Below are 72,089 nucleotides of genomic sequence, written 5' to 3'. Positions count from 1 at the left end.
CATCAGGTTGTTTATTATTCGGGTGAAGGATAACTAATCGCATTTTTAAGTAAGAAGGAGTAGAAATCATCCTTTCACTTTAGAGAAGTTATTATAGAGGACACTTTAACAAATATTTTACCCAAAGTAATCGACCCTCTCTCAACCACCCTTACCCCAGAAAAAAAAACTTAGAAAATATGCTTTAATGAAAATGATGTCATGAGGTAAAGGAAGATTGTTTATTTTTTGAGCGAAGGAGTTAAATTTTTCCACGAACAATTTTTGAATTTTCTATTAATAAAATATATTTCAATATGTTCTCCATTCAAGATATGAAATAAAGCCTTTAAAATTTTAAACATAAAAAATCTGAAACATTTCATAAAACCCCTTATTAAATTCTAATTAATAACAAAAGACTTAAGACACATGCCAGCCATGACGTGAGACTTCAAGCAACGCCCATGAATGACGACAGCAACACGAAGTTGTTGTCTACTTTAAAATGAGAATTCAATTCTACAGCTAATCGGAAAATAATGACTTTGAAAGATACCAATATTAATTTAAAATTAAAAATATTTTTTCAATTTAGCCTTTTCGGCATCAATGAAAGCTTTCAAGAAATTTTCGATTAGTTGATAAAAGGAAATTGATTGTGGCTAAGCATGATTTGGAATATTTTATAAGAAGGTTTTTGTATTTTACTTTATCAGAAAATCTGTAAGTGTTGCTATAGCGGTAATTAGGGCATATCTAAGAAACCTCGGGAAAAGAGAGCCGAATTGCTCCGTGGATTACAATAATACAAATAATGACATCAGGGAGTGTTGAAAAGTTTTTAATTATTGGAGAGAAAGATAATTAATCGCATTTTTCAGTAAGAAGAAATGGAAATAATTATTTCCCTACAAAGAAGAAATTATAGGGGACACTTCAGTAAATATTTTACCCAAAGTAATCGACCTTCTCCCAACCAGCCTTACCCTAGAAAAATTACTTAGAAAATAGACATTAATGAAAATTATGATATAGGAGAAAACCTACCTTTCCCTGATTTGAGCGAAGGGGTTATATTCGCATTTTTATGTTAGAACAGGTGGAAATATTCATTTCGCTTCAAAGAAGAAATTATAGAGGACACTTCTACAAATATTCCACCCAAAGTAATCGACCTCCGCTTAACACTCTTTGCCATAGAAAAACGACCTAGGAAGTAGACATTAATGAAAAAGATGACATCAGGGAAAGGTAGATTATTTATGATTCGAGCGAAGAAGCTATATCCGCATTTTTTAGTAAGAACAGATAGAAATAATCACTTCCCTTCAAAGAAGACGTAATCGACCTCCTCCCAACACCCCATACCTTAGAAAAATTACTTAGAAAATATACATTAATGAAAATGACGACACCAGGAAAAGGTAGGTTATTTATGATTCGAGCGAAGTTATATTCGCATTTTTATGTAAGAAGAAGTGGAAATAATCATTTCCCAACAAAGAAGAAATTATAGAGGACACCTCAACAAATATTCCAACCAAAGAAATCGATCGTCTCCCAAAACTCCTTACATCAGAAAAATTACATTGAATTTATATATTAATGACAATTATAGCATCAGGGAAAGCTTCATGGATTTTTATTCGAAAGAAGGATAATTAATCACATTTTTAAATAAAAAGAAGTGAAAATAATTCCTTTCCATCAAGGAAGAAATTATAGGGGACACTTCAATAAATATTCCATCCAAAGTAATAGACCTTCTCCCAACACCCCTTACCCTAGAAAAATGACTTAGAAAATAGACACTAATTTTTATAAATTTAATATTGGCATTTCCTTGATTTTTTCCATATTTTATAAAATTAAAATGCTTTTCCGATTTTCTACTAATTGTATACAACTGGTTGGTTCCACTAGTTTGTAACTACTAGTGGAACCAACAAAATGCAATTCAACCTCTCCTTCTTCATTCCCACTAATCCCGCTACACAACAGGAGTAGGTCAATTGAATTAACATTGGCCACAACATTGTAACACTTCTTGTTTTATAGGTCATTCGGTTTGTGGCTTGACTATTTGACCGGTTGCCTGACTGTGTACCAAAAAAAGCATGAACAAGTATCTGAATGAAAAAAAAATGGTACAACATGTCCCGCTTTATCTTTTCGGTTCTCCCTTCTGTAAGACACCAGCCAGCCAGCCAACCAACCTACCAACCACTTCATCCATCACAACAATTTTTGTTCATTGAAAATTTCATTCATTCATTCATTCATTCTAGTTGTTTTTTTTTTTTTGTTTCTGGGTTTGGTTCGGGATTCCGTTTTCAGGTTACTGTGTTAAAAGCTCCCACCAATGTTTCTTTTGTGGTTGTTCGCTGTTCGTTCGCTGTTCTAAAACATGTTTCTTCTACAACGAGAAGTGGAGGTCAAGGTTGATAATGCGTGGTGGTAATGCATGTCATGGTATTTTTGTTGAGAAGATAGTGCTGGCGAAAGACAAGACTGTGACAAGAACAACAACACCAACAGCAAAAAGAAATACAAACGATACAAAACTAAACAATAATTGAGCTTAACATCATTATTAGCAGGGAAGAAAGATGCTTGATTATGGCCAATGCTGGGTAATTGTTTGTAAGTTTAGGCAATGGTGTGGGTGTGGCAAGATTGGAAGACGAAGACGAATTTTGGAATTACTTAGGGCATCGTTTTTCTCTTTGAAATAAATTACTATATTTAATGTGAATGAAAAACAAGGTCATGGATATTTTGCCTTTTATTCAAGTTCGTTGCGTTGAAAAATACAAATTTTTTATTAAGATATGATTTTCTTTCTGAAGGATTAAACGGATGTTTTGGTGTACTTTAGGGAAAATATTCATCTATGGATCCTCTATAAATTCGTCTTTAGTGTCAAAGCACTTAATTAATTCCTTATATGGGAAAATATACACGAACATCAATGGGGTTTAATGTTAAATGATATCACAGCGAGTTTGTTGCTTAAGTCTTTCGTTTTATAAAGACCAACCTTCAAAGAAGTTAAAGAAAATTGCAAAATTTTTTATTTTTCTTATAAAATCGATTAATGTAAAACTAAAATACACATTTTTTTAAATATACCACCAATTGGTAATACCAAACCCCCCTCCACCCCTTCCATTGCATAAATACCCATAATTCTCAAATAAATGGCCACAAAATATATTTTTAATCTACAGATAAATCACAAATTTGTAAAAAAAAATTAAATTCCCAACCACACATATTTTCCATTTAAACTATAATTGTTGTTGTCGCCTAAATCACTAAAGCTAACAAGCTTAGCTAGCTAACGATTAAAGTCCATTCACTACCATTAGAAGAAAACAAAACAACAACACCAAGAAGCAGATTACCACTTTCTGTTAATGTTTGGCAATAAAGAAGACACTGAACGTCAACGAAAAATACAACAACAACAAATACACAAAAAAAAACCTTAGGAATTTATGTCATGACTTTGAATAACTTTGGTGTCATTGTTGTTGACTTGAATCTGTTTTTTTTTTCTTTCACTTCATTTGGGGAGAAGAACGAACTTTCTTCTTTGGAATATTTTCGAATGGTGTTTCTTCCTACAGTAACAACAACAACATTGTTTTTGTTGTGAAGATTTGTTAAATCTGTTGTTGTAATTTTTTTTGGGTTTGTCATTTGATATGCTAATTTTGTTCTCGTTTATTTTGTTGATTGTTGGGTTCCTCCTCTCCCCTTAAAAAACTGGGTGGAGATTTTAGATTTTAGTTTTTTTCGTTTGTATAATTTGAGAATATTAAATAAATAGTTATGGCACATTGTTGTTGGCTTTTTAGTAATTTGTATTGTTGTGGTTGGGGGGACACAGAAATACAATACACATTTAATTTAAATGTATTAGTTTATTGCTGGTTTTGGGTGGGCGTCGTTCATGCTGATCATTGAAAGAAATTTTAAGTTGTGCTTAAAAAAATAAATAGCGTGTGACAGTATTTTTGTAAATTTAAGGGGAGAAGGCAAAGGAATGCCATAAAATTTCAATTGTTATTTTTATTGATTTTTTTATTTAAATTTAAATAAGATAATTTCGGCGTTGTGGATTTTTGTTATCATCAATATTTAGGGTAAATTAAAATATTTGTTTTATTGGAGATACATGTAACGGAATTTTCGGGAAAATGTACTACAATATTTTTAGGAGATTTTTTATAAATTAATATTTTGTTATTCAATATACAAGTAAAGGAATTTTCAAATAAAAATTATGAAATATTGTAAAAATCATTGATGAGGTGTTTTCACCCATAAGAGGTTGCAGAAGTTATTAGAAATGATTGGAGAAAATGTTCATTAGATAAGTCTCTTTATTTCATTCTCGCAGACAAATGAAATAGAAGAACGTTTTTTGCTCCAAAACATCACTTCCAGAGAACACAATATTAAATCATAATTATTTAAAGATTTCGGGGTTATTACGCTTTGGATTGGGGCTGTTTTCGCAAGGATAAAGGAGAGAGAGGTGATAACATTGTATGAAGAAAACAGATTGCTCTTTATTTCTCTCTCACACATTATTCATGTATAATGAAGTTTTGTGTCTCAAATTGTTTTTATTTTGCCTGTTTTCGTTAGGATGGAGAGGAGAGAGGTGATAACATTGTTTGAAGAAAATTCTCTCTAAGCATTACTCTTTATATCTCTCTCACACATTATTTATCTATAATGAAGTTTTGTGTCTCAAATTGGCGCCCAACGTAAATAACGTTATTATAATAGAATTTAGCCATTTTATTTATAATGTGCCTTTATAGAAGACATTTCTCAATAACGAGGAGAGGTGATAGCATTGTTTGAAAAAATATATTTAAAGATTCTCTCTCATTATTTCTCTCTCACACATTATTGATCTTTAATGTGTCAAATCTCTCTTCAACAGACCCTTATTATAGATATACACAGTTTAAACGTTTTTATATTACATTTTTATTTTGCCGTTTTTCGCTAAATGGAGGGGAGAGAGATTTTTTGATGGACAATTCTCTGAAGGCTACTCTTCATTTTACTCAGGTCCATAATGAAGTTTTGTGTCTCGAATTGGCGCCCAACCTAAATAGCATTATTTCATTAGAATTTAATATTTGTTTTAAGTTTTTTGGGGTATTATGTTTTTATTTTGCTGTTTTCGTTAGGAAGGTCACTCGTTATATCTCTCTCACACATTGTTCATCAACAATTTCGCTTTGTGTCTCATAATGACGCCCAACGTAAATAACATTATTTGGTTAGATTTTATTTACTTTTTGGCTGAAATTTATTTTTTAAAGGAGAAATTACACCTTCAAAGAGTTGTGGAGGGTAATGACATTATTAGGAGAATTTGTTTATTAGAAAATTCTCTTTATTTAATTCTCGAAGACAAAACAAATATGACAACGTCTTATGCGTCAAAATGTCATTTCAACAGAGCACTGACTTAAAAAATCATTGTTTAATATATTGTGGGCTATATGTTTTTATTTTGCTCTTTTCGGTAGGATGGAGGGGAGAGAGGTGATAACATTGTTTGAAGAAAATACTCTCTAAATATTACTCTTTATATCTCTCTCACACATTATGCATCCATAATAAAGATTTGTGTCTCAAAATGGCGCCCAACGTAAATAACAGTTTTTGGTTTGATTTTAGTTACATTTTACTTTAAATTTCGTTTTTAAGGGAGAAATTACACCTACAAGGAGTTGTGGAAGGTAATTGTATTATTCGGAGAATTTGTTTATTAGAAAATTCTCTTTATTTCATTATCGGTGACAAAACAAATATGACAATGTTTTATGCCCCAAAATGTCATTTCAATGGACCACTCTTTTAGAAAGTCATTGTTAAAACGTTTTTAGCCTATTATGTTTTTGTTTTGCTGTTTTCGGCAGAGTGGAGAGAGACGACAACATTGTTTGAAGAAAATACTCTCCGCAGGTTACTCTTTATATTTCTGTCACACGAAAAATTATGATTTGTGTCCCCAAATTGCGCCCAAAATGTATAACATTACTCATAGCATTGGATTTTGAGTACATTCGAATGGTATTTTTTTAATGTGTAGTTTTCGTAGACAAGGAGTTGTGTTCGGTAATATATATGTTTATAGAAAATCTTAATTAGAGAATTTCCTTTATTTCATTCTAAGAGAGAAATCCAATATAACAAAGTTTTATGGCAGAAAAAAGCAAATCAAGCAACAAGCAATTTGTAGACTATAGCTATATGAGGAATTGGGTAAGAACACATTTTTGGAGAGTGATTTTCACCAGGAATGAGCTGAAGGACACGTAAACATTGGTTGAACCAAATACTCTTTACGAAGTTCGCTTCATTTCTTGCTTGCATGCAATATATTCACGAGCAAGTTTTTTAGCTTAAAACAGGGTACTAATTGAAAAGAAGTTTTGGGGAAAAGAGAACTTTATTGGTCCATATTTTAAATTTTATAGGAAAGTCTTAAAAATTAATGGATTTCTTAGTAGGTTTTTAGTAATAACAATTATTATTGTAAAAACCAACAATTTGTAAATTTATGTCAACATTTTTGTTTTGTTTTTTTTTTAATTTTTCTTACAAAAGGAAATCTCCAACAAATTTAAGTAATTTTCTTCAAACAATCAACAAATGATGGAGATTACCTTGAATGGCTGTTTTCTTATTTTTTTCTTCTGGAAAATTGCAAATGCATGCGATATTCTATCTATTGTTTGAGGAATAATAAATGCTTAAGGTAATGTGTTAATTCTTAATAAGAAACTGTAATTGTAAAGTTTAATTTCATGTGAGAAATTACCATTGTAATTATATTTGAAAGAAAAAAGGAAAAAACCTGAAAATGACGGATTACTGTAGATGAAGGTTCTTTTGGTGAATTTTTGCAATTTACCTTAGGTTTAGGTGAAGGTCTGTTGGGTAATTTTGATTGCAATTTTTTTTAATGAAATAGTGTTAAAATTTTCGTGGGACTTTCTGCAAATGACTAATGTGAAAAATGGCGTAGGAGTGTTATTGAAGGAGCTGCAGATGTGAAATCGTTTATGTTCTGGATCATTTCCTGGATCTGATAAATTAGGCTGCTGTCGATGTTTCATATTTGAAATGTATTTTCGTAGGGAAATTAAAATATACATGCATGATTTTCTATTGATTGATTGTTTCCTCCTATTCGATATTGCCAATATAATCTTTTGGGTGATTTGGATTTTTTTTTACATTTTTTAAAGAAATGTAGGAAAAAATATTTCCTTTTAAGATATCATCAGCCCCATACCATTGTGTTCCAGTATTTAAAATTCATAGTACATATATTTAAAATCTTACATCCGCTTCTTACTTTTGTTTATTACACCATAATAACGAAAGACTTAAAACACAAGCATCCTATTAAATTTTATTTTGATAAAAAATCTCGCCATGACATTTTTTTACTTTTTTATTAACCCTTTTGTAGTCATTAGACCACATTACAAGTTGTAATTATTATTTTTTTCTTCAATGCTTATCATCACCGATTTCGGTCGCTTTTCTTAACTATATCCCAAAATCTTGTTTTGGGATTATTGTTATTATTTTTTTTTCTTTTTTCACTTTTATGTGATGTTCTGTGTGTATATGTAATATGTGTTAAGTGAAAATTAAATTAGTTCCGGTTGTTAGAGAAATAAAAGGAAAATAAAAACAATTTAATTGTTTTAGATAATGAGATAACAATTTTTACTTTCAATCTTGTAATATTTTTTTTTTTTTTTTTTTTTTTGAAAACAATTTGGAAATATTTCCTATGAAGAATTTTCAGAACTTAAAGTTTCGTTATACGGTAATATTGTTTGATCAAAATACTCTTCAAAGGCTTCTCTTCATGTTTCATTAGCACATCATATATAAATAATGAAGCCTTACACCCCATATTCAATAATTTCCTTACCATTACGAATATTATGCGAGAGTTAAAATTTTATTTGGAGGAATTGTTTATAACAAAATTCCTTTTATTTCATTCTCAGAGACAAATCAAATATGACAACGGTACATTTGAGGCATGTACCGTCACTTCAATAGACTATTCAACAGATAACAATTTGTGATTAATTTAATTTAAAGATTTCTGGGATAAGGAGTTTTTAGATTGCATTTTTCGATGGGATTTAGGACAGAGAGGCGACAACAGTGTTTGAACAAAATACTCTCCGAAGGTTGATCTCTATATCTCTCTCACACATTGTAAATCTATAATGAAGTTTAGGGCCTCAGAATGGCGACCAACGTGAATAACATTTTTTACTACTCTTTAATTGAGATTCATTTCGTCAAATTGAATTTTTCGATAAGATGGAGGACAGAGAGGCTATAACATTGTTGGAAAAAATACTCTCCGAAGGTTACTCTTTATATCTCTCTCAGACATTTTGCATCTAGAATGAAATTTAGGGTGTCAAAATGCCGCCCAAAGTCAACGAAAAAAAATTAATATTACTCTTTAATTGAGATTCATTTTGTCAATTTGAATTTTTCGATGGTATGTAGGGCAGAGAGACGATAACATTGTTTGAACAAAATACTCTCCGAAGGTTGCCCATTATATCTCTCTCACACATTGTGAATCTGAAATGAATTTTAGGGCCTCAGAATGGCGCCCAATGTGAATAGCATGTTTTTATTGCTCATTAATTGAAACTTCATTTGAAACTTCATTAATTGAAACTTCATTTTTCAATGAGAGGCAGGGCAGATAGGCGTTAACATTGTTTGAACAAAATACTCTCCGAAGGTTTCTCTTTACATCACTCTCACACATTATGTATCTAGAATAAAGTCTATGATCTCAGAATGGCGCCCAACGTAAATAGCATTTTTTATTAATCTTTAATTGAGATTTGGATTTGTATGAGAATTTTCCCCCGAAAAGAGTAATAGGATTACATGGAGAAATTACTCAATAAAAAATTCTCTTTATTTCATTCTCAGAGAAAAATCAAATGTGACAACGTTTTATGTCTACAAATGTCACATAAAACTTAGTGTAACATTATATACGGCGTTTTGGGATAACACATTTTTAGATTTTTTTTCAGTGGGATGTAGGGGAAATAGACGAACACATTGTTGGGACAAAATGCTCTCCGTAGGATACTCTTTATATTTCTCGGTTATGAAGTTTCCCGTCATAAATTGGCGCCCAAAGTGTATAACATTTTTTATTAGATTTTAATACCTCTCTAGGATATTGTGATATTGCATTGAGCTTAATTTTTACCATGAAAGGAGTTACTGGAGTTAATAGGGTTACATGGAGAAATTATTCCTTAACAAACTCTCTTTATGTCATTCACAGAGACAAATGAAATATGACAACGGTTTATGACTCCAAATGTCACTTCAAATTTTGTGTATCATTATTTAATGGTTTCTACGATAACACCATTTTTAGATTGCATATTTCAGTGGGATGTAGGAGAAATAGACGAGCACATTGTTGGGACCAAATGCTCTCCGTAGGACACTCTTTATATTTCTCTCACACGTTATGTCTCGGTTATGAAGTTTCCGGTCTTAAATTGGCGCCAAAGTGTATAACATTTTTTATTAGATTTTAATACCTTTCTAGGATATCGTGATATTGAATTGAGCTTAATGTTTAACCTGGAAGGAGTTACTGGAGTTAATAGGGTTACATGGAGAAATTATTCCTTAACAAATTCTCTTTATTTCTTTCTCAGTGACAAATTAAATGTGACAACGTTTTATGCCTCTAAATGTCACTTTAAATTTAGACTAACATTATTTAAAGGTTTTTGGGATAACACATGTTTAGATTGAATATTTCGATGGGATGGAGGCGATATAGACCAGCACATTGTTTGGACAAAATACTCTCCAAAGCCTACTCTTTATATCTCTTTCACACATTATGCCTCGGTTATGAAGTTTTGGTTCTCAAATTGGCGCCCAAAGTGTATAACATATTTTTTATTAGATTTTAATTACTTTCTTGGATACCGTGATATTGAATTGAGAGAAGAGAAAGAGGGATAAGAGAGATGTGATAACATTGTTTAGAAAAAATACTTTTCGAAGTTAATTTTGTATATCTATCTTACATAATATTCAGTAATAATGAATTTATGTGTCTCAAATTGGCGACCAAATTAAGTGACAATTTGTAAACATTTTTTTGTAAAGAAGAAAAATTCGGAATTTACAAAAAAAATGGGATAATTCAGGTATTCGTGGGCCGAGAGAGATAACCACATTGTTTGAACAAAATACTCTCCAAAGGTTACCCTTTATATCTCTCCCAAACTTTATGCATCGATTATGGAGTTTTGGGTTTGAAATTGGGGCCCAAATTGAGTAACAATTGTCAAAAATTTTTTTGAAAAAAATCGGATTTGTTTTTATTGATTAGAAAAAACTCTAAATAATTGTTTTCGTTTTGAAAAAAATCGGGAACATTTTTTAATATATGAGAAAAGTTCAAACTATTTTTTTCCAAAAAAATATTCGGTAAAATTTTTTCGTACAGAAAAAAATGTAATATTTTCTTATTAAAATATTGTATTTTCGTATTGAAGAAATTCTAAAAAATAGTGTCTGAATATTTTATCGTAAAGAAAAAAATCCCTTTTCTTATTTTTATTTTTAAGAAATAACTACTAAGTTGCGGAATTGCAAACTGCATCCAAACTGTTCCATTAGAATTACAAATAATATCCACGAACAAAGCCATGGCATGTCATGCCAGCAATTCTCGACACACTCATCGCACTTAGATGGCGGCTCTCCCTCACCTGCTTAGGCACCGTCAACAGGGCCCAGGCATAAATAAGAAATTACAGCACTTTTTCCTGATTCTCCTCTTGTAATTTGCCTAGACATGGGGGGATACCTAAATTTTTGCACATTTCATGTGCGGATGATAGCTACTCTCATCGACGATGTTAAAATGAAAGAAAAACAAGTGTCTATGAAATAGCCCAGATTTGAGCTGATAAACTAAATCGTATCGTAAACATAATGAAAATGAAAGATGAAGAGAAGAAAAGAAAAAAAACACCAACAAAATAGCAGAACTTAAGCTACTAGTCCGCAAGATAATATCAGCAACGAAGAAAGTCTGTCCGTCCCGGACACCTCTGTTTGCGAAACTGTAACACACAATCAGTGGAAGGAAGCTTTTACGGCTGCTGATCATCATCAGCTGCACCACAGTTGGGCTGAAGAACGCCACATGTGGTGGCACTAAGAATTGTTTTATTATACCAAACAGATAAGATAGAATAGGTAGAAGAACCATGCCATTATTTTATTACCACCTTTGGTGGTTTTGAAGACGGCTTTTTGTTATTGTTGTTGTTTAATTCTAGATTTTTTGCGATATTCTTGTTTTTCTGTTGGCTGATTAAGGCAACAAGTGGTATTGTTTGAACCCAGCTTGGGGTTTTTATTATTGTTATTAGTTTTTCTTAGGTTAGCAATTGCTAGGTTCTGCAGAAATTGTGGATTAGGGATGTCGGATTGGGATTTCAGAAAAATAGAAAAAAAATTAGAACCGCCTATAAAACATAGATTTTTTACATTGAAGAGTCTAACAAAAATTACAGTATAAATTTCCAAAATTTACCTTAAAAAATTTGAACATCGGCATTGTCAACCCTACACAAGCTTAGTACTGTAGCAGGGGAGAAGAAAAATTGAAATTATTTCAGGGTTTTATTATTATTTAGTTATTACCGACATCACGTGGCCACAGAAAATATGCCGCGTAGTATTTTTTCCCCCCTGCAATTTATTCATTCTCTCCCCACTTCCACCTGTTTTCTTAATGGGTGATCATCAAAGAATCATCTTTTTATTCGGAAGCACTTTTTTAAAGTTTTGCCTGCCTTCCTACCTCTTTTGTGTAATGGGCGGTGGTAAAAATTCTGAACTACTCCCAAATGATTTATATCATGATTCAACTGTTATGGAGGATGTAATTTGGTTTGATTTAAATCTCATATCCGGCTAGGTTTGAAAATTACATCGGCTTTATGACTTGTAATAAAATTCGAAAAAAAAATAGAAATTAAATAAAGAATGTGAAATCTGATGTTTAAGAAACGCCATTATCTTGCAGGCGAATTTTCTCCGTCAAAAAATATAGCGATTAAAATTTTTTTCTAAAAACATGTTATGCCAGAAACCTTTAAAAAAGGTTTTTATGTTGGGCGCCAATTTCTCCAAGTAATGCTATTACATCCATCACCTATTTGTAGGCGATATTTTTTCTTCAAAATAAATTACAATCAAAAGTCATAAAAAATTTACTTAAAAATGTATTTTTTACGTTGGGCGCCAATTTGAGACACAAAACATTAATATTGATACATAATGTGTGTGAGATATATAAAGAGTAATCTTCGAAGAGCATTTTGTCCGAACAATGTTATCGTCTCTCTCCGATGCATCCAACCGAAATGTGTTATCTAAAAATATGTTATCCCAGAAACCTTTAACAAATGTTTGTCTAAATTTGAAGTACCATTTACAGACATAAACCTTTGTCATCTTCGATTTGTCCCGGAATTAAATAGAGATTTTTGTAACAAATTTTTCAAGTAAGAAATATTTTTTCAAAGTCCTTGTAGACGCAATTTCTCCTTTAAAGCAAACAATAAAGTCATCAATATCATTAAAAACTGTTATACACGTTGGGCGCCAATTTGAGGCATACAACTTCATAATTGATGCATTATGTGTGAGAGAGATATAAAGAGCAATTTTCAGAGGTCATTTTGTCCGAACAATGTTATCGACTCTCTCTACAATATTTAAAATACCCAATAATTCGAGTTAAATTTTCTTCTACAGAACTTTTTTTGTGACAGAACTTTCGTTCCATAAACCGACCTTAGAAAAGATTTCCAGGTCTGCGTCGGTCCTTTCCAATTTGAAAAACCATTTTCGGCAATGTTGTCTTCGACTTGATCTCCATCAGCTGCTACGCTTTTATATGCCTTCTGGGCTGGGGCATCTTCATCCATTCTGACAACATTACCTAGACAACGTAGTCGCCGCTGCACCTCAATACGCCTAACAATGTCAATGTCCGAGAATAGCTAATACAACTCATGGTTCATTCGAGGGCGATATTCACCGTCAACGCAGATCGACCCATAGATCTTTCGGAGAATTTTTCTCTCTCAAACACTCCAAGAGCTGTCTCATCTGCTTGCGTAAATACCCATGCTTCAGATACATATAGCATCACTGGTAGTATCAGCGTTTTGTGGCCTTGTTTTTGAGTTGTTTGCTCAGACCATAGTAACATCGGTTGGCCATCACTATCCTTCTCCGAATTTCAAAACTGATGTCATACGTTTTATTTATGGCGGTACCAAGCGGTTTATAAAATCTTTGACTACCTCGAAGCTGTAGTTTTCAAGTTCCACAGTTGGTCCGAGTCTACTGGACGTCTTGCGCGTTGATACCATCGGCTTGGTCTTCTCGCCGTTTACTGCCAGACCCACTTTGGCAGACGCCTTATAGGAGGTGATGCAAATGTGGTATACCCATTTGTTTTTAGATTGCCAAATTTTTATTTTTTATCCGATTAAATTGAAATTTTGCACTTAACATGCTACATGTGTTGTCTTTCCATGTATCTATTTGAAAATAATATTATTCTAACAATTTGAGAGATATTTGAGAAAATATTAGAAATTCCATAAAAATCGATTTTAAAAAAAGTGCAGGTAATGTGGTATACCACATGATGTTAATGTGGTATAGTATAGTTTTCACTTCCAATTTATATATTATAGAATTTATTGTTTTTAATGAATGCGAATTAGCTCGAGATTTATGTCTGTTAAGATTTTTAACGGATACGTTGAGTGGAACTTACATTTTTTTTATATAATAATGTCTACACATGTCAATATTTAATTTTTGTATGGTGAAGTTGTTAAAACTCATAGCCTTTGTTTTTCATCCTTGTGATTCATGGTAGACTCTCGTAGAGTACAAATGTTTCACATAGTAATGAGATTTTGTCTAGTGCTGGCCTTTTTTCATGCAGAATCAAGGTATACCACATTACCTACACTTGTGTTTACTGAAGAAATGTCTAGTTTTTTTTCCAAATTGGTGATTATGTGGTGCAATCGCGCATATTATTTGATTTTTAGTTCATACTGATTATTTTAATGCTTTAGTAATAACGATTAAAGTACATCCGTAAAACAAAAAATTATTTTTAAACTTCAACCGAAAAAAAGTCAATTTCATGAAAAATTTTATTTTTGGTACTGATTCTCAACGTGATTTAAATAAATTAAACAGGTCATTGCTATCTTATTTTTTTGAGAACAGCAAACTATAGAACATGATTTAGTTATTCTAAAATTTTCAGTTTACAAAAAAAGTGACTATACCACATTATCAACCTATACCACATTTGCATCACTTCCACTATCAATTTGTTCAAAGGTGGCTGTTACCGTTCTCAGTGTTCGACCCATTATATCGATGTCATCGGCGTAGGCGAGTAACATGTGTTGTTTGGTGTACAGAGTGTCATTTCTGTTCACTTTGACCTTTTCCAGCAGGATGTAAAAAAGGTCACACGACAAATTATCACCTTGTCTGAATCCAGGTTCGGAATTAAAAAGGCTCCGAAAAGGGCTCCTTTCCGACTTTAACTGCCGATCTTGTGTCTGTTAAAGTTATCCTGCATATCTGAATTAATTTTGCAGGAATGCACCTCTGAACGGATAGGACTGTCGAATGTGGCTTTACAGTCGACGAATAGCTGGAATGTGTCGACGTGTTTTTCGTGGTTCTTTTCCACGATTTGGCGCAGAGTGAAAATCTGGTCAATGGTGGATTTGCCAGGTCTGAAGCCGCATTGGTATGGTCCAATAATGTCATTGACCATTGGCTTCAGTCGTTCACACAGCTCGATGGATAGCACTTTATATGCGATGGGAAGGAGACTTATTCCTCTATAGTTGGAACATATCGTCTTGTCTCTTTTTTTTGTGCAAGGACACAGGATTCTTCTAGCCAAATTGTGCTAATCATGTGGTGCATGCTCCTTACCAGCATCTGGCCACCAGTCTTGAATAGTTCGGCTTGTAAGCCATCGGCACCTGCTGCTTTATTATTCTTCGGCCGATTGATTGCTATTCTGACCTCATCTTGGCTAGGTGGTATACACTCTATACCATTATCTCTGATTCATCTGATCATCTTCACTGTTACTATTTGATACCAGAAGTTTTTCTAAATGTTCCTTCCAGATCCTCAGCACGCTGTCTGTATCTGTCACCCGGTTTCCTTCTTCATCTCTACAGGAGGATGTGCCTGCACCAAAGCCTTCGGTATGGTGTTTTACCCGTTGGTAGAATTTTCAGACTTCATTCTGACACCTGTACATCTCGATTTGCTCACGCTAACTTTTTTCTTGACTTCCTTCATTTTTCTGAAAATATGTTTCTCCTCTCTCCTTTTCTCCCGATAATTTTCCATCACATTGCGCGTTGCTACTGTCTGCAGGATTGCCCTATACGCTGCGTTTTTCACATCAGTAGCATTACGACTCTACTGATCGTACCATAGGTTTTTTGGTGATGGTTTTTTGGTACCCAAGTGTTGCTTTTGCTGCAGTTTGTAGGGAGTGGGTAATTCTTTGCCATTGTGCTTCTATACTATTATCGGGACAAGAAGTGCTTTCGTCAAGCAGGTGGGTAAGTTTAGCGGAATAGGCCTTTGCTATCTGTTGTGTTTAGCTTTTCGACGTCGAATTTCCATGTTACATTAGATCGCACCTTTGCTGCTACATTAAGACGGGTGCGAACCTAAGCTGCCACAAGGTAATGGTCCGAATCGATATTCGCTCCTCGTATCGATCGAATCATTACATTTTCCTCCTTTAAATGATTCAGAAAGGCCATACACCTTAGGCAAATATTGTGATTAATTTAAGTAATATGTATATTATTTTATTTAAGTATATTACCTATTATTTTAATTAAATAATATTTGTATGTGTATGTGTGCATTTTATTAGTTCCCCCTCCCCCTTATCTACTCATTAGTTTATTAATAATATTTTTTTTTTTCTTTTTTCAGTTCTAAATGTGGCCGCTGGCAAGGCACCCATGCAAATTTCCACCGAAGGTTCCGGTGCTCCCCAAAAAGCCATTGACGGTTCCACATCGGCCTTTTTCACACCCGAAACATGTTCGCTGACCAAAGCGGAACGTTCGCCATGGTGGTATGTAAATTTATTGGAACCCTATATGGTGCAATTGGTGCGTTTGGACTTTGGCAAATCGTGTTGTGGTAAGTATGAAGGAAAAAATACAAATTACTATATGAGTAGGTGTGTGTGTGGAGAGTGTGTGAGTGTGGAGGAGTTCAATAACCTGGCTGGCATATGTGTTGCCTAGACCAATACCCATAACCAGCCAATAAATAACAACTAACTGTCTTGAAGGAAAACAATGTTAGTTAACAGTAGCTGGAGGTTGGTTGTTGTTGCATCAGTGGGTGATGTTCGGCAGCCATTACCAGATTATGGTCAGAGAGAGCGAGAGGGAGAGAAGAAAAATTGTATCTAATTTTTTTGTGGTCCCCCATAAAAAAACCTGTCCTTTTATTGTAACACCATTACCAAGTTTTTTTTTCTTTGGAAATTGATAGGTCTCTTAGTCCAGCCACTTTTTTTCTTAGCGCCAAAAAAATGGCAAAACAATCAAAACCCCCACCACCAACAACGACATCAAACCCATCTCTCTGCAATGCTCAAGATCTAAGCTTTTCTGATGTGGCTCACATGCTTTCACTTTGGCTTGGTCTGCGATTTAACAAAAGTGTTATGTGAGTTTCAAAAAAAAACAGCAAAGTCACACAAATAACAACAACATTGTTTACCTTCCGATCCGATGAACAATAACAACAACCACAAAAAACCTGAGGACCCAAAAAAAGTAATGATGTTTGCCCAACTTCAAACAAGCAGCCAGCAAGCCAGGCAATTCATCCAACCCCACCAAACGGTGAATGGTGTGGTGCTGGTGGTAGCTGCCGCCGCATCTGAACTCATCACCGATTTTTTGTGTGTTGTTGGTTTTCTGTCTTTCGTTGTTGTTGTCTTGGGAAAAAATACCAGATTTTTGTGTGTGTGTTTTTGCGCAACCAACCTCCGTTGTACAATTTATGATTACTTTCACTGAAATCTGTACTCACACGAAGTTTTAGTTTTTCGATGCAATACTCCGCCGCAGCTACCCCTCTCTGGGCCACAGAGTCTCAAACTTGTAAAGCCGCTTGATAATGACCAAGTACCCACACTTTGTAATAGTGGCCTGGCCAAGCCTATGATGAGGCAGGCAGCTGAACGATTATGACCAACCACAAGAAAAACATGGTCATAATGATGCGATGATTCCGCCGCTGTTGCGGCTGTCTGATGGCGTTGATGTGCAATCAATGCAATCACTTTTAGAGCTTCGTGGTTGTTACTGCTGGACTTTTACATTCCCATATTGCCTAATAGTCATTAATGGGTAATTTCTAACCAGTCAAAAAAAACTTAGTGGTTAAACAACCAAAAAAAAATAGTTAGGAAAGTTGAACTAAGAAGTGACCTGAAGAGGGGTGGCTCAAAAAATATTCCGAATATTCCCATTTTTTTCTATAACAAAAAACATTGTTTTCGATTTTTTTCTTATAACACAAAATTGTTACCGAATTTTTTTCTATACAGGAAAAAAAAATTTTTTCTATTCCGAAAAAAATATTACCAAATTATTTCTATTCCGAAAAAATTATTTCCGAATTTTCTTCCATTCCAAATAAATTATTTCCCAATTTTTTTCTATTTCGAAAAAAAATTTCCAAATTTCCGATTTTTTTTTCTATACCGAAAAAATTGTTTCCGATTTTTTTTCTATACCGAAAAAAATTTTTTCCGAATTTTTTTTTATACCGAAAAAAAATATCTCCGAATTTTTTTCTATACTGAAAAAAATTGTCTCCGAATTTTTTGCTATACGGAAAAAATTGTCTCCGAATATTTTGCTATACGGAAAAAAATTGTCTCCGAATTTTTTTCTATACGAAAAAAATTGTCTCCGAATTTTTTTCTAATCCGAAAAAATTGTTTCCTAATTTTTTTTCTATACCAAAAAAATTGTTACCGAATTTTTTTCCATACCGAAAAAAATTGTTACCGAATTTTTTTCTATACCGAAAAAAATTGTTAACGAATTTTTTCTATACCGAAAAAAAATTGTTTTCGAATTTTTTTCTATACCGAAAAAAATTGTTACCGAATTTTTTTCTATACCGAAAAAAATTGTTACGGAATTTTTTTCTATACCGAAAAAAATTGTTACGGAATTTTTTTCTATACCGAAATAAAATTTTTCGAATTTTTTCTATACCGAAAAAAAATGTTATCGAATTCTTTTCTATACCAAAAAATAATGTTTCCATTATTTTTTTCTATTCCGAAAAATAATGTTTTCATTATTTTTTTCTGTTCCGAAAAAAAAAATTCCGAATTTTTCTATACCGAAAAAATTTGTTTCCGAATTTTTTATACCGAAAAAAATTGTTTCCGAATTTTTTTCTATACAAAAAAATTAGTTTCCGATTTTTTCCATACCGAAAAAATTGTCGGACTTTTTTCTATTCCGAAAAAAATGGTTTCCGAATTTTTTCTATACCAAAAAATGGTTTCCGAATTTTTTTCTATACCGAAAAAGATTTTTTTCCGAATTTTTTCTATACCGAAAAAATTTGTTTCCGAATTGTTTTCTCTCTTTAATTTGTCTCTTCTTTATTGTTCTCTCTCTTTCCAGGCAACAAACCCGCCACCATTGTGGTTCGAGTCGGCAATAATCGTCCCGATTTGGGTACCAATCCAATTTGCAATCGTTTCACTGGCCTACTGGAGGAAGGACAACCCCTCTTCTTGCCCTGCAATCCCCCTATGCCTGGTGCTTTTGTTTCGGTACATTTGGAAAATAAAACCCCCAACCAGCTATCGATCTGTGAAGCCTTCGTCTATACCGATCAGGCCTTGCCCATTGAACGCTGTCCCACATTCCGTGATCAACCTCCAGGTGCCTTGGCTTCGTACAATGGCAAATGTTACATCTTCTATAATCGTCAGCCGTTGAACTTCTTGGATTCGTTGGCATTCTGTCGTTCCCGCGGAGGTACCCTGATCAGTGAAAGTAATCCCGCCCTGCAAGGTTTCATTAGCTGGGAGCTGTGGCGTAGACATCGCAGTGATGTTAGTTCTCAATATTGGATGGGTGCTGTACGTGATGCTGTCGATCGTTCCACCTGGAAATGGGTTAATGGTGAAGAGGTGGCCGTATCGTTTTGGAATCATCCAGGCGGTGATGAGGATTGTGCAAGATTTGATGGTTCCAAGGGATGGTTGTGGAGTGATACGAATTGTAACACACATCTGAATTTCATTTGCCAACATCAGCCAAAGACTTGTGGAAGGCCAGAACAACCTCCAAATTCCACCATGATTGCCTTGAATGGTTATGAGGTTGGAGCACAAATCAAGTATACCTGTGATGCAAATCATTTGTTGGTTGGTCCTTCGACCAGGACATGTTTGGAAACAGGTTTCTATAATGAATTCCCACCGGTGTGTAAATGTAAGTAAATGGTTTTCCGAGGTGGGATGATTTGGTCCAGAATTTAATGTTGGTTTTTTATTCTGCAGATATTGAATGTGGTCTCCCTGCCTCCATACCCCATGGTGGCTATGACTTGTTGAATGGCACCGTTGGCTACTTGAGCTTGGTTAAATACCGCTGCGATGAAGGCTATGAAATGGTGGGCCGAGCCCTGCTCACCTGCGATTTTGATGAACGCTGGAATGGCCCCCCACCAAGATGTGAAAGTAGGTGTTGAGATTTTTTTCAAATTAGAAAAAATATTAAATTTCTCTCTCTCTCTTTTTCTAGTTGTTGAATGCGATACCCTGCCCGGCAACTACTACAACACCATCATCTCAGCACCCAATGGCTCATACTATGGCAGCAAGGCAGAAATTACCTGTCCACCTGGTCATCGTTTGGAGGGACCCAGCACCCTTACCTGTCTATCTTCAGGACAATGGAGCAGTGCCTTGCCACGTTGTATTAAGGTGGAACCCACAACAACATTGCCTCCACCACCACCACCAACCACGGCGGTGCCCACAGTACCCTCAACCACTTCGTATAGACCCAAGATTAGCAGCACTACCACCAAGAAGGCTTATCGTCCCACAACAAGCACAACTAGTACCAGTAGCACGGCTCAACCCACCAGCGGAGGACCACAAGTGGAAATCAATGGAGAAAGTAAGTTGGAACCCCACCTCATCCCTCAACTCATTAGAACTTCTTAAATAACCTGTATTCTCCCTACAGCCGATTCCGATGAAGATGTCACCTATGTTGTGCCCGGTACGGTGCGCGAAGAATTCCCACCAAGACGTACTGTGCGCCCCGTGCTCACTCCCAACAAACCCAAGACGACACCAGCCTATGAAACACCCAGTAGACCCACAACCGGAGCATCGAGCACCTCAAGACCACCCACCTACTACAGTCCTCCCACACGTACTCGTGCTCCTTATGTTCCAACCACCCAGAGTGTTGAGACCACCACCCGCAATATTCAAAATGTCATACAGAATGCTCATCCTCAGGATAATGAAATTGCCGATAGCGTCAATATTCGTCACAATCAATCGCCGAATGTCAATGTGCCCTTCTCCGTAGAGAACACCAATCACAAAGAGACCAAGGAAGCGAAACTTAATTTGGGCGCCATTGTTGCTTTGGGTGCCTTTGGTGGTTTTGTATTTTTGGCTGCGGTCATTACGACGATTGTCATATTGGTCAGAAGGTAAGTTCGGGGTTGAGGTGTAATTTTTATTTTTTTTCTCTTCTCTTTCTCTCTGTCTCTTGCTTCAAGCTTATTCATGCTTAGCTTTATTTAATTTTTTTTATTTTGCACTCATTTTTTCGCCGGTTGTTATTATTGTTGTATTTTTTTAACTCCTAAAGCACTGCCTGCCTTTCGTTTTGTTTGCGATCGTAATTTAGATATTGTAGATTTTTCGTCCCGAGGGTTTACGAAGAGAATGTAAATTGTATTTTCCCAGAATTCTTCCAAAATAGAATTCGCAAAATGAAGGGAGCTGTAGGGAAAGACTATTTGTCGTTAATTGTTGCTACTATTTTTAAGATGCTTGATATCGAAAATTGAATATATCGGTCCACGTTTTTGTATAGGCCCCCAATATTCGGTAATTTGGAGAAGTTTGGGCACATTTTTCACTGTTACCGAATTTTTCCTATACCGAAAAAAATTGTTACCGAATTTTTTCTATACCGAAAAAAATTGTTACCGATTTTTTTTCTATACCGAAAAAAATTGTTACCGATTTTTTTTCTATATCGAAAAAAATTGTTACCGAATTTTTTTCTATATCGAAAAAAATTGTTACCGAATTTTTTTCTATATCGAAAAAAATTGTTACCGAATTTTTTTCTATATCGAAAAAAATTGTTACCGAATTTTTTTCTATATCGAAAAAAATTGTTACCGAATTTTTTTCTATATCGAAAAAAATTGTTACCGAATTTTTTTCTATATCGAAAAAAATTGTTACCGAATTTTTTTCTATATCGAAAAAAATTGTTACCGAATTTTTTTCTATATCGAAAAAAATTGTTACCGATTTTTTTTCTATATCGAAAAAAAATTGTTACCGATTTTTTTTCTATATCGAAAAAAATTGTTTTCAAATTTTTTTCTATATCGTAAAAAAATTGTTTTCGAATTTTTTTCTATTCGAAAAAAATTGTTTCCGAATTTTTTTCTATATCGAAAAAAATTGTTAACGATTTTTTTTCTATATCCGAAAAAAATTGTTACCGAATTTTTTTCTATACCGAAAAAAATTGTTACCGAATTTTTTTCTATATCGAAAAAAATTGTTACCGAATTTTTTTCTATATCGAAAAAAATTGTTACCGAATTTTTTTCTATATCGAAAAAAATTGTTACCGAATTTTTTTCTATATCGAAAAAAATTGTTACCGAATTTTTTTCTATATCGAAAAAATTGTTGCCGATTTTTTTTCTATATCGAAAAAAATTGTTTCCATTTTTTTCTATGCCGAAAAAATTGTTTCCAAATTTTTTTCTATTCGAAACAAATAGTTTTCAAATATTTTTCTATTCGTAAAAAAATTGTTTTCGAATTTTTATCTATTCGAAAAAATTGTTTCCGAATTTTTTTCTATGCGAAAAAAATTATTTTCGAATTTTTTTCTATTCGAAAAAATAATATTTTCGAATTTTTTTCTATTCGAAAAAAATTATTTTCGAATTTTTTTCTATTCGAAAAAAAATGTTTCCGAATTTTTTTCTATGCCGAGAAAAAAATTGTTTCCGAATATTTTTCTATGCCGAAAAAAATTGTTTCCGAATTTTTTTCTATACCGAAAAAATTGTTTTCGATTTTTTTTTATTCGAAAAAAATTGTTTTCGAATTTTTTATATTTTAATATTCGAAAAATATTGTTTCCGAATCAAACACTCACACACACACGAATTGTTGTATTTTTGTTGATTGTCCACCTGTGCCTCCACCTCCTACCCTATGTTGTTTCTTACTCTTCCTCTCTATCTTACCTTTCTCTTATCTCTCTCTCTCCGTGTGTTTAGCACCTCGAACAGCAAACGGCGGCACAATGCAAAACATTTCTCATATCCACCTCCACCACCATCGTCATTACCACCATACTACATTCCGAAATCGCGTCTCCGTTATATGCCACCACCCATGACCATGATGACGACGGCGACCACCCAATTTAATGCCTCCACATTCGATCCGAAAAAATCGTATATATGTGGTATGGATAGTGTACGTTCGTCAAGATTATACGATCACTATAGCGTTAGTTCAAGTTGTAAAAAGGAACCGTTACCCTCCATATGGAATACCGGCATTTTGGCATTGCCATTCGATGATCAGAAATGGGGTCGTCGTGAATTGAGTACATGTGGTCGTAGTTATGCCACAAGGGCTGGTATTTTCAGCAGTGAGCAGCAACAACAACAACGTCAGCAGGATGAAACGAAAAATAAATCCGGGAAGGATATGAAGGATAATTGTGAAAGTATGAGTACGGCCAGTAATAAACATATTATGGATAGTGATCTCTATTAGAGGTGCACACCACGCCACAACGAAAACTTATACACCGATCGCTACACAGTGCCAAAGATCAGAGAATAGCATTTTTATTTTTAATTTTTAAATTTCAAATCGAATACGAAAATCCAAAACCAAAAAAAACATAACACAAAAATGAACAAATAATTGAATTTTGAAGGCCATAACTAATACCAAAAAAAACAACAACAAAAATCCAAAGCAAATTCTTCGAATCGTCGTCGCCTCTCTATTTTTAAGTTGCAACAAGTAAGCCGATTTTTCTTTGCTCTCTCGCTATACTCGTAACTACCTTAGCGATATCCACTCTCTTTTTTTGTTCTCTCTTTATTACACAAAACACACTATACTCTCTACTCAACAATGTGATAACCCAACAAACAATTCCAGACAAAAAAAACAATTAATCCAAAAACCAACAAACAAACAAAACTACAACAACAACTTCATACCATTTATTCATACAACAATCAACAACAAAAAGTCATACTCTGGCAGAACAAGAAAACAATCATCATCCATTCCATTTGCAAATGCCGCCTGTTGCTGTTGCACGTCTCTGGTTCTTAAGAGGGGGAAAATTGGGGAGGGGAAGGTTGTTTTTTTTGCACGTCTTCTTATATAAATATGTGAATAACTCCATTATGATTTTGTTTATATTTTAAGTTGAATTTTTATTTTCGATATTTTGTATGTGTTATTTTTTATTATTATTTTTTCTCCTAACTCGCTCTCTTCTCTATCCTTTCTCTCTTATTTATATTTTTTTTTATTTGCTCATTATCACCCTGTAGTGTGTAGATTTTTGTTCGTCACATTTAAATGTTGTAACCCATTATATTATTTTTTGTGTCTCTTATAATTTGCATTTTTTAACTCTTATACGAATAAACTCTTATACGTTTTTTTATTAATCGCTATATTTCTCTTCCTCATATTTTCTTCTCTTTATAGAAATCGTACCACTCAGCATTATCGCCACAGAGCATCACCCGATTGTAATACCGTTGCCTCGTTTGATAGCTCCACATCGGGATCCCGTAATGGTCTCAATAGGTAAGGGATATTTTGAATTAAAAAAAAAGTTTTCGATATTTAGGAATTTAAAAAAATTTTTTTTTTTTTTTTTTGAAATATTGAAGAGTTTTAGCGTTCTGAATTATGTCTAGAATGATGTGTGTTAAGTTTCGTAAAAATCGGTTCAGATTTAGATATAGCTCCCATATATGTTTTCGTCCGATTTTATGTAAATGGTGCACCAATATAAATAAATAGGGACTATTTATCGTTCGATTTGCCTGGTATTTCGCATAGTGTACTAAATTAAACCAAGCATGATGTGTGTTAAATTTCAAAAATCGCTTCAGATTTAGATATAGCTCCTTTATATATTTTAGTCGGATTTTATATAAATGGGTGCTGAGGGCTTAGAAATCTCAGGCATCAGCTTCCTGGATGTACTAGGGCCACCAATAGGTTTCTCCTTCTATGAAGGGACTACCGTGGTGGTCTTAGAACTGGGCCGGGGATTCTATCAAGCAAGAAGTCCCTCTCAATATTATCAGGATAGTTCCTGGAGAACTTCCGGATAAATTTGAGGTTCCTCTTCTTAAAAAGGAACTCCTTTCCCGTGATGGAGTCGCTGTCCCGTCCGACGTATCGGTTACAGTAGTTAACTGCTCTCCAGTACATCTTTTTGGCAGCGATCTCCTTGGCATCGACTTGCCTAACAGATACTGTTACTGATGAATCATCCATCTTATCGAAGGGGCTCTCTTCAGTGCCAGTATCCGTTTCGACAGCAATTTCCTGAGTAGTCTAGCGACATCACTACAGGCCGTGGAGATTGAGTGCAGATCTTCAACCTCGCCAGGGTTTACTTCCCTAGTCAGCAACTGGGAGGACTCTCCTTGCTTCGAAGGAGACTCCATGGTCGCTACTGTGGTTATCACCGTAGTGCTAATCACCGTAGTTTCCTTGATGTCTTCCACGTCCGACAAGGGCTAGTCATCCCAGAGCTGATTCGGGATGCTCTCCTGACTAAGGCGGAAGGAGCCGGTTTTCCAAAAAATTTTGAGGAGATATCCGACTGCCTCTCCAGGCTTTCCTTAACGTCGTCGAGAGTGGGACAAGAGGCAAAAGAGAGGTCCAGGGGGGTAACTTGGGTCGTCAACACTTATCTGGCCTTATAAAGTTCGAGACTGAGGCAGCCACACCATCATCAGTCGAATAATCGCATAAATTATTTTTGTGGGGCGGGATATTAAAATTCGGCTCCATAGAAAGTGCTGTAAGTGAGGGATTGAGGTCGACCATGGCATAGCCTCTTACCATGGCAAGGACCTGGTATCTAAGCCTGAATAAGCTTGTTAAGGCGCCCAGGTATCAACAAGGCTCCGTTCTAATACAGTCGGGACCCTGACTGCAAACCGTAGAACGCTGATAGGCTGTAAGTGAGGGATTTAGGTCGACCACGGCATAGCCTCTTACCATGGCAAGGACTTGGCATCTAAGCCTGAATAAGCTTGTTGAGACGCCCCGGTATCAACAAGGCTCCGTTCTAATACAGTCGGGACCCTGACTGCAAACCCTAGAACGCTGATAGGCACGAGGTCGCATGGCACCCCAGCGTTAGGGGGGACACTTTAAAAACCCAGGCCCAGGGATCATAGGCACTCGGTCATTTCCTCCGACACTCTCCCCCTGAGCCTGCTGATTGTCCGCGACTGTTTGTTTGTTCATTCACAGCTACCCAATGAATAGTTTTGGGCTTCCCACTATCCACAACCTGTGTACGCGTCCGTTAGCATTCAGCTCTGCTCCCCGCAGGCGGAACAGAAATCGATTCAGATTTAGATATAGCTCCCATATATATTTTCATCGGATTTTATGTAAATGGCGCACCAAAGTCCCTATATAACATTCGATACGCCCGAAAGTTGGCATAGCGTACTGGTGTGTGTTAAATTTCGTGAAAATCGGTGCAGATTTAGATATAGCTCTCATATATATTTTCTTCCGATTTAATGTAAATTGTGCGCCAAAGTCCCTAAATATCTTTCGATTTGCAGGAAATTTGGCATAGCGTTCTTAATTAAGTATAGAATGATGTGTGTTAAGTTTCGTAAAAATCGGTTCAGATTTCGATATAGCTCCCACATATATTTTAATCCGATTTTAATTTTATTTTTTTTCACTTCCAGATATTACCGTCAAGCCTGGGAAAACCTACACGAATCGGCCTCCAAAAATAGTTCACACAATGCCCTGCGTCGCAAAGAGACTTTAGATCCGCCAGCCATGACCCGATCCAGAGATAATTTAAGAGATAACATGCAAAGGTCCAGGGACAATTTGGATCGGTAAATAAATAGCTTAGGGAACTTTTCTCAGAAAAATAAATAAAATGTCATTTTTTTTTTGTATTTTTTTAGCGTGGGACGTGACAATTATGGTATGCGTGATAATTCCGAAATGGTCGTTTCCGATGTCTGTCTAAAAGGTAATGTGAATTTTGGTAAAATAAAAATTATTTTTTTTTCGTTTTCAAAAATATTTGTTGTTATTGTTCTGGCGTACCTTTTGAAACTAATAAAGACTTTCCCTTACCCCCTTTCACTTAGAAAAGAAACGTCACCATCATCATCACCACAAAAACGGTTCTTCACGCAATGGTGAATATCGCGACCACTCGGCGGGTAGACGGGATCATCATCGACACAGTGGAGGACATTATTGACCAGCTATGATCATTACCATCAATGTAGAGCAATAATACAACAAAAAACCAACAACAACATATTACAAACGGGATGCAATATTCACAAACTAAGAATACATAAAATGCAGAACAAACAAAAAAACAACGAATCATAATTAATAAAAATTATTATTTTAAGGTTAATTTTATAATTTTTGTTAGATTTTTAAGCAACAACAACAATTATTTCCAACTATCCCAAAAAAAAAAAGATGAAAAAAGCACAACAAGAAACAATTACCCCAAAAAATATGCTAAAGTCAATAAACGAATTAGTTATTAAGTTTTTTAGAAGAAGAAGAAGAAGCAGCAGCAGTATCATAAATAAGCTTTGAAAGTTTGCAAAAGCTTCAAGGAGAATGCAAAACGTTAATGTTTGACTTCTATAGCTTTGTAAATTATAAAGCTTTCGGATAAAACATTAGCAAAACATAATGAAATCTCTTTCCAAAAAAAGCTTCCCCAAAAAAAGCTTGGCTAGACTTAAAAAGCTTCAAGGCATTTTTTCAAAAATTTCAAAAAAAATAATTGTTTTGTTTTAATTACTTATGAATAACTTGGTTTAATTTATAATACATCCAGAGGTGGGCAACCTACTACCAAGGTCTCCGGAAACTGGATTTTAAGCTAAATCGATTTATTCATAAAAAAAATACTTTGCAAAAAATTCCAAATTTTTTTTATAAGAAAATAAAAAAACATATTTTATTAGAGTGCCATCAACGGCATCAGAATTTTTCTTTTTAAAATCCCATATCACACAAAAACACACCTATTATTATACTCTACTCGCATGAATTTTTCTTATACAAAAAAAAACACAATAATTATTGGCATTATTATTATTATTTTTTATTATTTATGTTATATATCATAAGTCAAGTTTTAGAACAGCATTTCTTTATATTTTTTTTATAATAATGTAATATTATTTTTTTGTTTAATTTTTTGAAACAAAAAAAAAACAGAACACAACAACGACAGAGCAATATTTGTAATTTAAATATTTTTTTGTTTCTTTTTTCTTGTGTAAATAATAAATTATTTATAAACTGATATATAAATATATATAAAAATACTAATTTACAATATAATAAAAATAAAACAGAAAATATAAAAAACGAAAATAAAAAATACGATTTTTTAATTTAAAAAATGGGAGGGGTAGGATTTTTTAAAAATATTTTTTCCAGCATCTAAGAACTGGGTGGATTTTTTAAACAATATTTTTTCAAGGCCGATATAAGGCGTGGATTTTTTAAAGAATATTTTTTCAAAAAATACTAATTTACAATATAATAAAAATAAAACAGAAAATATAAAAAACGAAAATAAAAAATACGATTTTTTAATTTAAAAAATGGGAAGGGTAGGATTTTTTAAAAATATTTTTTCCAGCATCTAAGAACTGGGTGGATTTTTTAAACAATATTTTTTCAAGGCCGATATAAGGCGTGTATTTTTTAAAGAATATTTTTTCAAGGCCTACATGAGGCTTAGGCGTGGATTTTTTAAAGAATATTTTTTCAAGGCCTACATGAAGCTAAGGCGTGGATTTTTTAAAGAATATTTTTTCAAGGCCTATATGAGGCTTAGGCGTGGATTTTTTAAAGAATATTTTTTCAAGGCCTATATGAGGCTTAGGCGTGGATTTTTTAAAGAATATTTTTTCAAGGCCTATATGAGGCTTAGGCGTGGATTTTTTAAAGAATATTTTTTCAAGGCCTATATAAGGCGTGGATTTTTTAAAAAATATATTTTCAAGGCCTATATAAGGCGTAGATTTTTTAAAAAATATATTTTCAAGGCCTATATAAGGCGAGGATTTCTTAAAATCGGACGAAAATATATATGAGAAATATATTTATATCTAAACTTAGCACACATCATTCTTAACTTATTTCAGTGCGCTATGCCAAATTTCGTGCAAATCGAAAGATATTTAGGGACGTTGGAGCACCATTTACCTTGAATCGGACGAAAATTTATATGGGAGCTATATGTAAAAGTGAACCGATTTTCAGGAAACTTAGACCACATCATTCTAGGCTCAATTCAGTACGCGATGCCAAATTTCGTGCAAATCGAATGATATATAGGGACTTTGGTGCACCATTTACCTTAAATCGGACGAAAATGTATATGGGAGCTATATCTAAATCTGAACTGATATTCACGAAACTTAGAACACATCCTTCTAGACTTTATTCAGTGCGTTGTTCCAAATTTCGTGCATATCGAAAGATATATAGGGACTTTGGGGCACCATTTACAGTAAATCGGACGAAAATATATATGGGAGCTATATCTAAATCTGAACCGAATTCCACTAAACTTAACATACATCATTCTAGACTTAATTCAGTGCTCTGTACCAAAATTCGTGCAATTGAAAGCTTATATAGGGACTTTGGTTCACCATTTACATTAAATCGGACGAAAATATATATGGGAGCTATATCTAAATCTGAACCGATTTTCACGAAATTTGGCACATGTTATTCTCAATTGAGCACACCATGCAAAATTTTTCGCATATCGAAATATATATCGGGACTTTGGCGCACCATTTACCTTAAATCGGACGAAAATGTATATGGGAGCTATATCTAAATCTGAACCGATATTCACGAAACTTAGAACACATCATTATACACTCAATTCAGTACGCTATGCAAAATTTCGGTCATATAAAAATATATTTAGGGACCTTGGCGCACCTATATCTAAGTTATATCTAAATCTGAACCGATCTTCGCGAAATTTAACACACATCATTCTAGGCTTATGTCAGTACGCTATGCCAATTTTCAGGCATATCGAAATATATTTAGGGACTGTGGCACACCATTTACCTTAAATCGGACAAAAATATATATGGGAGATATATTTAAATCTGAACCGATTTTCTGCAATTTCAATAGGGTTCGTCCTTGGGCCAAAGAAATGAGCTGTGCCAAATTTCATCCTAATCGGATCATAAATGCGACCTGTGCTTTGTTTACAATTTAACATCTACAGACGGACGGACATGCATAAATCGACTCAGAATTTGATTCTATGCATATTCTCAAAAGGAACCATGTGTCTATTTCGTTTCCTTTTGCCTGTTACAAATATATGACATAATACCGTGTACCACAGTGTGGTGAAGGGTATAAAAACCGAAATACCCAATTACAACCACTTTGGTTAGGAAACTACGATGAGGATCTTAAAAAAAATCGAAAATCATTCGGGACACTTATTTATAGGTGCTACTAGTCAAAACATATACCCCATATATTAATAAATATCTGCCAAGGTGGTGGTATTTTATCCTCTGAAATCTTAAATATCAAATTTCCACCACTTTGATTGGAAAATGCGAATGCGAACAGCAATTTGCCGATTTAAATGATGTCCATCCAGTTGATAAAATGTTTTCATTATTTCCTTAATTTTTCCGACAATCGTTATTGTTTTTCTCAAAATAAATTAATTTCCCAATGACAACAAGCATTCCGCAACAATCGAATATCAAAATTTTCTCATATACACCAATTTTCAGTCATTCAAAGGTAATTTAACGTTTTTGCAAATGATCACCATTTCCCTAGTTCTTCGTGGGGAAAATACTTGTTTATCGACACACACATACAAACTACACAATCCCCCCTAACCAACGGGAAAAGTTTTATGTCGATACGTACCTTCATTACTGAGTTATAGCCATTTCAAGTTGACCTTGTGTCAAAATATAGCAGCTACACGATTCTGTTGGCCTGGTACCACAAATTGGAAAAGTGAAGAAATCGCAAATGGTAAAACCACAAAATACTGCAATGTTACCAGATCCCCGTTTCCATAGTGTTTTAATGTTAGTTTATAAATTCTGAGCATACTTTTAGGCGTTACATTAAAATCACGAGCCGTATAACTTTCACATGGATATCATTTTAAATGATGCGCCTGAAAGTATGCTCAGAATTTGTAAACCAACCACACAAATCAAAGAAAAATCGAACAACGTGGCAATGATGCTGCTTGTACTTGTACTTTTTCGCTTTTGTGAAAATGCCAATTTCAACCATTTTTCCAATTTGAGGTACCAGGCCAACAGAATCGTGTAGCCGCTATATTTTGACACAAGGTCAACTTTAAATGGCTATAACTCAGTAATGAATGAACGTATTGACATAAAACTTGTACCGTTGGTTGGGGGAGATTGTGTAGTTTGTATGTGTATCGATAAACTAGTATTTTCACCACGGAGAACTAGGGAAATCGTGATCATTTGCAAAAACGTTAAATTAGCTTTGAATGACTGGAAATTGGTGTCTTTGATATTATTTTGATATTAGATTGTTGCTGAATGCCATGTTGTCATTGGGAAATTAATTCATTTTGAGAAAAACAATAACAATTGTCGGAAATTAATTGAGGAAATAAAGAAAACATTATATCAAGTGGATATCATTTAAATCGGCAAAATACTGTTCCCATTCACCGATTTTCCAATCAAAGTGGTTGAAATTTCATATTTAAGATTTCAGAGAATAAAATACCACCTTTTGGCAGATATTTATTCGTATAGGACTATGTTTTGATTAGTAGTTCCTATATAAATAAGCGTTCCGAATGATTTTCGATATTTTAAAGTTCCTCGCCGTAGTTTCCTGACCAAAGTGGTTGTAATTGGGTTTTTCGGTTTTTATACCCTTCACCGCACTGTGGTACAGGGTTTATGTCTTTCTGCATATGTTTGTAACAGACAAATGGAAACGAGATAGACACATGATTCCTTTTGAGAATATGCATAGAATCACTTTCTAAGTCAATTTATGTCTGTCCGTCCGCCTGTCTGTCCATGTTAAATTGTAAACCAGGTATCGGTCGCATTTATGATTCGAATTGGATGAAATTTGGCACAGCTCATTTATTTGGCCCAAGGATGAACCCTATTGAAATTGAAGAAAATCGGTTCAGATTTAGATATAGCTCCCATATATATTTTCGTCCGATTTAAAGTAAATGGTGCACCAAAGTCCTTAATTATCCTTCGATTTGCACGGAATTTGGCACATCGTACTGAATTAAGCCTAGAATTATGTTTTCTAAGTTTCGTGAAAATCGATTGAGATTTAGATATAGCTTCCATATATATTTTCGTCCGATTTAAGCTAAATGGTGCCCCAAAGGCCCTATATATCTTTCGATTTACACGAAATTTGGCACAGCGTACTGAATTAAATCTAGAATGATTTGTGCAAAGTTTCGTAAAAATCGTTTCAGATTTAGATATAGCTCCCACATATATTTTCGTCCGATTTAATGTAAATGGTGTACCAAAGTCCTTATATATCCTTCGATTTGCACGAAATTTGGTGTAGTGTATTGAATTAGGTCTAGAATTATGTGTGTTAAGTTTTCCTGGTGTTCCAAAGCCCTTGTATATCTATCGATTTGCACGAAATGTGGCCAGGGTACTGAATTAAACCTAGAATAATGTGTGTTAAGTTTCCTGAAAATCGGTTCAGATTTAGATATAGCTCCCATACAAATTTCCGTCCGATTATATGTAAATGGAGCACCAAAGGACCTATATATCTTTCGATTTGCACGAAATTTGGCACAGGATATCGAATTGTGTCTAGAATGATGTGTGATAATTTTCGTGAAAATCGCTTCAGATTTAGATATAGCTCCCATATATATTTTTGTCCGATTTAAGGTAAATGGTGCATCAAAGTCCCTATATATCTCACGATTTGCACGAAATTTGGCACAGCATATTGAATTGAGTCTACAATGATGTGTGCTAAGTTTCGTAAAAATCGATTCAGATTTAGATATAGCTCCCATATATATTTTCGTCCGATTTAATGTAAACGATGCACCAAAGACCCTATATATCTTTCGATTTGCACGAAATTTGGCACAGTGTACTGAATTAACTTTAGAATGATATGTGTTAAGTTCCATGAAAATCGGATATAGCTCCCATTTTTATTTTCGTCCGATTTTACATAAATGGTGCACCAAACTCCTATTGTTTGTCCGATTATTTGGCCATGTTTTTACATAGCTGCCCTCTTTTAGGTATATTTAGGGTTATAGCCGCATTATCTTCGGGTTCTCAGAGGTTGAAAAATTTCAGTTAAGAGGTATTTTCCCAACTGAAAATTTTCAATATTGGTCTATGATTGGACATAACGTGGAATACGATGAAAATTGGGATTTTCAACTAACCACTTCGAAAGTACCAGAGGGTACTGTGTACTGATTTCATATGCAATTTGTAATTTTTCAATAAAATTAACCGAATATTTTTTCTATAGGAAAGTAATTATTTTCTATGGAAATATAAATTTTTTTCTATAGAAAATTTTGGTTGCCTTACTTTAAAAATACACGATTGTTTTAAAAATCGGTTCTTGTTTTCTGGGTTGGCAACACAAAAAACCGTTGCTAGGTAAACTCATGTCAAGTTATTTGTCAACAATTTTTAAAACAATTTTCATATCGGAACGAAGAAACGAATTTGAAAAGCAAACAAATAAATAAAAATACGAAAAATGTCCTCCTACAAGTTCAGCAATGAAAAATTGAGTTCGAAAATCAAACAATTGGATATTATGAATCCAAGTGGTCGCTTGAAACCTAAACGACCCTCGGTATCATTTAAAAAAACCGAATCTAGTGCAGGACAAGAGAAAAAACCTAAACTGGAGGGCCAAAAGGACTCCCTTAACGATGGTGGCATTAAAACTGGAGCATCGCTTATACCCGATTTGAATATTCTGGTGGAACGTATGCGTTCGCAAAAGGATGATAGTTTCATTTATCTCACCTATATGCTTCCCCGGACAAGTGAATATTTTACACCATACAGTCTAAAGGAATATTCATGGGCCGAGTTGCCGAATAAGCAGTTGTATTTCACAATGAGTCGGCATGGTGTAACCTATTGGCATTTATCGGAGAATTTCTTCACGCCGCTGCTGCAGTGGCAGCAGGAGTTTCAACAATTTTTGAGTATCATAAAAATACGGACCTTTGCCGTCTTCCGCCTGTGGAAGGGCTTTAAGGTATGGGAGAAAACTGTGAAATGGAAGAAGCAATCGGAAGCTCGAATGCATTTGCAGGAACATTTATTCATAGCCATACCACATTTGGCCAGATCGATACTTCAGCTGCGAGCGGAGATTGTCCAATTGGAGAATAGTAATTTTGTGAATGTGACAGGTAAGCCTCGACTTATAATGGAACTCTGAAAAAATCCAGGTCCTTTATAGGCCCCAAAAAATATTAACAAATCCAGGTCCCATATAGGCCTTGACAAAATATTAAACAAATATCAGGTCTCATATAGACCTTGAAAAAATATCCGATTTAACCCAAACTCAGCACATCGTGGTGTTTTTATCAACTCTAAACTCGTATGGGGTATAAAAATCCAGGCCTGTGGCCCATGTAGGCCATATTCCGTATATAAAAATCCACACCTCAGATGGTCCTTGAAATAATACGGATTTTTATTTTTCTATTTCCTTTGCAGTCATTGAGGATTGGCATCCCTTCTATTTCCTGGAGATACAAATGAAAATCTATGAACGATTAAAACTCAAATTTCGAGATTTTCGGGAGCGGACCAGAAAGACCCTGTGTATGTTTTTTGCCCTGGAAAATATTGCAATTTTTATTTAGAATTTTAATTTTCTTATTAACCCCCAGATGAGGCCTGTCTTAATGCCATTATTGCCCATGGCTTTTTTCCCGATGATGAGATCAATCATTATCCTTCGATAAAGAAAATGCGCGATGCCATGAGTTTTATGGATCGAGCCAAGAAGAGGAATTTTTGTAAAATTCTGTCGAAGTAAGTTTGGGATTTTTTTAAATCGGACTTCTATGGACGTCCTTGAGGGGTACCAACATTTTTTTTTTCATTTTTTCCTCCTTCGATAGCTTCCTGAGCTACTGTGACCACATGATGTACCATATGCTGCACAAGGTGACCGTGAATAGTTTCCGGGATTTGGCGAATGCTTTGCGCATACATGACTCTTTAGGACCTTCAAAGGAGGCGCTGCAGGAAAACTTAACTTTACACGAACAATTGGAACCGGAAAGACCAGCCGATGCGCCACAGGTAAGAGTAGTTCCTTTCATTTCAATAAGTTATTCGAGTAAATTTTCTCTTCTCACTTCTAGAATCCGTTCTTTGTGACAAATTTACATCTACTGCCGGATCGCATTGAAATCGAACCATCCGAGTAAGTATGAGAGGGGATTTTTAAAAAAAAAAATATTTCAAAGGCCAGGTTGGATTTTTAAAGATTGATTTCTAGGACCAAGAAGACCTCTAGGCGTGAATTTTTCAAAGATTAATTTTTGAGACTTCCTCTAGACGTATATTTTTAAAGATTCTTTTTTTGAGGCTCCCTCTAGGCGTGGATTTTTCAAAGATTCATTTTTGAGACTTCCTCTAGGCGTGGATTTTTTAAGATTCATTTTTGAGGCTTCCTCTAGGCGTGGATTTTTTAAAGATTATTTTTTGAGGCTCCCTCTAGGCGTGGATTTTTTAAAAGTTAATTCTTGAGCTTTCATCTAGGCGTAGATTTTTTAAAAGTTAATTTTTGAGGCTCCCTCTAGACGTGGATTTTTTAAAAGTTAATTTTTGAGGCTCCATCTAGGCGTGGATTTTTTAAAGATTCATTTTTGAGGCTCCAGAATACCTCTAGGCTCCATCTAGGCGTGGATTTTTTAAAGATTCATTTTTGAGGCTCCAGAAGACCTCTAGGCGTGGATTTTTTAAAGATTCATTTTTGAGGCTCAAGAAGACCTCTAGGCGTGGATTTTTTGAAGATTCATTTTTGGAGGCTGCAGAGGACCTCAAGGCGTGGAGTTTTTAAATATTCATTTTTGAGGCTCCATCTAGGCGTGGTTTTTTTAAAGATTCATTTTTGAGGCTCCATCTAGGCGTGGTTTTTTTAAAGATTCATTTTTGAGGCTCCATCTAGGCGTGGTTTTTTTAAATATTCATTTTTGAGGCTCCATCTAGGCGTAGATTTTTAAAGGTTAATTTTTGAGGCTCCATTTAAAGGTTAATTTTTAAGGCTCCATCTAGGCGTATATTTTTTAAAGGTTAATTTTTGAGGCTCCATGTAGGCGTAGATTTTTTAAAGGTTAGTTTTTGAGGCTCCATCTAGGCGTGGATTTTATAATGCATATTTTTTGAGGCTCCATCTAGGCGTGGATTTTATAATGCATATTTTTTGAGGCTCCATCTAGGCGTGGGTTTTATAATGCATATTTTTGAGGCTCCATCTAGGTGTGGATTTCATATTCCATATTTTTTGAGGCTCCATCTAGGTGTGGATTTCATATTCCATATTTTTTGAGGCTCCATCTAGACGTGGATTTTATAATACATATTTTTTTAGGCTCCATCTAGACGTGGATTTTATAACACATATTTTTTGAGGCTCCATCTAGACGTGGATTTTAAAATGGATTTTTTTGAAGCTCCAGAAGACACCTAGGCATGGATATGATAATGCATATAATGTATAATGCATATTATTTTGATGCTCCAGGAGACCTCTATGCGTGAATTTTTTAAATGAATATCTTTTGAGGGTCACTTAGACCTCTATTCGTTAATTTTTTAATGAATATTTTCTGAGTCTCTGAAAGTCCTATTAAGTCCTGCATTTGTATTTTCCTTTATTCTTCCAGGGAAGTAATGAAACACATCTTCACCCGAATTTCCACCCTCATCTTGGAAACAGTCATGGAGATTCAGAACTTTACGGATGATACCACCTATAGACAATTTACCGAGTACGTACCTTTGAAGTTCGAAATTTAGAATTATTTAAAAAAATCTATTACTTTAATCCAGGCCCTCAATTATGGGACGCCAAGAAGAGAGGCTATCCGGTGTGGCGCCCGATTTGAATTTCCTGCTAAGAACCGATGAGGAATTTCAAATAAATCGGTAAGTGATTATATCTCAGGGATGTGCAGGGATATAGTTATCAGATTCTAGATCTCAGATTAATTCTGGACCTTTTCTTCTAGGAAAATAATTTACTCCTACATAAGGGAGGCCTATGAGAAAGCCGAAATATACACCTTGAGGTTTGAAACCATACGTAATAATTATGAAATTGATACCCAAACAGATCCGAATATTTTGAAAAGCGAAAGAGGTAGGTAAGAAGGGGACCTGGTACTGATAATCTATAAATATTTCTTTACAGATTTAGAAAAACTTCGAGCATATTGCGAACGTTATTGCAACAATGTCAAGGCATTGGATGGTATACTCTCCGTTGTTCATCTGGGGCTATTAAAATTAAGTCAAGGTAGTTTCAAGGACACGGTAACTCCGGTGTGCATAAAACTGCAAAATGTCTTGGCGAATTATTTACCCAAGTAAGTTAGGGGACCTTGGAAAATTCCACATATTTTTCCTAACAAAAGAATTCCCTTCCAGATTAGCCACCGAAGAGGTGGAGCGCATCAATGAGGCCACAAATGATTTATCGGGACGGATAACTGCCGAACCCATAACCACATTGGAAATTGTCTCACACATTCGCTTCTTAGATGTTGTCGATGAGGAAATGCAGAATCTCTTTCGTGATGTCGATTATGTCCATGATGTCTTTATGATCATTAAGGACTTCGCAATACCCATCGATGATGAACGTAAGGAGGACTATATGGATTGTGAAGATTTGGTAAATCGTACAAACGATAAGCTGAAAGAAATCCAAGCGAAGAGAGGGGAGTTTGTCAAACAGCTGGAGGAGAAAATGAACGAAGATATTCAGCTGATATTCGAAGAGACACATGAAATATATGTAGAACTGCAGGATCCATTTTTAATTGATGTGAGTACTCTGTTGGGTTGTTGAAAAAATATATCCTTTAAAAAATCCGCGCCTTATATAGGCCTTGAAAAAATAATTTGTAAAAATCTACGTCTTGAAAAAGATCTCGAAAAAAAATATTCCTGTTTTCTTTTTAGAAAAACTCCGACCGCTCCTTGGTAAAATCCCGACTCAAAGACCTGCTGGAGCGCCTCGAACGTCTACACGAACATGCTGCCGAATATATACGCTACCAGAAAGAATTCAAAATCGATATAACCATGTACACGGAAATGGATATGGCCTTTACAGAAGTACGACTACGACAAAATCTCCATAACTCTGTCGAAGAATGGGAAGAGGCCTATTATCGTTGGATCGTAAGGGAATTTAATCAACTTCAGGTTACGGAGCTAACCGATTTAACCATTAAAACTATAAAAAATTGTATGCAATATGAAAAGTATCTGCCGCCGAATAACATAGTTCCCGATCTGAAGTTGGCTGCGGAAAATTTTAAATTGAAACTTCCCGTTATTGGTTATCTGAGGAATCCGAATTTTAGAGCGGTATGTAGATAGAAGTTTTTGTGACATTTATATTGGTTTTCTAATTGGAAGATATCTACGTTTTCTTATAGAATTCTAATAAGAAGACCTCTTGGTGTTCTATTTGAAAGATTTTATGGTCATATAATTGGAAAACATGTGGGTTTTCTTATTGGAAGACATTTTATCCTTCTAATTGGAAGATCGTTTCGTTGTCTAATATCAGCATATCGTTTGCTATTCTAATAAGAAAAGCTATTGGTTCTCTTATAAGAAGTCCATTCTAATTAGAAGTCCTATATAGTCATATTGGTTGGAAGACCTATTGATCTGCTAATAGGAAAATCCTCCGGTATTATAATTGAAGACATGTAGATTGTCTTATTGGAAAATATTATTTCCTCTAATTGGAATACCGATTCGTCATTTTCTAGTTGGAAGACGTATTGATCTGCTAATAGGAAAAACCTCCGGTATTCTAATTGAAGACATGTAGATTGTCTTATTGGAAAATATTTTTTCCTCTCACTAACTAGTGGTCTCTAATAAGAATACCTTTTGTCATTCTAATAAGAAGTCCCATGAAGTCATGTTGGCCTTTTGACTGGAATACATTTTTCTAGTTGGAAGACCTATTGGCCTGCAAATAGGAAAAAACCTCCGGTATTCTAATTGGAAGAATCCTAATAAGAGAATCAATCGGTCTTCCAATTGGAAGTTTTTTTTGGCCTCCTAAGTGGACGATCTTATCTAATTGGAGGAACGTTCGCTCACCTAATAATAAGACCTCTTGATCTTCTAATAAGAAGATCTCTTGATCTTCTAATAAGAAGACCTCTTGCCATTCTAATAAGAATATCTCTAATAAAAAATTCTATTGGTAGATCTATAAGGAGACCTATTGGTCTTCTAATAAGAAAATCTACAACTATTATGAAGTCCTATTAGTCTTCAGGAACTTTCGGTCTTCCAATAAGAAATCAATTGACTTTCTAATAAGAAGACCATTTGACCTTCTAATAAGAAGATCTCTAATAAAAAGTTCTATTAGTCTACCAACAAAGAGGCCTATTGGTTTACTAATACGAAGACCTACTGGTCATCTAATAAGAAAATCTATTACTAACAAGTCCTATTGGTCTTCAGTTTAGAGTCTAATAAGAAGATCTCTTGGTCTTCTAATAAGAAGACATCTTGCCCTTCTAAAAAGAAAATCGACTGATATACTAATCACATCGAATATATATTAAAACTCCCTTCATTCAGCGTCACTGGAGTGAAATTGAAACAGTTTTGGGCCGGAAGTTCTTTCAAGAGGAGGGTATTCTACTCTCCACCTATGAGGAGGCGAATGCCTTTGCCGATGAAATTGCAAATTCGCTAATGGAAATCTCTTCACAAGCCACTGGAGAGGCTCAATTGGAAAATATGTTGAAATCCCTCGAAGCTGTATGGAAGGAGCAGGAACTTTCTGTGGTCTGCCATCATGATCAGAAGGATGTGTTCATATTGGCGGGAACCGAAGAGCTGCAAACTATTCTGGATGATTCCAATGTTAATATCAATACCATTGCAGCCTCGAAATATGTAACGCCCATTAAAAATAAGGTCGATGAATGGATTGGGGCCTTGGAACAGTTCGGAAAGACTTTAGGTGAGAGGTTATTTGTTCATGGCTCCCTTGTGCGGAATGTAGAATAAGTTTTTTTTTTTTTGGTTTACAGAGGTCTGGATGGACTGCCAAACATCCTGGATTTATTTGGAGGCCATCTTTGCCTCGCCCGATATTCAACGCCAGCTGCCTCAAGAGGCCAAAATGTTTTTTGCCGTCGATAAAAGTTTCAAGGAAATGGTACGCTCCGCGAAAAAAATATCCCTGGCTCTGCCGGTAATGTCATCCAAGGATAACTATGATGTGTTATTGGAAAATAATCGCAATTTGGATTTAATTACTCGAGGTCTGGAGGCCTATTTGGAGGTGAAGCGGGTGGTGTTTCCAAGGTAAGTTTCGAAGTTTGGAATAACCAAAATAATATTATAGTTATCTCCCTCTCCTCAGATTCTACTTCCTTTCCAATGATGAGCTATTGGAAATTCTGGCTCAAACACGCATTCCGCAAACCGTGCAACCCCATTTGCGAAAATGTTTCGATGCCATCCACCGGCTGGAATTCGGACAAAAAGATTGCGGAGATGGTAGCGGCCGTACAATACCCACCAATGATATCTTAGCCTTCATTTCACCAGAAGGTGAAAAACTACTCTTCCAAAAGGGCCTGAAAGCTCGAGGAGCTGTTGAGGAGTGGCTCAGCAAGGTAGAGGAGGGTATGTTTGCCTCTGTGAAGAGGGCAATGCGATTTGGTTATCAATGTTATCCGCATAAGCAGCGGGATGAATGGTTTCAAGATCATCCAAATCAGGTGGCCCTGACAGTGTCTCAGCAACAGTGGGCGGCGGATATCCATTACATTTTGGATAATCCGAAATGGTCGGAAGAGAAAATAATGCAGGAAATGAAACTCTTCGAGAAGAAATGTTTGAAAAATTTAGCAGCCTTGGCAGCTTTGACAAGACAGAATATTAGCAGTTTGGTTAGGAAGGTCCTGACCGCTTTGATAACCATTGATGTGCATGCCAAGGATTCGGTATCGCTGCTAATTGAGAAGCAGGTTGTGAAATCGTAAGTGAAATAAAAAAACAATTTAAAGGTGAATACTCGCGGACTTCCAATAAGAAGACCAATAGGTTTCCTAAGTAGAAGATTGTCCTCTAATAAGAAGATCTCTTGCATTTCTAATAAGAATACCTACTGGTCCTTAAATAAGAAACTCACTTGGACTTCTAATAAGAAAACTTCTTGGTATTTCAATAAAAATGAATTTCGAATTTCCAATAAGAAGACATCATCAAATTCTAATAAGAAGCCCAAATGGATTCTAATAAGAAAGCATATTGGTATCTTATTGGTCCTCTAATAAGAATACCTCTTGCACTACAAATAAGAAAACCTGTTAGTTTTCTAATAAGAATACCTACTGGCCCTCTAATGAGGAACTCAGTTGAACTTCTAACAAGAAAACCTCTTGGTATTTCAATAAAAATAAATTCCGAACTTCCATTAAGAAGACATCTTTAAATTCTAACAAGAAGTCCTATTGGATTCTAATAAGAAGACCAATTGGATTTCCAATATTAATTCCTATTGGTACTCTCGTAGGCGTGGTTTTTTAAAAAATAATTTTTTCAAGGCCCATATGCGGCATAGAAGCGGTGTTTTTAAAGATTATTTTGTTCAAGGTCTATATAAGGCAAAGAAGCGGAGTTTTTAAAGATTATTTTTTCCAAACCCTATATGAGCATGGACTATTAACAAAAATCCTGTTTTTTATCCTTCCAGCTCCGATTTTGATTGGCTGAAAATGTTACGCTTCTATTGGTCCATAGAAACGGAAACGATTTACTCCCGCATGGCATCGGCCAATATCCCCTATTATTATGAATATTTGGGAGCTGGAGGTGTATTGGTTCTCACGCCCCTTACCGACCGATGTTATTTATGTTTAATGGGTGCCATACAAATGGATTTGGGTGGCGCACCGGCCGGTCCAGCGGGTACAGGAAAAACGGAAACCACCAAAGATTTGGCCAAGTCCGTGGCAAAACAATGTGTCGTCTTCAATTGTTCCGATGGTTTGGATTATAAAATGATGGGTCGATTTTTCTCCGGTCTCGCTCAATGTGGGGCTTGGTGTTGTTTCGACGAATTCAATCGCATCGATATTGAGGTCCTCTCGGTTATTGCTCAGCAATTGATTACCATCAGGAATGCCAAGGTGGTAAATGCTAAGCGGTATGTAGAACGGAAGCTGAGGAGAGGGTAGGTGATCAAAAATAATATTTTTCCTTCTTCATCCAGTTTCATCTTCGAGGGCCGTGAAATCAAGCTGAGTAAATCCTGTGCCGTCTTCATAACCATGAACCCCGGTTATGCTGGCCGTACTGAACTCCCTGACAATTTGAAGGCCTTGTTCCGCCCCATTTCCATGATGGTCCCCGATTATGCCCTTATTGCCGAGGTCATATTATATTCCGAGGGTTTTGAGGACCCCAAAAGTCTGGCACATAAAATGGTACAAATGTATAAACTCTGTTCCGAACAGCTGAGTCAACAAAATCACTATGACTTTGGTATGAGGGCGGTGAAATCGGTGCTGGTAATGGCTGGCTCGCTGAAACGTGCAGCACCTGATCAAAGGGAGGATATAACCCTAATTGCCGCCCTGAGAGATTCAAATATTCCCAAATTTTTGGCCGATGATGCGATATTGTTTTTAGGTATCCTCAGTGATTTGTTTCCGGGAGTGGAATTGCCGGATTCCTCACATCCTGAGCTGGAGGAAAGTTTGGTTTTCTGTCTAAGGGAGAAGAATCTGCAGCCCGTTCAGGCCACCCTGAGGAAATGTATACAACTCTACGAGACCATGTGTGTTCGTTGGGGTGTAATGTTGGTGGGCCCCACGGGTGGTGGTAAATCAACGGTTCTACATGCCTTGGAGGAGGCATTGGGCCATTTGTTTGAATCTGGGGTAGAGGGTCCAAACTTCCGACCCGTTACGATTCAGTGCATGAATCCCAAGGCTGTGTCCATGAATGAGCTGTATGGCTATGTGGATCTTAAAACTCTGGAATGGCAAGATGGCCTGCTGGGCTTAGCTGTGCGCACGGCCGTCAATGTGGAGGGTAAGGTGTTAGAATTTATTTCGAAATAAAATTAATTAAAAAATCCTCCCCAGAGGAAATTCACCAATGGATTGTCAATGACGGTCCCGTCGATGCCGTCTGGATTGAAAATCTCAATACCGTGCTGGATGACAATAAAATGTTATGCCTGGCCAATTCGGAACGTATCAAACTTACCGCTTGGGTGCATATGGTTTTCGAGGTACAAGACCTGGTTCAGGCCTCACCAGCCACCGTGTCACGCTGTGGTATGGTCTATGTTGATCCGGAAGATATGGGATGGCAACCCCTACTCGATTCCTGGAAATCGGGAGATATACAAAAAAGGATACACTCCCAGGCATTTGAATATCTCTATGAATTATTTACAACTCACTTCGCTTCGCTCTTGGAATTGTCCAAAAAACATGGATCATTTGTGATTCATCAAGTGACCAGTTCCAAGGTTCGGCTATGTTTGGAACTGCTGTCTTCGCTCATTGAAATGATTCAATGGCGTGAGCTGAAGGAAGAGGAGTATCAATCGCTATTGCGGAAAATGTTCGTATGGTGTGTTCTATGGTCCCAGGGTTCCAATTTCAGGGATAATGAGAAAATTCTGTTTGAGAAATTGATAAGGGATGCAATGGGGTCCATGGAGTAAGTTTGCATCAAAAAAATCGGTTCCTTAATATTATTTAAAATACTTTTCTCTCCTAAGCTTACCGCAGGACACCTCCCTCTGGGACTATCGCATCAATATGGCCACTCGCAGTTGGGAACCCTGGTCCAGTATTATTGATGAATTTATTTTCAATCCGGAGGATAAATATTTCGATATGCAGGTTCCGACGGTGGATACCACTAAATATGGGTAAGATAAAAAATCCCCCTCATATAGGCCTTGTAAAAATACAGGCCTCATATAGGCCTTGAAAAAATATTCTTTAAAAAATCCACGCCTAAGCCTCATATAGGCCTTGAAAAAATATTCTTTAAAAAATCCACGCCTAAGCCTCATATAGGCCTTGAAAAAATATTCTTTAAAAAATCCACGCCTAAGCCTCATATAGGCCTTGAAAAAATATTCTTTAAAAAATCCACGCCTAAGCCTCATATAGGCCTTGAAAAAATATTCTTTAAAAAATCCACGCCTAAGCCTCATATAGGCCTTGAAAAAATATTCTTTAAAAAATCCACGCCTAAGCCTCATATAGGCCTTGAAAAAATATTCTTTAAAAAATCCACGCCTAAGCCTCATATAGGCCTTGAAAAAATATTCTTTAAAAAATCCACGCCTAAGCCTCATATAGGCCTTGAAAAAATATTCTTTAAAAAATCCACGCCTAAGCCTCATATAGGCCTTGAAAAAATATTCTTTAAAAAATCCACGCCTAAGCCTCATATAGGCCTTGAAAAAATATTCTTTAAAAAATCCACGCCTAAGCCTCATATAGGCCTTGAAAAAATATTCTTTAAAAAATCCACGCCTAAGCCTCATATAGGCCTTGAAAAAATATTCTTTAAAAAATCCACGCCTAAGCCTCATATAGGCCTTGAAAAAATATTCTTTAAAAAATCCACGCCTAAGCCTCATATAGGCCTTGAAAAAATATTCTTTAAAAAATCCACGCCTAAGCCTCATATAGGCCTTGAAAAAATATTCTTTAAAAAATCCACGCCTAAGCCTCATATAGGCCTTGAAAAAATATTCTTTAAAAAATCCACGCCTAAGCCTCATATAGGCCTTGAAAAAATATTCTTTAAAAAATCCACGCCTAAGCCTCATATAGGCCTTGAAAAAATATTCTTTAAAAAATCCACGCCTAAGCCTCATATAGGCCTTGAAAAAATATTCTTTAAAAAATCCACGCCTAAGCCTCATATAGGCCTTGAAAAAATATTCTTTAAAAAATCCACGCCTAAGCCTCATATAGGCCTTGAAAAAATATTCTTTAAAAAATCCACGCCTAAGCCTCATATAGGCCTTGAAAAAATATTCTTTAAAAAATCCACGCCTAAGCCTCATATAGGCCTTGAAAAAATATTCTTTAAAAAATCCACGCCTAAGCCTCATATAGGCCTTGAAAAAATATTCTTTAAAAAATCCACGCCTAAGCCTCATATAGGATACCTATGGTAGTCAACCGGCCATAGAGTTACTGAGGTATGTGAACTACTACATATAAGAGAGGAATGGGCCTTGAAGATCGTTAGAAACTTTTTTTGTTGTTTCCAGACAATTCCTGGACTTCCAAGGTTTCTATGATCGCGAGAAACTCTTCTGGAAGGAAATTGTTGATGTGGTACTAGGCTGTGCCTGTGCTCCACCCGGGTGGTGGCCGAAATCCTTTGACTCCTCGATTTGTAAGACATTTTGCCCTGTTTGCCCTGCCCAAGCCGAATGATGAGACCTTGACAACCATTTTCAATGGAATCCTAACAGGGTGAGTACTTCTTCGGGTGATGGAAGTGTTCGATATTGAATTTTGGGTTCTTGCAGATTTCTCAGCAGCTTCTCCTCAACCATAAGACCCCTGTCCGAACCCATCGTCAATGCCTGCGTTGATGTCTATATGCGCATTGCCCAAGAAATGTTGCCCACCCCTGACAAGTCACATTACATTTTCAATTTACGAGATCTCTCCAAATGCATTCAGGGTATACTCCAGGCCAGTAATCTCCACTATAATCAGGAAATGCAAATTTTAAGGTTATTCTATCACGAGACAACTCGGGTCTTTCATGATCGCCTAATCAACGATGATGATCGGAAACTCTTCAAAAAAATCATGCATGAAGTTTGCGAGAAACATTTCCACAAAGAAGTCTATCGTGAGACGGAACCTCCAATATTGTTTGGGGATTTTATGGTCTTTGGTAAGGCACGATCGGAACGTATCTACGAAGAGATTAAAGATCATACGAAGTTGGAAAGTATCCTGATGGATTATGTGGAGGATTATAATACGATGACAGGGAAGCGGATGCATTTGATACTCTTTCAGGATGCTTTGGAACATACGGTGCGGTTGGCACGTCTACTGCGTAGTGATCGTGGAAATGGTCTACTGGTGGGTGTGGCCGGAATGGGAAAGCAGTCGTTGACCAAATTGGCAGCCCATGTCAATGAATATAAGTGCATGCAAATTGAGCTGAAGCGGAACTATGATATCAATGGATTCCATGAGGATCTGAAGATTATTTATCGGCAAGCGGGGGTGAGTTTCGGGAATGTTTTTCGAGGCCTATATGAGGCTTGGATCGTAGATTTTAAAAGTAAATTTTTTCAAGGCCTATGTGATGGGTGGATTTTTAAAGTACATATAGCAGACCTCTTCAATGCCTTCTTCACCCCTTTTTCAGATTGACAATCAACCCGTTGTGTTCCTGATGATTGACACCCAAATTGTGGAGGAAGAATTCCTGGAGGACATCAATAATATTTTGAATTCGGGAGAGGTGCCCAATCTCTTTGAGGGCGATGATTATGAGAAGATTATCCTGGATGCCCGAGATCAATGTAATGCTGTCAATAAAGAGGTAACTTCTTGGGAATTCTGAAAGGAACTTCTACTAGCCCTAACTATACCTTTTTCTCACAGGGTTGCTCGCGTGATACAATTTACAAATTCTTCATAAATCGTGTGCGCAACAATCTCCATGTGGTCCTGTCTATGTCCCCAGTGGGAGATGCATTCCGAAGACGCTGTCGCATGTTTCCTTCGTTGGTGAATTGCACCACAATTGATTGGTTTTCAAATTGGCCGACCGAGGCTCTATATTCCGTGGCCTTGGGCCTATTGGCGAAAAATACCAAAACCCCGGAGGAGTGTCAGGCATTGGCCACCACGACGGTATTTATGCATAAAACTGTGGAGGAGGCCTCTCAGAGATTTTACAAAGAAATGAAACGGCATTATTATACCACGCCAAGCAGCTATTTGGAACTGCTGAAACTCTATCAAAGTCTGCTGAAGGATAAGACCCAGGATCTGATGAATAAGAGGAAGCGCATTGCAAATGGCCTGAATAAAATTTTGGAAACCAATGAAATTGTAAGTAGAGATCCTCGAAGGAGATTTTATCATTAAGGAGCCTCCCCATTTTTATAGATCGCTGTCATGCAAAAAGAACTGGAGGTCATGGTCCCTCAGCTGGATGAAAAATCGGCGAATATGAAAACCCTCCTCGAACGTTTAGCCATCGATACCAAGCAAGCGGATATGGTCAAGGAAAGTGTGGTGAGGGATGAGGCCAGTGCCAAAGAAAAAGCAGCCGTTTGTCAGGCCATGTCCGATGATGCCAATAAAGATTTAGAAATTGCCATGCCAGCTCTCAAGGAATCTGAAGAGGCCTTGAAAGGTCTTACCAAAGCTGATATCAATGAACTGAAATCATTTACCACACCACCGGCCTTGGTGCAGTTTGTTATGGAGGCTGTGTGCATACTGTTGGGCGCCAAGTAAGATGTCTTTTCAGAAACCACAATGATTATGTTCCGAATATAATTTTCTATCTTTCGCCAGACCCACCTGGGCCTCTGCCAAGACAATTATGGCTGATGTGAATTTCATAAAACGCCTTTTCGAATTCGACAAGGAACACATTAAGGAGGATACCCTGAAGAAGGTCAAAAAATATATTGATCACAAGGATTTTGTGCCGGCCGTAAGTCTTTCGCAGAAACGGTTACACGAACTGCGTAAATTTGTATTTTTTATTCTTCCCCACAGAAATTCGAAAAAGTCTCCAAGGTTGCCAAGTCCGTCAGCCTTTGGGTAATTGCCATGGATAAATTTGCCAAAGTCTATAAAGTTGTGGAACCGAAAATACGACGCAAGGAGCAGGCGGAAAGTGAGCTGAAAGAGGTTATGGCCGAGCTGAGAGCCAAGCAGCAGGAATTGGCTGCAGTAGAGGCAAAAATTCAAGCCCTGCGAGATAATATCGATCAGAAAAGTCGTGAGTTCCAGGTTATACAGGATGCGGTGGATTTGACCTATGGCCGGTTGAATCGTGCTGGGAGACTGACATCGGCTTTATCGGATGAAGAAGTTCGTTGGAAGGAAACAGTGGAGGTAAGAAGAGCCTACACAAAACTCTTGAGTCTGAAGGGTCCACACAAAATTTTGTAGGGTCCTAAGGGTCCTTCAAGAATTTTTTCAAGGACCTGAATATTTTTAAAAAATATTTTTTTAGGGACCTGTCATAGGCGTGTATTTAAAAAAAAAATATTTTTTCAAGAACCTGTCATAGGCATGGATTTTTTTTTTAATTTTTTTTTTTTGCTATTTATTTTTTATCCCAGATTCTCACCCAAGAACTGGCTTATGTACCCGGCGACGTTCTCGTTTCCGCCGCTTGTGTTGCCTATTTAGGTGCCTTCTCGACAGAATATCGCAATGAACTCTGCTCGCTTTGGGTTGCGAAATGCCGCGAACAGCAAATACCCTCCAGTGCTGAATTTCATCTGCTCAAAGTTCTTGGAGATCCCTACGAAATACGCCAATGGACCATGGATGGCCTGCCAAAAGATGATATATCCATTGAGAATGGATTATATGCTACAAGAGCTTTGCGCTGGCCTCTTATGATAGATCCGCAGGAGCAGGCAAATCGTTGGATACGCAACATGGAAAAATCCAATAATTTGCATATTCTTAAAATGAACGATGGCAATCTTTTGCGGATTATGGAAAATTGTATACGACAGGGTTATCCAATTCTATTGGAGGATATTAGCGAAACTATAGATCCCTCTATACGACCAGTGTTGCAGCGAGAAACATATGTTTTTGAGGGTAGGACCTATTTGAAATTGGGAGATGTCATCATCGATTATGATGAACGTTTTCGGCTATATATGACCACGAAATTGGCGAATCCTCATTATTTGCCGGAGATTTGTATTAATGTAACGTTGGTGAATTTTTTGGTAACCGAAACGGGGTTGGAAGATCAGCTATTGGCGTGAGTTGTAGAATTTTTTTTAAGGGAAATATTTCTTTATTTATTTGTCTTCCAGAGATATTGTGGCCATAGAGCTCCCAGCTTTGGAAATCCAACGCAATGATCTGATTGTGAAAATCAATGCCGATAAGCAACAACTCTTGGCCTTGGAAGATAAAGTTTTGAAGCTGTTGTTCCATTCGAAGGGTAATATTTTAGATGATGAAGAACTCGTGGAGACTCTAAATGATGCAAAGGTAAGATGAGAAAAATTTTCACCAGAGAATCTACTTTTTTAGGTAATACAATTTTACCATGAGGATCGCCCATAATTTTTGTAGCACCATTTGTTTACATCATTTCCCATACTTCAATTCAAGGTTTCTATAGATCTAAGATATATTACGTTGTGAACTAACTGATGATTGACTCATTCAGGACCTCTTTCAACTCTTCGGTTAGGTTAGAATGTTATGTCCTCGGACGTTAAACTTCTCTCCAATATGGCTCCATAGATCTAAGATATATTACGTGGTGAACTAACTGGTGATCGACTCATTCAGAACCTCTTTCAACTCTGCGGAAATTCCAACCAAACCCCTAATGGCTTTGGAGAGATTAACCAGTAGAGATGGATCAAACGATTTTTTCAACCATTACTGTGGTTGGGGATGAAAGTTGGTCATCATCATTTAAAAAAATCTGTAAGAACATTTTGAGGTTAGTTTTGAATTTTCAGTTAGGTTCGAATATTTACCATTAGCAACGATCCATGCATGTCTTCTTTGTTAATTTTGGGTTTGAGGGTCTTTTGCATCTTCTTTATAATCTCTAAACATAACTCATTTTCTTGGGCTTGACCCTCCTCGGCTACTGAACGTGGCTGGCCCTCCAATAGGGTATTGATAAAGAAATTTGTCTTCTTCGTTTGAAATATCATGCCGGATATCTCCGGATCTTCTTACTTACTTACTTACTTAGCTGGCTTATGACTACTTGATCTTTCCATCGGATTCGTGGTATTCCCTTTCAGCGTGAACCATAATTTGGGTCGCTTTTATATGCTCCGGATCTTCTAGAGTTGGGAAATTCGCAACACGTCTAAGATTTCTTCCCTTAGCAAGGACTTCAGTAAAATGGCGCCCAACAGTTATTCTTAAGAATACCCAATATTTTAATATCGGAAATCAGATAGGTTGATATTAGAATAATAGTTAGGGGGAGCATTGGGTCGACCTTTCTTCGAAGGCGAAGGAAAGAAAGTGGCTTACCTTAAAAATAGGCCTTTAAAAAATAATACAAAATAGGCATTTTCATCCATGCCGAATATCTCCGGATCTTCTAGAGTTGGAAAATTCGAAAATGGTCTTGAGTACATGCATGGATCACCGAACTGAAATTTCTCTCCTTAGCAGAAACTTGAGAAAAATGGCGCCCAACATTTATTTTTAAGAATATTACAATATTTTAATATCGGAAATCAAACCGAACTTCCCTTCCAATAGGGCATTTGAAATACCAAATTGGCGTTTTCATTCAGCCGAATATCTCCGGATCGTCTACTCGTACAGTAGAGAAATTTGCAACATGGTCCGTATTGCCCTGCAATTGTACATGCATGTCTCATCGGCCTGAGATTTCTCTTCTTAGACGAAACGTCAGTAAAATGGCGCCCAACAGTTATTCTTAAGAATATCACAATATTTTAATATCGGAAATCAGATAGGTTGAGATTAGAATAATAGCTAGGGGAAGCATTCCTTCCTTTCATAGGGTATTGATAAAGAAATTTGTCTCCTTACTTTGAAATATCAAATTGGCATTTTCATTCATGGCGCCCAACAGATATTCCAGTTGAAAGGTCTATATGGCGATCTGCCAGAATCCTCAGAGGCTGGTGTAAATGTCCATGGCATATTTGTAGAAGCAGCCCAATGGAATCGTCAAACTCTATTCGCGAATGCCAACGATACGTTTTATACCCTGCCTACAACTGTATCGCGGTCAACGTTGCGAAGCACCTCTATATAAAACTCAGGCTCGATCTGGTATTCTATCGACAACCGGCCATTCTATGAATTTTATACTTTCAGATTTTACGAGGCACAGCCTTGGTGTCAGGGGTGGCGCCCAACAGTTATTCCTAAGAATACCAAAATATTTTAATTTTGAAAATCACATAGATTGAGATTAAAATTATAGCTAGAGGACCGACTGATCTTTCTTTGTTGGGACCTCATTAACATTCCGACCTTATTTCATTTTCAGGAAACTTCTTTAATTATTGCGACACGCTTGGTGGATACCGAAGAAACGGAAAAAGTGATAACCGCCACTCGAGAAAAATATCGAAGCCTAGCGTCTCGAGGTGCCATTCTCTATTTTGTAATAGCCAGTTTGGCCGATATCGATCCCATGTATCAATATAGCTTGAAATATTTCTCACAAGTTTTTTGTTCTGTCATACGTCTCGAGCATCCGAAAATGAATACGGAAGATCGTATTGCCCAGCTGAAATTGGATGAATTGCGGGCCCTTTACGACAATGTTTCGAGAGGTCTATTTGAAAATCATAAACTCATTTATAGTTTTCTTCTGTCACAGTCCATTGAGAGGCAGGAGGGGCGGGTCAGTCAACAGGAATTTAATTTTCTGACACGTGGAGTGGTGGGAGCCGCAGGAGAGAAATCGAAACCGGAGAATTTGAAATTAAGTCCATTTGAATGGGAGGCCTGTTTGTTTTTGGAGCAGAATTTCAGGGCCTTTGAGGGTTTTACGGAGAAACTGGCAGAGCCGTTCTTTTTGCAAATCGATGATAATCGGGAGGTAAGTTTTTGAATATTTTGTTTGTTATTCAGGATTATATATTTTTCTTTTCTTCCCAGGTCTTCAATTTCTCTGCATCCAAAGCTCCGCTGAGCAATCATTGGAATCTGCGCCTAACCGATTTCCAAAAACTAATGTTCATTAGGGTGTTCCGTAAGGAAAGATTCCTCCTGAATGTTGTGGTGTATTTAAGGGTAACTATTGGGCGCCATTTTACTGAGGTCTCCGCTGAGGGTAGTCAATTGAAAGTGGTGTAAGTCGAAATTTGTCAGACCTTGAAAAACATTTTGATTTGTTTCCCTTTCAGCTTCCAAGACACCTCCAATGTCACACCCTTGGTTTTTGTGCTCTCCAGTGGTTCCGATCCCATGGCCAATTTCCTTAGATTTGCCGAAGAAATGAAATATATGGACAAATTCTATTCCATATCACTGGGTCAGGGCCAAGGTCCAATTGCCGAAAGTTTAATCGAAAAGAGTTTACGTCTGGGTCACTGGGTATTCCTGCAAAATTGCCACCTGGCTACCTCATGGATGGGTCAAATGGAGACCATAGTGCGCAACATAACTTTGGGTGAAATTGTGGCTCATCCTGATTTTCGGCTATTTTTATCCTCCATGCCGCAGAAATCCTTCCCTATTAGTGTTCTACAAAATTCCGTTAAAGTTACCAATGAACCTCCCAAGGGTATCAAGGCCAATGTTTTGGGTGCCTTGGCCGATATAAATCCTTATTTCTTTGAGCATCATATCCTCCGTGGGAAATGGCGGGCAATTGTTTTTGGTTTGTGTGTGTTCCATGCCGTGCTATTAGAGCGCCGCAAATTCGGTCCCCTGGGTTGGAACATAACCTATGAATTTAATGAAAGTGATCGGGAATGTGGCCTGAAGACCCTCGATTTCTTTATTAGCCGTGAAGTGAAAGAGAAAATACCCTGGGAAGCCATCTATTATATTAATGGGGAAATAACCTGGGGTGGCCGAGTCACCGATTCATGGGATCAACGATGCCTGAGGACAATTTTGAAAATATTTACATTCGAAAAAATCCTACAAGAAGACTATAAATATTGTCGTGGCGATCCTTACTATCGTGATCCAAGAAAGGCGACCATACAGGAATATAAGGACTATGTGGCGAATTTCCCAACCCTAGAAGATCCGGAAATATTCGGCATGAATGAAAATGCCAATTTGGTGTTTCAAACCAAAGAGACAAATTTCTTTATCAATACCCTATTGGAGGGCCAGCCACGTTCAGCAGCCGAGGAGGGTCAGGCCCTGGAAAATGATTTATGTTTGGAGATTATAAAGAAGATACAAGAGACCCTCAAACCCAAAATTAACAAGGAATCGATGCATGAGTCTTTGTTAACGGTAAATATTGAAACCTAACCTAATTTGAAAATTCAAACCTAACCTCAAAATTTTCTTACAGATTGATTCGAAGGGGCAATTGCCTTCGCTCACCACTGTATTGGTTCAAGAAATCGATCGTTATAACATCTCCCTGCGTTTAGTCCATGACAGTTTGGTGAATCTCTCCAAAGCCATTAAGGGTCTGATTGTAATGTCCGAAGAGCTGGAAGAAGTCTTTAAATCTCTGCTAGCCAATGCGGTACCCAAATTATGGGAAAAGAAAAGTTTCCTTTCGATAAAACCCCTACCCAGTTATATTGCCGATTTTCAGAGACGCATCGATTTCATACAAACATGGGCCAATGTTGGAAATCCAAAGTCGTTTTGGATAAGTGGCTTCTATTTTCCACAATCATTCCTCACCGGGGTACTGCAGACACATGCTCGCAAGCGAATACTACCCATAGATGCTTTGAAAATTGATTTTAAGGTCTTTGATAGGGTGCTGGTGCAACAGGATTTCTTTGAGCGGAGGGCAAATGGAATGGAGGTAGGATTTTCCTTCCGATTTATTATTTCTATGCGAAAAAAAAATTGTCTGCGAATTTTTTTCTATCCAAAAAAATTGTTTCCGAATTATTCAGATTATTCCCTTTTTTAATTATCCATCTTTTCCAGGTGGAAGACCTATATGGCGATCTGCCAGAATCCTCAGAGGCAGGTGTCAATGTCCATGGCATATTTGTGGAAGCAGCTCAATGGAATCGGCAAAAGGGCGGCTTATGTGATGCCAATATTGGTGAACTCTATTCGCGAATGCCAACAATACGTTTTATACCCTGCCTACAACTGGATCGCGGTCAACGTTACGAAGCTCCTCTATATAAAACCCAAGCTCGATCGGGAGTTTTATCCACAACCGGACATTCTACGAATTTTATACTTTCCATACTTTTGGAAAGTGCGCTGCCAGCAGATTTTTGGATTTTACGAGGCACAGCCTTGGTATCAGGGGTGGCGGATAATATTTCATAAATATTTAAATTTTTAATGTTTTTGTTTTCTTTTATAAAAAATAATAAATATTATTAAAATCGAATTTAATCTTCCTTATCATCATCCTGAAATTTAATTTTTCTTTTACGATTCGTCACACCATCTTCTTCGTCCATCATTCGTTCTAAGTTTATTGAACTTTTATCATCCTCTATGGGTGCAATGAATATGTCACGAACAGCTCGAAATTGTCCGACATTGAAGAGGTGCTCATTTTCCAGGCGTATGTAGTTCCAAAGATAGCGTCTGCAAAAATTGAAACCAAATTTCTGATTTCTTTATAAATTAAAAAATAATTTTTTTCTAAAAAAAAATTGTTTTTTTTTTTTATATACCGAAAAAATTTTTTTCCGAATTTTTTTCTATACCGAAAAAATTGTTTCCGAATTTTTTTCTATACCGAAAAAAATTGTTTCCGAATTTTTTTCTATACCGAAAAAAATTGTTCCGATTTTTTTTTTCTAAAACGCAAAATAGTTTCCGAATTTTTTTCTATACGAAACAAATGTTTTCGAATTTTATTCTCACCTAAAAATTTCCGAACACCCTGCAATAGTTTCCAAAATATAGCCCTCAATTCCACGATTCACCATCATAAACATGGAGAAAAAATTGTTTCCGAATTTTTTTCTATATTGAAAAAAATGTTTTCCGAATTTTTTTTCTATACCGAAAAAAAATAGCTCCAAATTTTTCCTATACAAAAAAATGTTTCCAAATTTTTTTCTTTACTAAAAAAATTGTTTCCGAATTTTTTTCTATACCGAAAAAAATTGTTTCCGAATTTTTTTCTATACCGAAAAAAAATGTTTCCGAATTTTTTTCTATACCGAAAAAAATTGTTTCCGAATTTTTTTCTATACCGAAAAAAAATTGTTTCCAAATTTTTTTCTATACCGAAAAAATTGTTTCCGAATTATTTTACTCACCTAAAAATTTCCAAACACCCTGCAATAGTGTCCATAATATAACCCTCAATTCCTCGATTCACCGTCATAAACATGGAGATAACCCAAAAGAAACGCAAAAATAAATTCTGCACAATGACAAAATAATAAAATTTCGCCGGATATATAATCTGATCCCGGAGGAAAATATTCTTGCCCGAAAAGTTTTCGAATAAACTGAAATCTCGCAAAATATCCCAGCTATAGCAATACAAACTTTGGACAATGTCTGCCAAAATGTAACACCAAACAAAGGGATTATCGAAGAAGTAAGGATAATCAGCTGGAAAGGAATAGAAATACAAAATTATTAAAATAAAAAATCCACTCAAGGTTCCTTGCACCCACCTTTATAAACTGCCATCAACGTTCCAAAAATTACCGTGGGGAAAGTGGTAAAATATTTCCCCGCATTAACCAGAAAAGGATGCACCAAACCGGTATCACGATATCTTCGTACCGATTGAGCAAACCGGAACCATGATGGTAGGCATCGTATTATGGCATTTCCCAAATAATCCCGTTCTAGGCATTTACTTGGATCGAAATTCTTACCCCACTGCGAATGTAGGGAATAGAAGCAGACCATATATTTCAAATCCAACAGACAGCAAACCAGCGAATTCAATTGATCACCAAACCAAAAATCGGCAAACCCCACGGTGAAAAAGGGGGCGGCACAAACACGACCCTAAGGAAAACAAATTTAGAAAAAATTAATACTAATACAAATTTGTTTTGTTGTTTTATTACTGTATATATTATATATACCGACTTCGAGTGTTCAGTGACCCATAATGAAATTTGATGTAGAATAAATTTGTCATTGACGTCATTTCCCTAGATCATCGATTTGTCGGAGATATTGACCCAAATCGAAAACACTACATCTGACGAAGTGTTGTTAAGAATTACCTCTTAATACAAATTTGTTCTGCTATTATATTAATATATGTGTTATATATAACGACTTCGAGTGTTCAGAGACCCATAGTGAAATGTTATCTAGAATATATTTTCCATTGACACCATCCTTCTAAATCGAAAATTTATCGGAGATATTGACCCAAATCGAAAACACTACATTTTACCAAATATAATAAATAATTTCCTCTAAATACTAATTCTACCGCTATATTATTAAGGTATTTATTAAAAAATTGTAATTGCATTGTTCGGTAACCTATAGTGAAATACGATATAGACAATTTTTTCCATTGACACCATCCTCCTAAATTGAATAATTATCGGAAATATTGGCCAAAATCGAAAGCACTACATTTTACCAAATATAGTGAAGAATTTCCAATTAGTGAACATTTTTACCGCCCTTTTATCAATGTATTTATTATAAATATCGATTTATGTTGTTCAGAGACCCATGGTAAAATTTGATCTAGAATATATTTTCCATTGACACTATCCTGCTAAATCACGGATTAATCGGAGATATGAGCCAAATTCTAAAACACTATATTTTGCCCAATATATACTGAAGAATTGTCTTTTTAATACTACTTTGTTCGGATGTTTTATTAAAGTATCTATTATATATACCCACATCTCTTGTTCTGTGACCCATAGTGAAATTTGATGTAAAAGATTTTTCCCGCTGATACAATCATCTTAAATTAAAGATTAATCGGAGATATTGGCAAAAATCGAAAACACTAAAATTTACCAAATATAATGAACAACGTCATCTTAATACAAATTTGTTCGGATATTCTATTAATATATCTATTACCGATTTGTATTGTTCGGTGACCCATAGTGAAATTTGATCTGGAATATATTTTCCATTGACACTATACTGCTAAATCAATGATTAACCGGAGATATGGGCCAAAATCGCAAACACTACATTTTATCAGATATTCTGAAGGACTGTCTTCTTAATACTTATTTGTTCGGATATTTTATTAAAGTACCTATTATATATACCGACTTTTATTGTTCGGCGACCCATAGTGAAATTTGGTCTAGAATATTTTTTCCATCGACACCATGCTCCTAAATTAAACAATTACTGGTGATATTGGTCAAAATCGAAAACACTTCATTTATATAATTTTCCGAAGAACTGTATTCTTAATATTATTTTGTTCGGATATTTTTTTAATATATGTATTATATATACCGTCTTCTATTGTTCACAGACCTTTAGTGAAATTTGATTTAGAATATTTTTTCCATTGACAACATCCTCCTAAATCGAATATTTATCAAGGATATTGGCCAATATCGAACACACAACATTTAACAAACTCTAATTTCTCACCATCAACTTCATTAACCACAAACGTCCGCTCAAATGAAATACGGGCAAGGGTATAAATAAAAATCCCATCATAACAACCAGGAAAATCAAAGGAAATCCATAACGCGGTAAATATAACTCCTGTCCATAAACGAAACCCAAAACACAGAGAGACCATAATACACCAAACACCCCGTGCAACTCCAACAAGTGTGACGAAGTCAAACGCTTTCGGGGATTGATTTCAAAAATCAAAATATGATTGACACCATATTGACGCCAGGCCAAAACATTTACACCCAAGAGAAACAAATACATGATCACATAGAATGGACCACGAAATAATAACAGGCCATATTGTTTATCCATAGGGCTTAAAGACTGAACAGAATCTGCAAAGGCAATAAAAAAATGTATTTAAAAACAAATAATTTAGTGAGAGTATTTTCCACTAACCTGTCAAAAACACCGCTGCCAGCAACACCGTAAAGGCACCCATGAAAAATCCCACTCGAAACACCGTACCAATATCTTGTGTCTCTTCGAGCGGAGGTACCCTCAAACGTTTCATGGCCTGTGCCCTATCACCATTTTCCAAATACTCTGTGACATTATATTCCGCCTCCTCGATAAGGCGATCCAAATCCTTATTTTTATAAAAATATGCCGTATCAACATTTTTAGCAAACCACCGGCCACCCTGATCATTATTCAATAGCTTATCATGTTTTTTCAGGATCTTACGAAATCCGGTATGATTCAAAACCTTATAGTTCTGTAAAAGAACCAAACTTAAGTACAGTTCGCTATAGGCATTTCGCAATTCATCCATTTTCGCTTTCTTCCATTTCTTTGAGGTTTTCGACATTGCATTAGCATGTAAACTATAACGAGACTGGGTACGTTTCTTCAGGCGGAATTCAGCTCCAATAATATCCAAAGACGTGGCCAAAGCTTCACTTCTTCGGGTGGCTTCAGCCAACTTCTCGGCATAGAAAGTGTTGATTTTTCGCAATTCCTTTTCACATTCAAAAAAGAATTCCTCTTCGAAATTGCGATTGTAGACTTCAATGACACGGCTGGATACTATTTGGGAGATGGGAGCATTTTCTATGACATTTAGAATCATATTTTTGAGATCCTGCAAATAGAGATTTAAATTAAAAAAAATTGAAAGTATTTAGAGCTTCATCCATAACTTACCACATAGGAAATATATTGCTGGCGCCATTCCGGTGTCAAATGGGCACCCAATTTCTCGGAAAACTTCATTGCAGGTTCCGCAATTAATTAGACAAATTGTCAATTTTTTCCAGGATTACCATATTAAACAGAAATAAGAATAATTGTTATTATAGACACTTATATTGTTCAGTGATCCATAGTGAAATTTGAACAAGAATAATTTTTCCGTTGACATCAGCCTCCTAAATTGAAGATTTGACAAAGACTTTGACCTAAATCGGCAACACTAGAGTTGACCAAATATAATAAAAAAATATTGTCAACTTCTAGTGTTCAGTGACCCATTGTGAAATTCGATCTAGAACACCTTTTCCATTGATGTCATCCTCCTAAATAAAATATATATCGGAGATATTGGCCAAAGTTGAAAACAGTACATTTGACTAAGTAAAATAAAAACATTTTTCTGCATACTAATTTGTTCAGCTATTTTATAAATGTATGTGTTATATATACCGACTTCTATTTTTCGGGGACCCATAGTCAAATTTGATTTAGAAGTTATTTTTCTTTCAAGCATTCCAGCTAAATTAAAGATTTAGTACAGATTTTGGCTGAAATCGAAACCACTACCTACATTGGTCCAAATATCAAGAAGAATTTTCTCCTAATACAAATATCTTCCGATATTTTATTAAGGTATGTATTATATTTATCGACTTCTATTTTTCGGAGACCTCTAGTGAAATTCGATAAAGAATTTTTTTCCATTAACATCATCTTTCTAAATCAAAGATTTATTGGAGATATTGACCAAAATCGAAAAACACTACATTTGACAAAATATAATGAAGAATTTCCTCATAATACATATGTTTGCCGCTTTTTTATTAATGTTCGTAATACACATATTGATTTTTATTGTTCGGGGACCCATAGAGAAATTAGATTTAGAAGACATTTTTCTTTGAAGCCATTCTCCTAAATTGAATAGTTTATAATGATTTTGGCCAAAATCTATAACACTACATTTAATCAAATATAATAAAAAATTCCTATAAATACAAATTTGTTCCACTATTTTATTTATGTATTTATTATATATACCGACTTCTATTGTTCGGTAACACACAGTGAAATTCGATATAGAATATTTTATCCATTACCATCATCCTCCTAAAAAACAAATTTATCGAAGATATTGTCCAAAATCAAAAACACTATATTTGACAGCATATAGTGAAAATTTTCTTCGTAATACACATGTTTTCCATTATTTTATTAATGTTCGTAATACACATATCGAATTTTATTGTTCGGGGACCCATAGTGAAATTCAATTTAGAAGAAATTTTTCTTTCAAGCCATCCTCCTAAATTTAAGATTTTATGAAGATTTTGGGCAAAACCGAAAACACTATATTGGGCCAAATATCATGATGAATATTCTGTTAATACAAATTTGTTCCAATATTTTATTAGTATATATTATATATTTACTTATATTGTTCTGTGACCTATAATGAAATATGATACAGAATATATTTTCGAAAATTATTCAATAAAACAGTTCATTTTCTTTTTTGCTTTTAAAACATTTTATCACTTAAATATCGTGTTTTTTATTAATATTATTATCAGTTATCGTATTACACATGTATTAGTATTAGAAAAATATGTATATATGTGTATGATTATTCTTATACTATAATTAAGTTTTTGTATATTTTTTCGATTTTTTTATTGTATTTTCTCTTATACATTTTGTGACCTACAAATTAAAAAAATGTATGGTTTAGGGCTCATCAATAAAATGAGCCAAGTTCTTTTTTGTAGCAAAACTTAGTTTTTCTTGTTGCTGTTATTGTTGATGATTTTTTTTTAAATAGTATTATTGTTATAATTTTGAATTCGTTTTGTGTATAGCACTTTCTCTACATTTTGAGGAAAAAAATACAAATTTTAGATTTAAACAAATTATAAATAATTTATGAAAACGAATCATACAAAATATATAAGGAATAACAAACAAAAACAAAATATAGTATATTTTTATAAAGATATGTTTAATTGACTTTTATAATCCAATGGGAATGTAATTTCGTATGCTTAGAATATGTTTTGTTTTTTTTTTTAGTTTTGGAAACAAGTAAGCGGGGTTGTGGGTTTTTATAGGAATAGTCAGAGTAACAATTATAAGTAATACTGCCGCTTTTAATTAATGGCGTTTTAATGAGTGGGATATAATTAAGTTTTTATTTTGTTGGAAGTCTTTTTGTGAGTGGAAGGTATGTTTGTCTTTAAGTACTTAAAGTTAGTGGAAAAAAACAAAGCAAACAAATAAATATACCAGTGTCGGATTATTTTATACTCTTGGCCCACTATCTATCTACATAGGAAACGGTTAGGATAGAGTATAAAATAATTAAATTTTTGAAAAAAAAAATACACTAGGAAAACACGCGTGGGGGAATGTAATGTAACAAGAAACATATATGAAGGGAGTGGGGGTGGGAACAAATAATTTTAACACACAGAAAAAAATTGTTCTAAATAAACATAATTAAGAATATTAAATTTAAATGAAACTTTCTATTACTTAAATTAAACTAATTAAAATATAAGTTTTTTTCTTCTTGTTTTTCTGTAAATCGGAAAGCCCTTCCTGTTGGCTTTCTGGTGGACATTGCATTACAGGGGTTTTGTAAATTATATTACGTTCTCCTATAATTTCTTAGTACCATCAATGTCTATGGTAAGATCCTGCAGAGAACCACGTGGTGGCAATAAACTTCTCTTCTCGGGATCTTTTGTCTTTTTCGGCTTGGGACGATTTGTTTTGGTATAACGATTTATAACACCATCCGGTTCATCCATCATACGTAGTATTAGGGTTTGATCTGATGAATCGATGGGTGCAATGGAAATATCGCGCACAGCACGGAATTTACCGCAATTATTTAGATGTTCGTTCTCCAAACGGAAGAAATTCCAAACGAAACGTCTAAAGGGGCGAAAGAATTTTTTGTTATTTATTTGTGATAAATTATGTTGTGTGTATTCGACTTACCTAAATACTTCAAGTATACCAGTTATAGATGTCATAATATCACCGCTTAAGTACTTCATTTCAGTTATATAGAACGATACGGCCCAGCTGAAACGTAACGCTAAATCTTCAATAATGGCAAAGTAGTAGAAGCCCTGGAAAGAGGTGAAATAAATTAAAAATTGTAAGAAAATATATTTTAAAGGGTTTCTATATTCAAAAAAATATTTTACTATTTTCCATACGAAACAACACTTAACCAAACAATTTGTATACAAAATTTCTAACGTCATTTACTAATGTATACATAAGATATACCGACTTCTGTTGGTCGGTGACCCATAGTGAAATTTCGAATATTTTTGATTTCGAATATTTTTTCCATTGAAATAATTTTCATAATTTGAATATCTGAGAAAATTTTGGCCAAAATAAAAAAAAAACTCTAATAACACCAAAAATAATAAAGAATTTCCTATTACTACAAATTTGATCGTATATTTTATTAAAGTAAATATTATATACCGACTTCTTTTATTCGGTGACCCATAGTGAAATTTTATCTAGAAAATATTTTTCATTAACATCATTCTTCTAAATAGAAGATTTATCGGAGATATCTATTCAAATCGAAAACACTACATTTTACCATATATTATGAAGAATTTCCTCTAAATACAAATCTGTTCCTCTATTTTACTAATGTATTTATAACAAAAATAGAATTACATTCTTCGGTGATCCATAGTGATATACGATATAGAAATTTTTTTCCATTGACACCATCCTCCTAAATTAAGAATTTATCGGAAATATTGGCCAAAATCGAAATCAGTACATTTTACCAAATATAGTGGAAAATTTCCACTTGGTAAAATTTTTTACCGATATTTTATCTATGTATATATTACAAATATCGATTTATACTTTTCAGTGAGCCATGGTGAAATTTGATCTAGAATATATTTTCCATTGACACTATCCTGCTGAATCACTGATTAATCGGAAATATGTGTCAAATTCGAAAATACTATATTTTGCCAAATATACTGGAGAATTGTCTTCTTTGTTCGGGTGTTTTATCAACATAAGTATTATATATACCGATTTTTTTTGTTTGGGGAATTATAGTGAAATTTAATATAGAATATTTTTTCCATTGACAACATCCTTCAAAATCAAAGATCTGTCAAAGATATTGACCCGCATCGAAACACTACAATTTACTACATATAATGAATAATATAATTTCCTCTAAATACAAATTTGTACTGCAATTTTTTTAACTGTTTTATTATATATATCGACTTCTTTTGTTCAGTGACTCCTAGTGAAATTTGATTAAGAATATTTTTTCCATTGACATCATGCTCCTAAATTCAAGATTTAATAAAGATTCTGGCCAAAATGGAAATCACTACATTTTACCAAATACAGTAAACAGTAATACAATTTTGAACGGATATTTTATTGAAGTATATATTATAAATATCGACTTCTTTTGTTCAGTGACTCCTAGTGAAATTTTGTTAAGAATATTTTTTCAAATGATACCATCCCCCTAAATTTGAAATTTGTGCAATATTTTGGTCAAAATTGAAAATACTCCATTTTTTAAACAAATGCAATTATTTGAACTTTTTGTCGAAAAATACTTACCGTCGATGAATAGACAATTTCTTCGCGCAGGAAAGTATTTTCCCCAGCATTCTTATCGAATAAGCCCCAATCCATTTTTATGTCCCATGTGTAGGCATAGAGTGATGAAACCACTGAGGCAGCTATCCACAACCAGGTGTAAGGATTTTCAAAAGTACTGGAGTAGTAACCTGAAATGAAGTCAACCAATGTTATAAATCTCCAAAAAATCATAGGAAATGTTGATTCAACTTACGACTATTGAAACTCTTGAGGGTGGCAAAGATGACGACCAAAAATGTTGTTGAATATTTGCCGGCATTTACCAAATGTGGAAATGCTTCTCGAGTGTCACGATAACGTCTCAGACACTGAGCAAAACGCACCCATGCTGGTATACAATTAAATATCGGCCTAATAATATAATCTTTTTCCATGCAAATGGAGGCATCTCGGGCCTCAAACCAGTTACCATTTGTAAAATAGAAACAAACCAAATATTCAAAATCCAATAAGGCTGTGGTCAGTGAATTCAATTGATCACCCAGCCAGAAATCGGCAAAGCCAACGTGGAAGAATGGGGCAGCAAACATGCGTCCCTATAATATTTAAGAATAAAAATACACTTTAAATTATTAAAAATAAATTATTTGAGTAGATATTGAACTCACCGATATCCTAAGCAACCAAAATCTGGCATCATGATGAAACACATGAAAGGGATTTATTAAAAATGCCACCATTATAATGGTCAACGTTAGGGGATTTATAAATGCCGGTATACTTAAACTGGCCGAATATAAATAACTTAACATACTTAGGGTCCAGATGACACCGAATATTGCCGCCAATTCCATTAAATGTTGTTCGGACAAATGATTTCGAGGATCTAATTCGAATATAAGCACATGATTAACACCCGAAGAACGCCAGCCATAGATGTTAACACCAATGAGGAAGATGAATTCGATAATAAGTAAGGGGCCACGATACAAACGGAAGGTGACCTTAAGATTTTCACCGGTTATGTCGTGGAAAATTGCTGGAAAAAGAAAAAAACAAAAAATTATGAAAATTAAATTACAACCAAAAAATCAATTTTGAGAACAAAATATTGTTAACTTTCCACGCAGATAAAAATACAACTAAGGAAATCAGTTTTTTTTATCATTAAGTCCATCAAAATCCATGCATTGTCTTGGTCAGTTTTGCTTAGATAAGATTGACAATAAAGGAGATACAGAGTGAAACTCCGCCCTACAATAACAATTGACAAATGATTTATGGGCCACCCACTTAAAAGCTTTTCATGGAAAAAAATCACGTAAATTGTTTATCTTAAAAGAGATTTTTAAAACTGTCATTATTATTTAAAATAAAAAGAGAATATAATTTTTTATAATTTGTTGTGATATATTTGACGATTTAATGGAGATTTATGAGGGATATTTAAAATGCTTTACCAAAGTAAGGCATTTATTTCCTGCCGCAAAATTTCTCTGCATGAATCATGACCACGACATTTCAACAAAAGTGGAAATCAAGTCAAAATTAAATATTTCAATTTTTTAAATCGGGGATTTTGAAAATGTGGTAGCAGTTGACCATATTTTTAAGAAGTCTCAAACAATTAAATGTTTTTTTTTCAAAGAATACAATTTAATACTGCTGTATTCTTATTTTATATCGCATATACAGAATTATTTTGTTCGGAAACCTTCACTGAAATTCGATGTAGAATACATTTTCCATTGACATAATTTCCTAAATTGAAGATTTATGAAAGATTTTAACCAAAATCGGAAACTCTATATTTGATCAAATATAATGATGAATTTGCTTTTGAAATGATTTTTTAAGGTTATCATACTAAGCTATATATTATATATACCGACTTATTTTGTTTAGCGACCCATAGTGAAATTCGATGTAGAATATTTTTTCCATTGGTATCATCGTCTGAAATTGATGGTTTGGGCAAGATTTTGCAGAAATTCGAAATTACTATATTTCATCCAATATAAAAAAATAAATTTATATTTATACAAAGTTGTTTCAATATTTTAATATGGTTTCTACAATATATTCCGACTTCTTTTGTTTGTGGACCCATAGTGAAATTTTAAATAGAATAAATTTTCCATTGACACCAAAATCCGTAATTGAAGATTTAATGGAGATTTTTGCCAAAATCCTTTTTAATACAAATTTTAAGGGTATTTTAAAAATGTGTATATTAAATATACCGGTATTATTTGCTTGGAGACCTATAGTGAAATTCGATGCAGAATATTTTTTCCATTGGCATCATTCTCAAAAAGTTATGTTTTGGTCTATATTTTGGGTCAAAATCGAAATTACTCTATTTGGTCCAATATAAAAAATAAATTTATATTTATATAAAGGTGTTTCAATATTTTAATATGGTTTCTACAATATATTCCGATATAGTGAAATTTCATATAGAATACATTTTCTATTAACACCAAACTCCGAAATTGGAGATTTAATAGAGATTTTGGACAAAATCTAAAATACTAAATTTATTTAAATATAACAGAGAATTTTATCTTAATACAATTTTATTTCGATATTTTTTTAATGTATATATTATTATATATAGCGACTTCTGTTATTCAGAGACCCATCGTGAAATCTGATATAAAATATTTTTTCCATTGACATCATCATGCTAAATTGCAAATTTAACGGAGATTTGGCCACAAACATTATTATCGTCAAACATTTTTTTAATATTTCGTTACGTTATTTCACATAACCAAATTTGTTGCGGTGCTTTTAAACATATACCGATTTCTTAATTCGAATATATCTTTCATTAACATTATCCTCAAAAAAAGAAGTTTAATTGAAGATTTGGAACCAATTTGAAAATGTATGAAATTAAAAATAAACATTTGTAAATGGTTACTTAATTAAATTTGTTATGCTATTTTTTATTGTTATATACTATGTATAGCGATTCATCCTGTTCAGTGACCTTTAGTGAAATTTGATTTAGAAGATGTCTTTCATTGGCATCACCCACCAAAAATTAGGTTTAAGTCGGAAATTCGGCTCAATTTGAAAATGTATCAAAATCGTTATTATTTCTTATCTAATCACATTAGTTACGGCACTTTTTATAGTTATAGGCTATAAATAACGGTTTATTTTGTTCAGAGACCTATTGTAAAATTCGATTTTCAAGATATCTTTCATTGACAACATCCATCAAATGTGAAGTTTAGTTGCAGAATTGCGACCAATTTGAAAAAAACCATTAAATTCAAAAAGAACAATAATAACTTTTTTTAACTAACCAAATTTGTTGATATATTTTTTTGTATATATATACTATATTCCGATGTCCGTTGTTCAGGGACCCATATTAAAATTCGATTTAGAAAACAACTTTCATTAACATTAACCACCATAAATTAAGTTTAGCTGGAGATTTGAGGCCAATTTGAAAATGCTTCAAATTATTGTCCATTATTTCATATTACCAAATTTGCTACTGTACTTTTTATGGATATAGACTACATATTCCGATTTATATTGTTCAGTGACCTATATTAAAATTCAATATACAAAATATCTATCATTGACATCAACTATCTAAAACGGTTTTTAATGGAAGATTTTAGCCTAAACCTAAAACACTGAAATTTCCCTTGGAATAGCACTTTGTGGCGATATTTGTATTTTTAATTTTTACAAAAGTAAATCTAATCACTGCTGAATTTTGGAATTTGACTTCAATTTCTTTAAAATTTCTTTGCCCAAATTTCATTTTTGTTTTTGTAAAAAGTAAAGCGAAATAAAGTAAAACTTACCCGACAATACCACCACAATACCCAAAACAATAAACGAACCCGAAAACAGACCCACTTTAAACGTGGTCCATGGACTCTGTTGTTCGCCGAGTGGTGGTACACGTAAACGTTTCATTGCCTTTTGACGATCACCACCCTCCAATTCATTGGTAACCATCGATTCCGTTTCATTGATAATATTATCAATATCTTTGTTCGTAAAGAAATGTGATGCTTCAACATGATCCTGACGCCACTTGGCACCACTATCCACACGCAATAGTTTATCATGTTTCTTTAGGATTTTACGGAACCCGGTGTGATTTAAATTTTGATAATTTTGTAACAAAATTAAACTCAAATAATATTCACTAAAGGCTAGCTTCAGCTCTTGGGCTTTACGATGCGGTAAACCAGCAGTCTTTTTTAATGATTTCGACTTCTTGGCCGAACGTTCAGACTCTTCGATACAGGTTTTCAATTCAGCTTTGAGTGTGGCAAATTTACGTGTGGCCTCGGCCAATTTTTCCGAATAGAAAGTGTTGATTTTCTTTAGCTCTTTATCACAATAGTGGAAGAAATTCTCATCGAAATTGGCAAAGTGTCGTTTAAGTACTTCATCTTCAACGCTATCGACGGATGGCGCCTCTTCAACGGCCATGTATAACATGGCTTTCATTTCCTGCAAAAACAAATAAATAAATATATTAAGATTAAGATATCATGTCTGCTGATCATACCTCATAGTTAATATATTGTTTACGCCATTCCGGCGTTATGTGAGCCGTCAAATGTTCGGCAAACTTCATGGCGTCGAGTTAAGGATTAAATCTGAAAGTAGAAATAAAAAATCAAAGCTATTAGTATGACAATATTTTTTTTATTAGCGAAAAAGATAATTAAATGAAATTAACGAAATAAAACGAACATGATGGGGATCTAATCGAAATGCATGACTTCGGTGTGAGTGGAGGTAGCGATAATTTGCCGATTAAGAAATACCATCCTATGACGACATAACATAACATTTTGAATGGGGTTTGTCGCACTGTTGACTGACGTACGTTACTGACCCCAGTCTCTAGGTGTTTCTATGGTGCCACTTCTGCACACGCTCATCAATCACTGTGACCAATTCTTAGTTCACTTTCCATTAATGAATGAGGTTAATATATTTTCTTGTTTATAATGTCGTCGATTATAATGGATCAATTTAAAGTGTCCATACTTGATTAATTGCCCCCTCCCCCGTTCCCATATAAAATACAATCAAATCAAAAGAAAAGTTCTGAGAAGGTAGCTCCCATATAATCGCAACTACTTGTTCTATATCTTCAGTCAAATGATGTCGAAACAAATTTTTATTGATTACAAAACAGCACCACCTGTGTGTGGAAATGAAATCAGAGATGTTGATTTTTTAAAGAAGACTTTTTTCAAGGCCTATCCAAGGCGTGGATTTTTTAAAGAAGACTTTTGTCAAGGCCTATCCAAGGCGTGGATTTTTTAAAGAAGACTTTTTTCAAGGCCTATCCAAGGCGTGGATTTTTTAAAGAAGACTTTTTTCAAGGCCTATCCAAGGCGTGGATTTTTTAAAGAAGACTTTTTTCAAGGCCTATTTAAGGCGTGGATTTTTTAAAGAAGACTTTTTTCAAGGCCTATCCAAGGCGTGGATTTTTTAAAGAAGACTTTTTTCAAGGCCTATCCAAGGCGTGGATTTTTTAAAGTAGACTTTTTTCAAGGCCTATCCAAGGCGTGGATTTTTTTAAGAAGACTTTTTTCAAGGCCTATCCAAGGCGTGGATTTTTTTAAGAAGACTTTTTTCAATGCCTATCCAAGGCGTGGATTTTTTTAAGAAGACTTTTTTCAAGGCCTATCCAAGGCGTGGATTTTTTAAGAAGACTTTTTTCAAGGCCTATCCAAGGCGTGGATTTTTTTAAGAAGACTTTTTTTCAAGGCCTATCCAAGGCGTGGATTTTTTAAAAAAGACTTTATTCAAAGTTTATATGAAATGCCTAATATTGGAATCCTGCCGAGCTTAGTATAGTCAATCGAAGTACTCCCCTTAAGACCTTCTTTCTTTATATACCCGAATTTCTATCGAATTTTGAATGCTGTCCCTCGTCAAGTGTAGAATTTGGCCATAAGACTTTTCACCATAAAATATCTATTTCCTATTCTAATATGCGACATATTTTTTACAGACCAAAATGCAGGTGCTAATGTATAACAACAATAAAATTGTCTGTTAATTACCGATCATAAAGCAGATCTAATCAGATTTCTTGTTAGCGTTTTTTTTTTCTGGACAACTACGACATCAATCAAGTTGTCATTATCTACATTTATCAAAAAAAGTACAACAACAAGAACAAAAACGAAATTGTTGTCATTGAGGTGTTAAGATACCTGACATCGTCTCGTCAGTACCAACCTACCTCCAACAAGCGAACTTACGAAGTCATATATAAATAGGAATATTTTTTCAAGCCCTTGAATTTATTAAAGAATATTTTTCAAGGGCCAACTGAGGCGTGAATTTATTAAAGAATATTTTTCAAGGGCCAACTGAGGCGTGGATTTATTAAAGAATATTTTTCAAGGGCCAACTGAGGCGTGGATTTATTAAAGAATATTTTTCAAGGGCCAACTGAGGCGTGGATTTATTAAAGAATATTTTTCAAGGGCCAACTGAGGCGTGGATTTATTAAAGAATATTTTTCAAGGGCCAACTGAGGCGTGGATTTATTAAAGAATATTTTTCAAGGGCCAACTGAGGCGTGGATTTATTAAAGAATATTTTTCAAGGGCCAACTGAGGCGTGGATTTATTAAAGAATATTTTTCAAGGGCCAACTGAGGCGTGGATTTATTAAAGAATATTTTTCAAGGGCCAACTGAGGCGTGGATTTATTAAAGAATATTTTTCAAGGGCCAACTGAGGCGTGGATTTATTAAAGAATATTTTTCAAGGGCCAACTGAGGCGTGGATTTATTAAAGAATATTTTTCAAGGGCCAACTGAGGCGTGGATTTATTAAAGAATATTTTTCAAGGGCCAACTGAGGCGTGGATTTATTAAAGAATATTTTTCAAGGGCCAACTGAGGCGTGGATTTATTAAAGAATATTTTTCAAGGGCCAACTGAGGCGTGGATTTATTAAAGAATATTTTTCAAGGGCCAACTGAGGCGTGGATTTATTAAAGAATATTTTTCAAGGGCCAACTGAGGCGTGGATTTATTAAAGAATATTTTTCAAGGGCCAACTGAGGCGTGGATTTATTAAAGAATATTTTTCAAGGGCCAACTGAGGCGTGGATTTATTAAAGAATATTTTTCAAGGGCCAACTGAGGCGTGGATTTATTAAAGAATATTTTTCAAGGGCCAACTGAGGCGTGGATTTATTAAAGAATATTTTTCAAGGGCCAACTGAGGCGTGGATTTATTAAAGAATATTTTTCAAGGGCCAACTGAGGCGTGGATTTATTAAAGAATATTTTTCAAGGGCCAACTGAGGCGTGGATTTATTAAAGAATATTTTTCAAGGGCCAACTGAGGCGTGGATTTATTAAAGAATATTTTTCAAGGGCCAACTGAGGCGTGGATTTATTAAAGAATATTTTTCAAGGGCCAACTGAGGCGTGGATTTATTAAAGAATATTTTTCAAGGGCCAACTGAGGCGTGGATTTATTAAAGAATATTTTTCAAGGGCCAACTGAGGCGTGGATTTATTAAAGAATATTTTTCAAGGGCCAACTGAGGCGTGGATTTATTAAAGAATATTTTTCAAGGGCCAACTGAGGCGTGGATTTATTAAAGAATATTTTTCAAGGGCCAACTGAGGCGTGGATTTATTAAAGAATATTTTTCAAGGGCCAACTGAGGCGTGGATTTATTAAAGAATATTTTTCAAGGGCCAACTGAGGCGTGGATTTATTAAAGAATATTTTTCAAGGGCCAACTGAGGCGTGGATTTATTAAAGAATATTTTTCAAGGGCCAACTGAGGCGTGGATTTATTAAAGAATATTTTTCAAGGGCCAACTGAGGCGTGGATTTATTAAAGAATATTTTTCAAGGGCCAACTGAGGCGTGGATTTATTAAAGAATATTTTTCAAGGGCCAACTGAGGCGTGGATTTATTAAAGAATATTTTTCAAGGGCCAACTGAGGCGTGGATTTATTAAAGAATATTTTTCAAGGGCCAACTGAGGCGTGGATTTATTAAAGAATATTTTTCAAGGGCCAACTGAGGCGTGGATTTATTAAAGAATATTTTTCAAGGGCCAACTGAGGCGTGGATTTATTAAAGAATATTTTTCAAGGGCCAACTGAGGCGTGGATTTATTAAAGAATATTTTTCAAGGGCCAACTGAGGCGTGGATTTATTAAAGAATATTTTTCAAGGGCCAACTGAGGCGTGGATTTATTAAAGAATATTTTTCAAGGGCCAACTGAGGCGTGGATTTATTAAAGAATATTTTTCAAGGGCCAACTGAGGCGTGGATTTATTAAAGAATATTTTTCAAGGGCCAACTGAGGCGTGGATTTATTAAAGAATTTTTTTCAAGGGCCAACTGAGGCGTGAATTTATTAAAGAATAGACAAATTCAATTAGCATATATTTTATCTAAATATATTTAAATATATCGATGTAGATGTACAAACATACACCCAATCCATACAATGTATTTAAATATGGGGGGAGAACAGGGTATATACATACATACAATTTTATTCCTTGGAAAATTTGGCTCATCGAAGTAATGACAATTTTGAATTCATATATTTGGGAGCTATACCAAAA

The 72,089-nt window shown here is 35.0% G+C and overlaps 4 protein-coding genes across 4 annotated transcripts in view; 2 read left to right on the top strand and 2 right to left on the bottom strand.

Annotated features, from left to right (window-relative positions):
* Positions 1-27,080, top strand: part of LOC133327212 (uncharacterized) — a 60,668-nt gene extending 33,588 nt beyond the window's left edge. The window contains exons 4-12 of the mRNA XM_061535774.1: positions 16,162-16,374; positions 18,900-19,718; positions 19,787-19,966; positions 20,031-20,411; positions 20,481-20,961; positions 24,260-24,361; positions 26,509-26,667; positions 26,740-26,807; positions 26,929-27,080. Of these exons, the coding sequence (XP_061391758.1) occupies positions 16,162-16,374; positions 18,900-19,718; positions 19,787-19,966; positions 20,031-20,411; positions 20,481-20,961; positions 24,260-24,361; positions 26,509-26,667; positions 26,740-26,807; positions 26,929-27,044 (2,519 nt within the window). The 3' untranslated portion in view covers positions 27,045-27,080. The remainder of the gene's footprint in view (positions 1-16,161; positions 16,375-18,899; positions 19,719-19,786; positions 19,967-20,030; positions 20,412-20,480; positions 20,962-24,259; positions 24,362-26,508; positions 26,668-26,739; positions 26,808-26,928) is intronic.
* A 6,542-nt stretch (positions 27,081-33,622) lies between these two features.
* Positions 33,623-54,365, top strand: LOC133327211 (dynein axonemal heavy chain 6). Its single transcript, XM_061535773.1, is given in 33 exon segments — positions 33,623-34,292; positions 34,606-34,713; positions 34,782-34,926; positions 35,016-35,199; positions 35,262-35,323; positions 36,789-36,893; positions 36,955-37,050; positions 37,134-37,264; positions 37,316-37,490; positions 37,552-37,951; positions 38,089-38,499; positions 39,745-40,132; positions 40,203-40,479; positions 40,538-41,158; positions 41,876-42,328; positions 42,395-43,218; positions 43,272-43,857; positions 43,919-44,071; positions 45,407-45,527; positions 45,529-45,644; positions 45,701-46,418; positions 46,564-46,740; positions 46,803-47,255; positions 47,313-47,662; positions 47,727-47,868; positions 47,934-48,275; positions 48,506-49,167; positions 49,223-49,403; positions 51,415-51,972; positions 52,032-52,225; positions 52,280-53,348; positions 53,410-53,880; positions 54,009-54,365. Coding segments are annotated over 33 exon segments (11,700 nt in total).
* Positions 54,366-54,430: 65 nt separating this feature from the next.
* LOC133327213 (solute carrier family 53 member 1-like) lies at positions 54,431-58,865 on the bottom strand. Its single transcript, XM_061535775.1, has 6 exons — positions 58,797-58,865; positions 58,050-58,734; positions 57,615-57,985; positions 55,682-56,024; positions 55,316-55,616; positions 54,431-54,632 (listed from the first exon to the last, which is right to left on the bottom strand). Exons 1-6 carry the CDS (start codon positions 58,863-58,865, stop codon positions 54,431-54,433), a joined length of 1,971 nt encoding a protein of 656 aa, XP_061391759.1.
* A 2,636-nt stretch (positions 58,866-61,501) lies between these two features.
* LOC133327210 (solute carrier family 53 member 1) lies at positions 61,502-68,149 on the bottom strand. Its single transcript, XM_061535772.1, has 7 exons — positions 68,023-68,149; positions 67,304-67,964; positions 64,136-64,506; positions 63,721-64,063; positions 63,486-63,655; positions 61,848-61,981; positions 61,502-61,781 (listed from the first exon to the last, which is right to left on the bottom strand). The coding sequence occupies exons 1-7, from the start codon at positions 68,089-68,091 to the stop codon at positions 61,502-61,504; spliced, it is 2,028 nt and encodes a 675-aa protein (XP_061391756.1). The 5' UTR covers positions 68,092-68,149.
* Positions 68,150-72,089: the final 3,940 nt, after the last annotated feature.

Source organism: Musca vetustissima, unplaced genomic scaffold, assembly GCF_032173495.1.
Source record: "Musca vetustissima isolate MV318-11 ecotype Yass unplaced genomic scaffold, APGP_CSIRO_Mvet_v1 utg86088, whole genome shotgun sequence".
Taxonomy (NCBI): domain Eukaryota; kingdom Metazoa; phylum Arthropoda; class Insecta; order Diptera; family Muscidae; genus Musca; species Musca vetustissima.
Note: the sequence above shows the minus strand (reverse complement) of the source record. Positions and strands in the feature narration are given on the sequence as shown.

What these genes read in the sequence shown, in the direction of transcription:
- LOC133327213 (XM_061535775.1), bottom strand. Translation starts at nt 58,865, where the DNA reads ATGAAGTTTTCCGAGAAATTGGGTGCCCATTTGACACCGGAATGGCGC. An exon ending in AGCAATATATTTCCTATGTG is followed by an intron (nt 58,735 to 58,796) that starts GTAAGTTATGGA and finishes CTCTATTTGCAG; the next exon opens with GATCTCAAAAATATGATTCT. An exon ending in GTTGATGGCAGTTTATAAAG is followed by an intron (nt 55,617 to 55,681) that starts GTGGGTGCAAGG and finishes ATTCCTTTCCAG; the next exon opens with CTGATTATCCTTACTTCTTC.
- LOC133327210 (XM_061535772.1), bottom strand. Translation starts at nt 68,091, where the DNA reads ATGAAGTTTGCCGAACATTTGACGGCTCACATAACGCCGGAATGGCGT. An exon ending in TTTGGTTGCTTAGGATATCG is followed by an intron (nt 64,064 to 64,135) that starts GTGAGTTCAATA and finishes TAAATATTATAG; the next exon opens with GGACGCATGTTTGCTGCCCC. An exon ending in CCTCAAGAGTTTCAATAGTC is followed by an intron (nt 63,656 to 63,720) that starts GTAAGTTGAATC and finishes ACTTCATTTCAG; the next exon opens with GTTACTACTCCAGTACTTTT.